Raw genomic sequence first — 72089 nt, 5'->3', positions numbered from 1 at the left:
GTACATCCTGTGCCCAAGTTCAGGAGTTGCCATAAAGCCATTATGGTAATAACCGGGAGGGCACATTGCTATACATTGTATATTGGCTCACTGCTTTTGTAGTTTGAGCACTCTTGGATTGGTTGGAGAGTCTTTATTTAAGACGCTCACTATTTGCATTATGCATTGCTCGCTGCTCGCAGTTTGAGCACTCTTGTGACTACGCAATGCAATCCACAAAATGTGTAACCGTACATCCTGTGCCCAAGTTCAGGAGTTGCCATAAAGCCATTATGGTAATAACCGGGAGGGCACATTGCTATACATTGTAGTTACAATTCAAGAGTTACCCCATATTTTGGTCAAATTGTGGTTCAAATCATCGACTTTTGGACCCTCTCAAAGGTACAAGCTGTTAAAAAGAGCCGCGGCGAAAAAGTTTCTTGAACCACCCGAGGTTTAGTGTTTTAAGACTAAGGTTCTTATCTAAATATGTTCTTATGTAAATATAATTAAGAGGGGTGAAGTGTTTTAATTCTATATAGTATATATTGATATCATCCAATAAGATTGCACCTTTATGATGTTCGTCACTACTCCATGTTTTCTAGCATGAAATGAAAGATGACACAAAAGGCACCACTAAACTAAAATCAATTCATCTGAAAAAGATTGTGCTACGCAATGACGGTTAGATTATGTAAATTTTATACCATTTTATTTGTATAGGATATAAAAAAACACGGACTTCTACTTGTAACTGAAATTGAAATAGTATTTCGTTACTTATTACTGTTTCCGCTTTAAAACAAGATCAAATTGTATCTTATCACCAAACCAGAAATTGTTCTTAACGTTTGAATTTCTTCCTTTTCTCAAATTACTTGAACATTGCTTTAAGACCCACTTCTGAAGCCATAACCGATACCATGATTATGATTGTGGTGAAAATGTCCACGACCTTGAGGCACCACTAACGGGTGGCGAGGTTCGTAGTCACCTTCCCCTATTTCTTGGTCTGTATCAAGCATATCCCCAGTGGAAGGGTTACCCCAACCTGCTAAGCCAGACCCAAAGCGTCCTTTATAACCATGACTGAAGCCGTATTGTCCATTATGTTCGGCTGAAAAATCTCCACTTTCATTGTGAGCTATGGGACCCATACCATGGGCAGTAGGACCACCCCACGCGAAGCCATGACCAGCACCAAATCCATGGTCCCAGCCTCCTTCATCTTTACCAATATGTCCTATACCAAGATTGTTGTATCCTTCTACCATGTATTTCTTTGATGGTGATGTAACAACATTCTCAGTATGGGTGGAACGAACAATTCCTGATCTCCTATAAAAGTATGGTGCTTATCTGTGATTTTGTTTGGTTAGAAACTTTTAGCACCTGTTAGAAGATCAGCAGTATAAAGGTCAAGGTGATTTCGAGTTTGTTAATGATGAAAAAAGCATAATTGTATAAATTGTAATTTATAAGGGACACAACAAAATTAATAATACAAAGTGATTATTTTTTTAAGAATTTATTCTAACAAATTTTCAAATTTACAAAAATACACTAAACTAGGTATAAATCACTTACTTATACCAATAAGGAGCGCCCCATCCTCCGCCAGTATGTCCTGGATGGAAACCACCCCATCCTGCACTTGGTGGACCATAATAATGTGTTGGTACTAATTGTTTTGCAGAGTGAGTCTTTTCAGGATTCTTCGTTTCGCTTTTTCTGAGGTAAGGTAAAGGAGGACTAGTTATAACTTATTACCATGACAAAGATAGTTAGCCTGTACGACGGACTCTAGTGTGTAATATTCCAAAGCAGGTTCAAGTCAACCTTGTACAGAAAACTATTGTACTGAAACTAAAATATGATAACGAGCTTTTATATGGAAGCTGACCTTCTTTTTTTATTTGAGCACAACAATGAGGTTAAATAACGATAGATGAATCACGACGACGGACGGATTTCCATTAGCCTTGTTCTTTCGCGCTGCGGAACTTTTCTACAGGCTAACCTGAGAGCATAACTTAGACTTACCATTCAAAGAAATCAACTTATGTTATTGTTTATACAATGAAGCTCCGCTTGTATGTACTGTATGTACTACACGGGGCAAATCTACCTTGCTTTCAGGTTAGCCTGAAGAAAAAATCCGCAGCGTTAATGAACAAGGATAGAGGAAAAACTTCCGTCGTCGTGATTTATCTATCGATACTTAAGCTTGCTAAGGATCGCTAAAACACAAAAAATAACTTTTAAAATTGACTTACTTATACCAATAAGGAGCGCCCCATCCACCGCCAGTATGTCCTGGGTGGAAACCACCCCATCCTGCACTTGGTGGACCATAATAATGTGTTGGTACTAATTGTTTTGTAGAGTGTGTTTTTCCTGGATTCTTGGTCTCACTTTTTCTGAAAAAATTAAAATGGTAAAAAATATAAACGTTTTTAATTGAAATCAAGGGGAAAGGTGTATTGTGGCAAATCCTCTTTCAAAATAATTATAATTCTTATTCCTTAATACAGATCAGTCTACTTGAGCTTATATACTACATCACTAGATACATGAGTTTCTCATCACTTTCTAAGAAATGGCAAATTTTGACGAGACTGAAAACATTTTCGTCATCATTGTCGTAAATGGCTACCAAAAGGTATCAGTATACTTACTTGTACCAATAAGGAGCGCCCCATCCTCCACCAGTATGTCCTGGATGGAAACCACCCCATCCTGCACTTGGTGGACCATAATAATGCGTTGGTACTAATTGTTTTGTAGAGTGAGTTTTTCCTGGATTCTTTGTCTCGCTTTTTCTGTAAAGACAAATGACGAAGTGAAGACACGAATTACAACGACCACTTGAAAATACAGTAGATAAATGAACTACTACCTGACAAAAGGTAGGCGAACGAGCCACAAGTAAGTCAAAATCTTCGAAAAGGAAGCTTTTAGGTAACTATGTTTGCAGTAACTTTGATTTGGGTTACCATGCAAAGATGATCAAAATGTTCAACTTACTTGTACCAATAAGGAGCACCCCATCCTCCGCCAGTATGTCCTGGGTGGAAACCACCCCATCCCGCACTTGGTGGACCATAATAATGCGTTGGCACTAATTGTTTTGCAGAGTGAGTCTTTTCAGGATTTTTCGTTTCGCTTTTTCTATTTATATGAAAACAACGGTAAATATTAGACTTGAAACTTTGATATTAGACTTTTATGATAAAGGCAACAAAGGTCTATTAGCCATTTGTAGATCCTTTTTAGAAGGGCTTACCAGACGGTAAAAGACTTTTGGTCTGTATATTTTTTTTAGTTTGGCGGTAAACCCCCAATTCTTTTTGCTAAAATGATTTTGTAAGTTTGAAAAACGATGTTTTGAAAACGTTGAAGATGGGTTCACACAGGGTTTCCACGTTGAGAGATCTATTGCTTACAAAAAAGTTTGCTCAGAAATATTAAGAGGAATCTAAAGACCAAATATCTCAAACTATCTGACTACGCCTTTGAAATCTAAACAACTTACTTGTACCAATAAGGAGCACCCCAACCTCCACCAGTATGTCCTGGCTGGAAACCACCCCATCCTGCACTTGGTGGACCATAATAGTGTGTTGGTACTAATTGTCTAACTTGTGGAGTGTGAGTTCGTTTTCTGTTGGTTTAAGTAAAATAATATAGTTCCCATTATAATTCAGAATAGTGTTGCCAACTTTAGTTCAGTGCTACAACTCGAATAGAAAAACATTATAACCTAAAGATATAAAGAGAATATCTCCCAATCGTATTTTATTAAAGCATTGCATTATTTTGGCAATGCTTTTCCTCACATTACCAGTATATGCAAAAGCTCTAACATGTTTAGAGGATTCTTCAAGAAAGCTGTGCGCAAGTTTAAACATCGAAATAGCCGAGGAAATCAAAGTATGTTCGTTCAAACTTACTTATACCAATAAGGAGCACCCCAACCTCCACCAGTGTGTCCTGGGTGGAAACCGCCCCATCCTGCACTTGGTGGACCATAATAATGTGTTGGTACTAGCTGCTTTGGTGATACATCGTCTTTTCTAAAAAAATGGGATATAAGCAATTGGAAAATGCTTAAGAAATCTCAATCGACCATACATAGGACGTAATGGGTAGGCGTCTCTAGTACTTAAATCTATTTTCTAAAATGTCAAAATCTCTGGAAATACTTCTTAGTGTAGTATAGGGGGCGGGGCGTACGAGGGTTCTGATTTTCGAAAAACCGAAAAATTTTGTTTTTGAGCCATCTTGCAAAAATTCCGAAATTCAAGAATGTAATCTTTTCATCACCCAGATTTTGACGTACAAATACGTCTATTTCAGATACCGAACCAATTTTAGGATTCCGTAATATTACCCGAATTCCGAGTAAAAACGATTGATTTCTGCAACACCGAAACCTCGTAGGCCGTATCTAAAATATTAGTATCGTTTCAGCTTCCAAACAAGACTTTGTTAGCTTTTGATAGCAGCGAAAGTTAAACTTTTTTTTGCTTTACATCACAAATATTAACTTACTTGTACCAATAAGGGGAACCCCAACCTCCGCCAGTATGTCCTGGGTGGAAACCACCCCATCCTGCACTTGGTGGGCCATAATAATGTGTTGGAACTAATTGTTTTGCAGAGTGAGTCTTTTCAGGATTCTTCGTATCGCTTTTCCTAAAAGTGTACATAATAATGAAAGTAACTCAAAATAGATGCACTCAAGTACGCTTTATTCTATTGTAGCCGGTGAATCTATTTCATCATTTACTACGAGAAACTATACCAAGTTTATTATTCTACTATTTTGAGGACGTCGGAGTAACTGAAACGATTAGGAACAACCCATAGTTCTGACGCACAAAACAAGACGTTGTTAGCTTTGGAAAGCAATTGAAGTTGAACATTCCTTATTTTATCATAGATATTATCTTACTTATACCAATAAGGAGCACCCCAACCTCCGCCAGTATGTCCTGGGTGGAAACCACCCCATCCTGCACTTGGTGGGCCATAATAATGTGTTGGTACTAATTGTCTGACTTGTGGAGTGTGAGTTCGTTTTCTATAAGGCAGAAAATCAATTTTATAAAAAATATTCTTCAAAAATTTGCCAATCTATCCCAACAATGCTCAATAGATACAACAAGAAGATTCCTTCGAAAAATTCGTTTCACGTCAAGGGGAAGATCTCTAAAGATGGTTGTTTATCAGTTAATGATTATCAATGATTTTTGTTGAAATAAATTTGAGCTCTAAGGGAATTTATTTCCATTACCATTACTAAATAGTAATAGTAAGGGGTAATATTTTTCAACAGTAATGAAACTGAACAGTATTAGAGTGACGGTGTTTATTGATTTTGTAAGAGTAAATGGAGGACTTACTTGTACCAATAAGGAGCACCCCAACCTCCACCAGTATGTCCTGGCTGGAAACCACCCCATCCTGCACTTGGTGGACCATAATAATGTGTTGGTACTAATTGTCTGACTTGTGGAGTGTGAGTTCGTTTTCTATAAGGCAGAAAATCAATTTTATGAAAAATATTCTTCAAAAATTTGCCAATCTATCCCAACAATACTCAATAGATCACAACAAGAAGATTCCTTCGAAAAATTCGTTTCACGCCAAGGGGAAGATCTCTAAAGATGGTTTATCAGTTAATGATTATCAATGATTTTTGTTGAAATAAATTTGAGCTCTAAGGGAATTTATTTCCATTACCATTACTAAATAGTAATAGTAAGGGGTAATATTTTTCAACAGTAATGAAACTGAACAGTATTAGAGTGACGGTGTTTATTGATTTTGTTAGAGTAAATGGAGGACTTACTTGTACCAGTAAGGAGCACCCCAACCTCCACCAGTATGTCCTGGGTGGAAACCGCCCCATCCTGCACTTGGTGGACCATAATAATGTGTTGGTACTAATTGTCTGACTTGTGGAGTGTGAGTTCGTTTTCTACGAATAAAAAAGAAAAATTAGTGTTAAACAATAGTAGCTAAAATCCCAAAATTTTTAGATTTCTTAAACAATGCTTAATCTCTTGGATTGGTCGGTATAGATATTTAAAAATGTCAAACAGGCATCAGTTTAAAACGAGAAAAAAGCATCATTTTTGAGACAGATTCGCCAAAAGCTTAATAGGGGAACTCCCTAATTCCTGGAATACTTGTTTGAACATGGGAAATGTTATGAATTAGTTTCCCTGAAGAGCTCATTATGTTATCAAAGTCGATGAAACAGTCATAGTAGTAGCTTCATATACGGAGAAGAAAACATATTATTAATCAATCAACACGTCATGCATAAACAGCTGTCATAAAATCGGTAAACTTACTTGTACCAATAAGGAGCACCCCAACCACCGCCAGTATGTCCTGGGTGGAAACCACCCCATCCTGCACTTGGTGGACCATAATAATGTGTTGGTACTAATTGTCGTCTATGTCTCGACTTTGGAGTTTCGGCGTCTTCTAAAGCTTCGATGTCAACTTTCCTGTAACGAAAAGAATAATGCTTATTAAAAGGTGTTTTTGAAAACATTTTTTATAGGAAGAATTGAATTTTCTGTCTCAGCTGCTCAAAGATTTAAAAAAAAAAAATATGCTCAAATGTTCTAAAGATGATCGTAATGTGTCTCAGTTTCTTTATTTTTGTTCGTAAGAATGTTGAAAGAATCGTCATTGCTTACTTTGTTGCCGGTTTCTTCGGTGGAGGTTTATCTCCATCGTCTTTAGCTTCTGTGGGAGGTTTATCTTCTTTAGCTTCTGTTGGTGGTGGTGCACATGGCGGCTCTGGTGCTCCTTGGGAAAGGAAGAAGAAAGTGAAGTAAAAGGTTCTCAAATCTCTTTTTTTTTCTAGATTTGAGAAATTGCATTAATTACAAAATGCTTAATTAGCGATTTGTTAGCCAGGAGAATCTAAATCAAATTTTACAACCCTTGGTTTTTAAGCTGGAAATCTCGATTTCTGGGAAGGAACCTCAATATTTCAAAATTAAGTTACCATTTGAAAATAGATTCCCATCGATGAATACTTTTATCTATAGATCAATTTAAAGATAAATTACAGAGTTCTTGGTTAAGGTGGTAGTCTACCGAGAAATGGAAAATCATCGAAAAAATTGTCGAATTTTGGTTTTTGGGTGTTTTGAGATCCTTAGGTCTTTCTGAACATCTCCTGGAAATTTCAGAGAGATATCTTTATTTTTCAGGTCGCAGTGAACATTTTTGTCCTGCTGGGTGCTTGAAAAATCGCCCTAGCAACGGAAAAAATCCCGTTGCTAAGGACTTATTTTTTCAATCTCGGCCGAAACATAGCAATGTGATACGCCAAAAGAAAGCTCTTTTTACGCCCTTTTCGAGCGTCAAAATATTATTTTCCGTGGCATTACGTCATCCTTAAAATTAAAGATGGTAGCTTCAGTAGTGTAACACATCAAAACAAGCTGAAAAGCAAGCTGTTAGCATGATTCTGCAATTTCTTGGCAGGTTTTAGATCAAAACTTAATTTCTTTGATGGAAATGATTTGTTTAAATGAAGAATAGACTCTACAGAAGCCATAAAGTTGCTGTACATTGGTTATGTTGCTGGATTTCTACGAAAAACATTTAAGTTGACGCCATTTTGTTTTGAGGAGCATATAGGCGGTGAGAGGCGGTGTGTGCTTTTTGGTGGCTCACATAATGTTTTGTAGTGGATTTAAATGCAACTGAGATATTTCGAAGCACAACATGATGTAACAGAGATGGAAATGTGCATTATAATGAACTGGACCTAACTTCTGGAGACGCACATTCTCATCTGACACCCGCCACTCATAACAGCCTTCCTTCGGTCAAGAAGCCAGCTCATTGCTCATTGTCATCTAGTCTATGTGAATAAAAATATGCACACAAAAAGTTTTCATGCCTACAGAGAGTTATGCTGGACTTTCAATGAACATTTTGACACACTTATGTGGCTGTTTTCACCCAAATTTGATGTTATCGCAAGATTACCGCAAACTTTGCTATGTATACATGACTTTAGCGCAACATGTTTTTGTTGATTTTTGGATAATTTATCAATTTTTGTGAAATGTTTTACTTTAACTTTTGAAACCTGACTGGTTGGATGAGTATTCAGTGAAGAAATTTTTTGAAAAGAGCTTTCCAACTTAAAATAATACCCATTTTTGCAGACTTTTGCCTTTTTCTTTGATTTTCTCAAAACGCGTTTCCGGGGGTTTGCATTCACCTTGTCAGAAATATCTTAGGATTGAGAGTAGCTACAGACTTGAAATTTTCAGGGAAGTTTCCTTACATGATTGTGTATTGAATGAATGGATTAAAAAGTTTTAAAATTGGTTTCCTGATTTTTAATCTCAAAAAAGCGTTTTTTTCAGTTTCTTACCCCCTGGAAAAAATTTTCAATTTTTTTTTTCACTCATTCCAGACCTTTTCTAATATTAGTCATTTAAAAAAAAAACTAACTTCATAGGTCAAGCCGACTATTCAGAAAACCTGACACAAGCAAAATAAAGTATTTTACCCCCTGGCTGATTTTACCCCCGTCTTTGGTTATTTTTAGAATTTTTTTTTATTTTTAGAAATGTTAATAGTTGATATACATTTCCTGAAAATTTCATTACGAAATGTAAAGAAGTTCTTGAGTTATTGCAAAAAATGTGATTTTTTGACTTTTGAAATCTGGCGGTAGACTACCACCTTAACGGAATTAGCAGCAGCCTTCATACCTCCACAAGGGCAGTCAGGAGACATTCCACACCCATATAATGGGTGATAATACGGGTAAGGATATTGCCACAAACTTCCTGGATAGAAATCACCATGATAGTTGAATTGTTTCTTTTCAGCAACATTGTGTTTTCGTTGAGTTTTCTTATGGTGCTTCTTCTTGTGCTGTTGTTTCTTTTTGGATGGCTTTTTTGTTGGATTCAAAACGGAGACTGGGTCCTGGAAATCAAGAGCACACGTTAATCAAATAATAACATTCCTATAGGATCAAATTCATGATGAATTTTGAAAAAGATCGGTCAATAAGGCCACCAATTGTTGCTAATTGCATAAGTTCTAGACGTTAAAAAAGTCTCTAGCAAATGACAATTAGAGAAGAGCTGAGATGGTTTTTGTTTTGAAAAGGAAACGTAACCTTAGTTTGGACCGAAAGGAAATTTTCAAATTCCAGACTAATTTGACTAAAAAATGGGTAAAAATTTAAAATTGAATAATGACTTTTTTTTATAATGAATCTTTTTTAAGGGAGAGGGGAGGGTTTGAAAAGGGCCCTGGTTCTTTCCTTAAAGAAAAATAAGAATCCGTATTGTATGCACGTCGTGAACAAACTATCTAAGAACACAAGGCTTCGATGACCAATATATCATTAATTAAGAACAAGATAAAAACATTTTAAGGCTTTGCAGATTCTAAGACACCCGATTTCTTAGAAAATGGACAAAAATACTCACAAAATAGTAAAAATAAAATCATGTTAAGAACATTTTAAACTTGAAAATCAGAAGAACAAAAAGATCCGAATGCTTCAAAAATTTTGGATGTTCTTATAGAATACGTACTGTTTCATCGACAGCATCATTGAACTGGTCTTTAGTTTCTTTATCAACTGAAGAAACTTGGGGTTGCTTTGAAGAAGGTTTCTTCTTGATGTTGGTCTTAGTGTGGACCTCAGTGGTTGTTGTTTCGGTCACGTCAACTTCACCACCATCATCATCACTATCGTTGTTATGGTTACCTGTAACAAAAATCAAAAAACTCGATTTAATTTTAATAGCCATCTCGTTAGAAAATACAAAAATTTATGAAAGTTGGGGTTATTAATGGTTATACTGATCTGCTGGTTAGAACTACTTTCAAACATTAGTGGAGTAGTATTTGGTTTAAATTCGATTTATTACAAACATCCTCCAAAACAATGGTTTCAAAGTCTCAAGCAAACATAGATAAGTGAAATTACCAGGTTTTCAGGCCTACTGAACGACATTTATTATGAATTGCAAGACAAAATGAGGAAACAATTTTCACCTTGACTTTTGCTACCAGATGACGGTAATTTACTCCATTTCTCCCAAGGATCTTTATCGGTTGATTTTACAGCATCGGGGTCAATCGTATCATCACAATGAAGTACTTGGAAAATCGCAGCAGCCAAAATCAGAAATACTATTGAAATCTTATACATTTTGCTAATTATGATTATATCATTATGTATTTATCTTAGCAGGACAAAAGAGCCAAACACAAAAAACAGACAATACAATTCAATTATCGAACAAAAATTTGCAAAATTTAGCGTAAAAATTGTAACTTGTCTAGTACTTCAAAAAGCTTAAGATTTTATTATATTTTTCTTGATTATTTATGTTTAACTTTTTGTTTCCACTATTTGCGCCTTTGTTTCGTTCCGAATGAGTGCAGCGACTGATCAATTATGCGCCCTTCAAAACAAAAACATCTTATTGGGCATAAATCTTCTGTTTTCAGATCAATTGTCCATTGTCTGTTCAATTGTCGTTTTAGGATAATTCATTAATTGTGTCTGACAGCTAAAAATTCCTGTTTGGGATTAGTTCCATTTTACATCCAATTTTTTCAAAAGTCTGCCAAAACGGTTCAAATTTCCCGTTAGAAGGAGACAACAGGCAATTTCAAATTAATGTGTACTTCACAGCACCGCGAAATCTGCTATTTCTCTTCGCAGCGAAATCTGCTATCTCTCTTCAAATCTAGATTCAGAAGAAAGACCTTGAAAAGTGTAAACTGGAATGGTTTATAGAGTTTCCAGGCTTACATTTTCAGTTTGTATTTGTCAAGGCCTATCATTTTGAGCCAAGGCTTTGAGAATGTAAAAACTCCTAAGAAAGTTGATGACATCATAAAGTATTACAATGACATAATAAGCCACTTTAGACCAATTGACAAAGTCTTGCTGGTAATGAAAAGTGATGTCATTGAAAATGACCCCAAAAAGTGCTCAAAGCTTTCTCAATCGATTGCGTTTTTTTTGTGGTGGTCTTTTAGGACACAAACACGGGAACTTTGTGCTAATTTTCAGCCATATACTAACCTAATTCTACAGGACTATATAATAGAGTCAAGCATATACAGAGTCAAACTTTTCAACCAAACTTATAAAAAACACCTGGAAAATAACATGTTTTGGAACGAAAATTTTCGTAAATGGATGTGATGCTTAGCAAAAAAATTGCAATCCTCTCTGAGAGAAAGGAAACCAACAGATCTGTAATTATCAGTAGACCTATTGCGAAATGTAAAATGATGTTTGCAATCTTTCGAAATGAGTCATTTGGGATTGTCTAAGCAAAGAAAAAGCAAAGAAAAGGAAATTCTCTACTACGGTATGGTTATTGAAACTCGTGCCAACAGAAAGTTGCTATTTCAGGCAACAATTTTTTTCCGCCAAACTGTTTCCATTGGCAATTCTTCTTCCGGACCTTTTGGTATTATCTCACGGCATATTTATAGAAAGGTGGTATTTTACTTCAATTTGTAAAATATGGACATTTACAATGAGATTAACATAGGGTTTGAAATGATAGGTAAATATGTTGACCTGGTATTGCAATAATTTTTGATGAGAATATAAGTATAAATAAATTCTTACAGAGGCAGTCAAATGATCCTTTCTCTAAAAAGAAGTTCAATTTTGACGAAAAGATAATTAAGAACAATTTGACATTAAATACAAAAATTGTGAGGGGATGGAGTAATGATCAAGATAGAGTGAAATTCCCTCTAACGAACAAACCAGGAATTGTATTTAAAATGACTTACTCATCAAACCAAAAGGATCTGGGTTTGGCAAACAAAAGGAATGAAAGACCGTAATTCTTTGACTTTTGTTTGAAAAATATAGTATATCAGAGACTCGATGACAACCCTATTTAAATTCTCTCTTTTTACCAACAACCAACGGTACTTCATGGTTGTGGCCATATTTAGCATTTAGAAAGATGGATCTAAAGCAAATGAGTGTGAGATTCTTTTTTGGTCTGTGGACTGTGGCGCCAAAAATCATTGATGCTGATGAACCTAACCGTATAATTTTGTATGGCACCTTTACCAGGGACAAAATTACAGTTTTAAATTTCTCCTTAATTAAGACGGAAAATTAAATCCATGACACGAGTCTGTAGTAATGAGTATATTAATTCGAAAATTGGCATGACTCTTAAGACAACCTGCAGGCTATACATTTTGCAATAATAAAAAAGCAATATAGAAGATAAATAAGGATTAACGGAGAGCGCCATGCCGTGTAACCGGAAAGCTAGTCGGACACATCATCACTTTCTCAAATAAGAATCACCTACATAATCCTCGAAAAGCTGGAAATGAAAATCCTTCCCATCAAATAGTAAATGGATGGTATTTGCACTTTCTTTTGATTGCATTTGGTGAAAGAGTTTCCTACTTTCCCACAATCGAAGCTTACTTACATTCCCGTTATCAGCGATCTTTATACAGCTTGATACGATCAACCAGTTGGCCTATTTTTCATGTATTCAATTAGAATGATTTGATTGGCTCATGATCTACATTTTGCACGCGCGACAAAACAGCATTACCAACTGAGAATATGCTGATTCCTTTTGAAAATTTTGAAATCTGACTTGTTGAGCAAGAAGTGTCAGGAAGGGAGATAAGGTAACGAAGATAACGTAGAACTTTCATTAAAAAATTGTAGTCTTAACCCCCTCCCGAAAACCAGATCTAGAACCGTAACGGGGTATCGTCCAAGACGAGTTTCATCTAAGAGAAACAAATGCGAAAGAGGGGTGTTTTCGGGGTATACCATTGTTGTTGCCACTCCCGCTGCGGTTTCTCTCTACAGCCATGAATGGCTCAACACCTAAATTAGTCTACTATAAAAGCAAATAAGAATTCATAATACAGTACTTACAGGTCTTCTGTAGTCTAGAAATCGAGGCTTTTAACAATCAAATGTACATCATAGTCGGAAAGTCGCAGTCCTAAAAGGAAAAAAAAGAAGTTACGGAGTTAGATCTAGAAAGTGCAAATTTTTTGCACGAGTCTGTAATAGGTGTTACAAGAGGATATTAAATGATGCAAAAGAAAATTAAAAGTTGTTTTTCTAAAGGTTTTTAATTAGTTTTTAATTGGATTTTTTTGAAAGTGGTACCAGTACTAAACGGTAACAGTACTCAATTTGGGTGAAAGAATTCTTTCGTTGATTTTCAAATTGACCCACATCGAGCAGTTTTTCGCTCTAAGATGGCGGAAACATGTCAGTAGTCGAAGGACGTCAAAAGTCATTGCCTTGTGGCAATAGGCCGATGTCATTTGATGACGTCAGGGTTTAGTATATAATCTTTAGATTTCTAAGTTGTACGAGCAAGGAAATGAATTTCTGAGCTGGAAAATATCTACATTACAAAATGTTGAAATTCATGACAAAATAGTAGACAAACATCACTTGATTTGAGTTATCAGGCAAATAAATAAGGTGACAAATCAATTCTAATATTTACCACACCTTTGTCACACACAGTGCCATTTTGTTCTAAATTAAATATGTCTATACCAAAATGTCAAAAAGTTGATTTAGCCGATAAAGCAATAACGAAATATGCCAGCACGTGGGAATTAATTCTGGCATTGATTGAAAATAGCATTTCATGTCTCGCTTTTTTTTTCATTAAAGTTTGTCAGGATATTCCTTAATTATGGAATAGTGTCGAGATGCATTGAAGTTCAAGTTAAGCCACTACTTTCAAATCAAAATGTCCGACTAACCTCAGTGGAAAAGCTCAAAAGTATGAATTTTAGACAGAAAAAGAGATAATAATGCTATGCCCAATACCGTAGGTCGCAGACAGGAGGAAATTTATCATATTCACGATATTCATGACGTAATGTTTTATAAGGAGCACCCAAAATAGCCCGGACGTTTGCCACTAGTTTTATTGCTTAAATTCAATATTAATGACTGTCAACCGGTCTTTTTTATGCCTCGGTATGTTGCGGAATAAAGATTCATACCTGAGGTCACATAGAGAACCATGTGTATACACGTTTTTTTTTATAAGAAGGGTGTTTTTTCATTTCATCATGGATATTCTTAACTTTTTGGCGAAAATCATCCAAAAATATTCTTACGGTATTCTTAGGTTAAGATCGAAATTGGCAATCTACAGGTTAAAATGCATTAAAAATGGCATTCTTAGGTTCAGTTGCTAAATTCCATGATGGTGATATGGTGATATTCTTACCATATTCTTACTTTATTGGCCATTTTCATCATGGACATTCTTATAAAGTGTATTTTTATTTAAAAAAGCGTGTATGACAAGGACCTACGGCTAACTTCACGTTCATGCGGTGTTAACAGGACATCGTTTTTACATTATTCCAACGTCCACCTAGAAGGATCTTTTTTGAAGCCTGGAGACATACTTTCAAGGTTGCGGTTTTAGAGGTTTATAACTTGAAACAAACTTTGAAGTGTTTTGCTTACGAGAGTATACTCACCTCAAACATACGACTGCTATTTGCTCGAAAAAGAGTTTAAATGGCAATACTTTCCCAGCAGACACACAATGTTATTTCAACGTTTATCTAACGTTCACAACGTCCATATAGCGTTATATTAACGTTTAAACAACGTTGTGTGCTAGCTGGGTTTATACTTTTTGAGCAAAATTTCAGATTACAGTAAAGTCCATTAGCCATCACTGATTTAACAATATTTAAGTTTTGTGATATCTCAACCTCAGTTCGAACGAATGCAATGGTCAAAAGGAGGGATGCTTAACGAGACCTTTCAATGCACATTAAGCTAAAAAGCTTTGATTTTACACATTGGTAACAGATTCTAAGTATTCGTATCTTACGCAATCTTTTCATATCAATGAACATATCCGGCGGAAAAATGATCAAGCATATGTTTTCCTTGCATAAAATAACAACGTCAAACAGAACTAATACATATCTTTCAAGTCCGGATAATTAATACTAATGACCCAAGCAAGGGCTATTCTAATTTTGAAATTGAGCGTAACCATAACTTAAGAATCTAAAGGCTCTAACCTTTAATACATAACTTAAGAATCTAAAGGCTCTAACCTTTAATACATAACTTAAGAATCTAAAGGCTCTAACCTTTAATACATAACTTAAGAATCTAAAGGCTCTAACCTTTAATACATAACTTAAGAATCTAAAGGCTCTAACCTTTAATACATAACTTAAGAATCTAAAGGCTCTAACCTTTAATACATAACTTAAGAATCTAAAGGCTCTAACCTTTAATACATAACTTAAGAATCTAAAGGCTCTAACCTTTAATACATAACTTAAGAATCAAGGTAACAAAATCCATACTTGACAGAATCAACCGCGACCTTCGACAACAACTTAACGTCAGACAGTGGAAGGATTCATCAGAAGTCATTGAATGGTTTACACTGATCGAAAATAAAAACAGATGCTCCTTCATTCAGATGGACATCAAAGAGTTCTACCCATCAATCTCCAAAAACGTCCTCGAAAACGCTCTCAACTTCGCAAAGCGCCTTACAGAAATCACCGACGAAGAAATACGTACAATAATGCATTGCCGTAAATCCCTCTTGTACTCTAAAAATATACCATGGAAAAAGAGCAATTCACACAGTACCTTTGATGTGACGATGGGAAGCTACGACGGAGCCGAATTATGCGAACTCGTAGGCATCTTCATCCTCGAAAAACTATCAAAACTTAACGACAAAAACAATAACGGTTTGTATCGCGATGATGGCTTGATGCTAATCCGTTCATCCAGCAAACGACTGATCGAAAAGATGAAACGATCAATTATCAACACCTTCAAAGACATAGGTTTCGACATCGACATTTTAACTAACCTAAAAGTGGTAAACTTTCTAGACCTAACACTTGACCTTATCAATGGCACCCACCGACCTTACAAAAAACCAAACGACAGACTCCTTTACGTAAACACATCATCCAACCACCCATCTAATATCCTGGAGCAGCTACCGACTTCAATAAATAATAGACTGTCAACAAACTCTTCAAACGAAACTATTTTTAACGAAGCTAAGACTGAATACGAAAACGCACTCAAGAATAGCGGTTACAAAGACTTCAAACTCGAATTTAGCAAACCGAAAACACACACCAAAAATCGCAGACGTAATATAATATGGTTCAACCCACCGTTCAACAAAAACGTATCAACAAACGTTGCCAAATCATTTCTCCGCCTAATCGATAAACATTTTACCAACGAAAACGGTCTTCGAAAAATTTTCAATCGAAACAACGTAAAGGTGAGCTATAGCTGCACTCAAAACATTGGCTCAATTATCAAATCTCACAACAAAAAACTTTTGTCACGGATTAACAACACAGACAAACCATGTAATTGTACAATAAAAGATGATTGCCCCCTCGAAGGAAATTGCCAGATCTCATCGGTCATTTACAAATGTGAAGTTACCGGGGAAAACGTACCCAAAAAGGTCTACTTAGGATTAACAGAAAGGACATTCAAAGAACGTTACAATGGACACAAATCATCATTTAATAATGAGCGCTACAAAAATAGCACCACACTCTCGACACACATCTGGGATATGAAATCAAAAGGCGTGATTCCCACATTAAAATGATCAATTGTTTCCCAAGCGAAGGCATACAATAACATTTCCAAAACATGCCAATTATGTCTGAATGAAAAACTCGAAATCTTAAGCTATAAAAACAAAAAGGAACTCTTAAACAAAAGATCAGAAATTATTGCGAAGTGCCGCCATATTAACAAATATGTATTGGCAAATTATAAATCAAAAGATTAACTTTTTATTTCCCAATAGAATTTCTTTTTCAAATTTTACGACACGTATTGATTCCCTTGTTAATTACTCTAATTATTGTACGATGTATGAATAGGAAGAGAATTTTGTTCAACATTTAGTTTACAACTGACGATTGGAAACATGAAACTTAAAGTATTGTAAAAAGCAAATTTGGTTAATTTTCTTTTCTTGATAACTTAAGAATCTAAAGGCTCTAACCTTTAATACATAACTTAAGAATCTAAAGGCTCTAACCTTTAATACATAACTTAAGAATCTAAAGGCTCTAACCTTAATACATAACTTAAGAATCTAAAGGCTCTAACCTTTAATACATAACTTAAGAATCTAAAGGCTCTAACCTTTAATACATAACTTAAGAATCTAAAGGCTCTAACCTTTAATACATAACTTAAGAATCTAAAGGCTCTAACCTTTAATACATAACTTAAGAATCTAAAGGCTCTAACCTTTAATACATAACTTATGAATCAGCGGTGGATGGTCAGAGGTATTGAGAAATGTTAAGAATGAAAGCCAAGAAGACGCTCTAACGAAAATGAGAACACATTAGAAGGGAATTTTTGTATTTTGTGCGGTGTGCGGTTTAACTTTACATTTTCGATGGCACCAAGTTCTGACGTCAATTGGCCGTTGCTTTCTTCTTTGGAAAAGAAAATTCCACAGCAAAGGTGGTCAAAAATGTGGCTAGAAATTGACAACTTTGTAAAAGGCTATGACTCCTTCAACTTATAATTCTCAGTGACTTGAAAGAACAAAAGAAGCATATAATACTGCTGATTGCTTCATTAAAATCAGTGTTTAAGAATATGCTGGACAAGACTCTACTTGGGCTCTACTTCCAAGTGAATTTTGCTTTCTAATAGTTTTTTTTCTATAGTGTTGAGTCCCACTTTCTCAGCGCAATACAGTCTATCAAAAAACTATAAATGGCCCCCGCTCTAGTCAATGGCTGGCTTTTCGCAGCTATACGTATTCAGACATTTGAGAAGAACGTGATGTTACTGTATGTATGGCACAGCTTGAATCCCGATTCGATTGTTTGTTTACATTATTCCAGAATCATTTTATCGGCTTCTTTTCATTCTAACATTCAAGCGTCACCAAATCTGGCGTTACTTTCTACAATAGCAACAGTACTTATTGTAATCAACACAATACAATGTGTTAGCAGTTTATCTTGGCAAAGGAAATAAACTTCAGGCTACCTTTTGGTAAAGATTTCACTGGGACACAGTCTGGAGCGATAGTGTGAATCTATCTCAGACAAAAATTAATTCACAAACGGGCCACATTTGTTTTGATCGGCTTCATTTTTCAAGTTTGAATACCTCAACAACCCCTTCTTACGTCATGTTTAAAACAATCAAGAACATATTTTATTGTGATAATAACGGTTTTTCTTGGCACGTGTCCCATGGAGAGAGCCTGTTAGAGTTTGGTTTTATGTCTTTCGAAGTTTTGATGGTTTTTGAAACAGCATCATCTTGTTCAGAAAAAGCAGAATAGCATTGATCTCCATACCTTGCTTGGATCTATTCAAAACGCCCTGCTTGAATATTATTTTTCAGTTATAAACCCGAGAATGTACTGTGTTTAATTAAATATCCAGACAAGTCCGTTGTCTTTCCTGTTGACAAAGTGCAGTTTACATACAACAACCGTTCCTAGAAATTAGCTGAAATCATTTTCGAATTTGGTATCAAGAAGATACGGAGAGGTTCCCTTCTTCTTGGCAAATCTTATGGGAGACTCAATTACGAAAGTGATTTAACAAATAAACAAGTAAACAGAATCGCCATTTTTAGATGTTGGTTCTTTGAATCTTTATTAGCTGTTGCCAAAGGATATAAATGATGTAAATACACCATTTCTTCAAAATAACTGTTTGTAATTACGTGCAAACGTTCAGCCTCCAGCGCCATGTTAATGACCCATAAAAATTCATAATCTTCAAATTTTCTTGTGTTGTTTTCAAGAAAATGTACTATTGACGTCCATGAAAAAAGAAATTCAGGAAAATAGAAAATTCAATTTCATAATGTCGAATTACATGTGTTCTGTCGCCATTTTTCATATAGACAGTGACGATGAAAACTAGCCTCAGAATATCAAATCCAGGCACTCAAAACTAATTTTGTTAAAATCTTCCACGTCAGTAGAATCACGACTAAATAAAATATGGTCATCATTTAAAAAAGAAGATGAAAGTCAGATAAGAAGAAAGAAGAAAGAAAGCCATGAGGTTTTCAGCAAGCCTATGATCATTAGAGTCTTGACTCTACCCAAGATGAACTCTTAAAAGCCATAACAGGGAACAGAGCTATATTAGCACACCGGGGTGAATCTAAAGATAGTAACAAATCTGCACAAATTTATTTGTTTGTACGACTTGTAATCCCATCCTCCTTTGCGTTAATTACTCTTGCACGTTTATTATTACAATTTTAAAAGAAAAGTAACAACTTTCACGGTTTTTTCCAATCATTTCAAAATGAACTGCGGCATTGGAACTCGTACAAATTTCTAGTTGAAATAATTATAGTCCGGCGGCGATCCAGGATTACCCTTACAATTAGTAAATATGGGTTTTTATTTTATTTTCTCATTATATGGTCCCTTGGGACCCCAAAACCAGTTTTTGCCAAGCTGGCAAAGTCGGGGAAAATTTTTTATGGGGGCTTGAAGGGGGTAGGGTCATTTTAGCCTGGGGGTCCTTAGAAAGTCGATTTTTGAAGTTCTCATTTAGCTAAAACTGATTGTCCCAAGCGACCATATAATGAGAAAATAAAATAAAAACCCATATTTACTACTTGTAAGGGTTGATGCAAAAAAGCCCTTTTCACCGCCTGACTGTTATGACGTCAGCCACGCGGATGACTATTCCATGAGTGAAACTGCCCAAAATATAAAACATACCAATTTTTCTGGGGAAGAGATGGCTATAAGTACTTGAGTGAAACAGGAGCTTATGTATAAATTATACTTTCCAAATAAATTCTGATTTCATAACAAGAATCGCAAAATTGCGACTAAATATTTCCTTAAAAATGAAGGTCATTATTGACATATATAAAAAGGGATAATTAGCCTTAGTAAAAGAAAGCAAGGTGAGAGTTACAAGTTACAATTCCAAGTCTTAAGTTGTTCAACAACTCTACAAATGTCGTGTCACCCTATTGAGGGTGAGCTTTTATCGTGAGAAAATAATATTTTAATCCACGCAAGTGGTAAAAAATACTTAGAGAAAATGGTACTATGAAAGCCCATAGACCTTTTTTTAAAAAGGCAACCCTGTTGAATAATTATGTAGTCCAGCATAAAAACAATGATACAGCCATGCATAATTACTGTTTCATGCATATTATAATAATTATGCATGGCTTTATCATTGTTTTTTTTGCTGGACTACATAATTATTCAACAGGGTGGCCTCATTAAAAAAAGGTCTATTCTATACACCTAAATGATAGTTGAAAGATCAGCAGTTGAGAGGGTTGATTAAAATAGAAATCAAAGCACACATAATAAAGTATACATATATATTTGTCCAGAAAGAACTGGCATGTTGTTTGCTTTGTTTTGGTATTTAAAAATATGTACTCATCAGTCCTAAAAAAAATAAAAATTTGAATATAATGAGGGCAATAAGTCTGGTTAAATGTTACTTTATTCACAAGATTTAAGGATTACTGAAAAAATACTACTGCAGATGAACTAAACTCAAAAACTAAAACTTTACAATAAATTTACATTAGGACAAAGTAAAAATCTATCTTTAATAGCAACAAAGAAAAGAATATGCCTCAAAGTTTTAAAGCATTTAAATAGCTTTAAACAGAGCTAGTCAGAGCTTCAATTCAGTTCAGTAGGTATAGAGAATTCAAGATTTGAAAACAGACACTGCATTGGTTTACAAGACTAGAGAAAGATGTCAACCATCCACACGGTTCATGAAAAAAATAAAGTATTTATCAAAAAAAGGTTCTCTTTTTTTTGGTAATCAATTCCAACAAACAACAATCAAGATACCCTAACAGGATCCCACGGTGTAAACAACAACAAAACCCACACCACCAAAATTGTAAAAATAAGTCAATATAATTTCTATCAACAATTTCTCGTCGTCGTAAGATGTTTTTTTTCCAAAATTCTGATACCAATCATGGCTGGAGTCATCATGTGTAGGAAACAAAACTGTGTATAACAACAAAAGTTTATTGAAAATCATCCCACGGTCATGGTAAAGCTAAAGATTTATCAACCAAACAAAACTGACGCCAAGTCAAATCTGTCGATTAAAAATTTCCATGAAAATTACAATCACAATCGAAACTTATCTCATAAAATGCTTTTTTCAACATTCTGGAGGGTTCAAAGTTAGATGTATCATATGTAAAGCCAAGCAATACATGAAAAGTCATTTGCTATCCCATTTGCCATGAGATATATGAGTCAAGAAATCAAACAAAAACCAACAAATCAAAAAACCAACAAGTCTCTTCACTTTCATGTCACATCGTGTTTATATGGGGTAACCAGAAAGTCAATCCACAAGAACAGCCATCTCCCTTTATTATGGAGTGTTCCAAAACTATTGGTAGGTTGTTTGGAAGTAAAGAAACCCACACAGTTTGATTTATTTTAAAGATTTTAACTTGAAAACAAACTGCATCTTTCTAGCAGCAAATACTCATGTTTCAACCTGCTACATAACAATTGCCAGTCGGGTCTGCTACTAACATGTAATAGTTTTATTATAACTGGGCTTGAGAATCCGTAAGGAACTTGTAACATATATTATATATATAGTTTATCAGTCGACTTGAATCATGATGCATTACTTATAATTCACTGGATGCATCTTTCGCTGTGAAAATAAAAACGGGCGTCAGTCAGGGCGTACGGAAGGCGTTTTGACACGGGAAATTATGGAGAAAGCCCGTTTTAATAAATATTTCCCTTTTGGAAAGCGGGAAATATTTAACAAGCAACGGCTACGTTAAGGAATAAGACACCTTCAAGTCAACGGGACATGATTCGAAAACTTAACTTTCCTGTTATATCTTAATATAATTTCGATCAGTATTTTTATTTGTGTTTTCATATCCTGAATCTGACGAAATCCTGTCTTCTGGCGCCCTGCAGGCAAGTTACCAATACCAGTATGATAAACATCCTGCGTACTACAATTTCGACGTACGTATTATGAATCCCATATTCAAAGGATTTGTAAGAAACAAGCCAGAATAAATTCTACAAAGGTCAATTTATTTGGAAGGTTAAGTGTTGAGAAAATCTGGCGAATTTCACCATGCACCTAAATCAATACTGAACCATTATCCATCCAACTTACTGGCTTTACAAAATCGAAAGTTGAGCAATATGAGTCTTCAAGGATTATGCAGGGAGTCAAAGTGTTATAAGAATTTGATTATTTTTGACCACCAACTTATTGTCAAGATACCAAATATATGTTAACTAGGTATAATGTCCTTCCTGGCTGCATGCCTTTGATTAAAACTTTCCCCTTTTCAAATATACATAGGAAGGATAGTTAATGGAAGTTCGAAATACTATTGTAATGTACGGTTTGTGTGGGAATGTCAACAATTTGGATGGCCACGAAACGTAATGTAATTGATGGACCACGGAATGTAGCAAACATACACCTAATACTTATCCCTCAGTTACTCGATGAATTCTCGGCAGTGCAATTTTGAGGTTCTTAAAAAGTAAAGGACATGGCGAATCTGTTCTCATTGGCGAGTGATTTTAAATTAATTCATATTACTTAAAGTTAGAGATCTAGTGCACAGCACTTTTCCAAATTGGGAATTAAGTATGTCGCAGCAAAGAATCTTTCTGTAATTTCTTGTAGTTTTGCAAAAGCTTTAACCCTATTCGTACTAGGGGGGGGCTCTTTCTGTTCGGAGGTCAAACTATTGCTAATAGCTCCTGAAATAATAGAGCTTTTGCCGTGAAATTTTCTGTAAATTCCTAACTTTTATTTAGCTTCAAAATAAAAAAAAATTTGACACCTAAATATTTTCACACCTTGAGCATGATGACATTTCTGACAGTAAGGTGTCACAAAAATTGACACTTTTCCAATACAAATCTATTTTCATTGTCAAATATATCGTTTAAACCGTAATTTATTGAATATTTAGGATAAAATAAGCATTTTAAACTCAGGCAACTTTTTTCTAAAGCCTTTGTTAGAATACAATAGCTATTTATAAGAACAAAGGAAATTTTCGGTTTTTACTCACTTTGGGCATGATGAGTGACGTCATCAAAAAAATTTTTTGTCAAAAGTTACCTTACGTCACAAGGATCTTGTGTGCCAAATTTCATCCAAAAAGACCCACTAGATCAAAAGTTAAGGGGTGGTACAGGAAAAGCCCCCCCCCCTAGTTCTGAACCGCCCCTAAAAGCCTAGTATGAATAGGGTTAACCAAATTTACAAATAACTGTAATGTACACAAGTGTTAGTTTGGTAGAAATCATTCAATTTAAACACCCCAATATGATTTCTCATCGTTTAATTAAGAATTTGGATGGCATATTTGTGGGTTTCCAAATACGCTTCTACACTGATTACACACAGGAAAAGCAAAATTTGCACAAACTGTAAACAAGAAAACCAAAAATTTAGTCATTAAGGTGGATTTGTGGAAGGACCAATTAAATCACAAAAGTTTGTTTAAAGTACGTTAGAAAACCCACAACTATTTTTACGTATATACGGGGAATAAATAACTTTTATCAACAGATTTTTTCAGTTGTCATGTCTAGATTGATTTTTGATTGAGCTTGTTTCCCTTGCAATGATTTGACAAGCGCAATTTGGGTGGCGTAAATTCTTGTTGCACAAGTTGTAAGTATGTACAAAAGGACAAAGAAATTGCAACGATCAATGATCAAATCTGAATGTGCATTCAAATTAAGTAAGTATATTCATCTGGTGGCTGTCGGCGGAGCCGGGAGTGAGGGAGTCTATCCCCTTTTCCATTTGCGCTAGACCTGGGAGATCAAATGCCGAGGTGGAGCGCCACGCCTACTCTCAGCTCCCAGTAACTTACCGCCTAGCAGATTACCCAATCTAAGCTACTCATCCGCTGAGTTGGCGGTGACCGGGGATCGAACCCACAACCCTTAGATTGTAAGGCGAATGCTCTACCGACTGAGCTACCCGGCCTACCCGGCATTCGAATGAGCTGATCAAAAGGTTAACATATGGATGTACATGCCTTTTTATAAGAGATTTCGGATCGTAGCAAGTTAAAAACGATCCCAGTGACTTCGTCTTCCATCTTTTTCAGCATGAAACAACTCATTGGAACAGCTCCAGTTAAACAACAAAGTTACGAAGCTATAATAAACCCCTCCCTTCATTTTTCTGTGATAATGCACCTTGGATTGACAACATTAAATTCATTGAGCTAAAATGCATTCGTGGATAGAAATTAATGATGGAATTAGATATTCGGAGAGTACCTTTCGTGTCTAACAATCGAGCACCCACATAATCTGATGCAATTGTCCTATTGATTTTATATTCTCATAGCGATATAAAACAAGAATAAATTCACAGCGTGAGAAGTGCTTTGTTGTAATCAATGATCAATTTGCCTAGAATCAAGGGTTTTATAAAATAGTAACACACGGGCGAAACCAGCCTCTATAAAATGGCTAAAGTATTGAGCCGACTTGAAAGTAGATTACAAAATGAAAGGTATGGATGAAAAAGATAGGAGAAGAAAGAAAGAAATGATGATTCACTGGCTAATCTGATCAGAACGTTCCCACAGTTATCAAGGACTTAAAAATTCACGTTTCTGCTTTGTTATTTATTACCCGTTGTTAAAGGCTCACTTATATCCTTTATACGGATTACCATTTGCAGTTACTATAGCAACAAAGTAGTAAATTGATATAATGCTTAAACGATACTAGTACGCCTTAAGAAAGCCAAGCTTAATCAAATTACTCAGTAGGGGTGAGTCTTATCACGTACGCTTGGTGTTACGCAATTTACAGTGTTAAGTTGATCTCGATTGGCTGACGAGAACTAGATTTTTATTAATAAACGCTTCTTATCTGGAAAATTAAAGGGTTCAAGTACGAAGACCTAATCTTTTGGATCTAATGGATCACAAAGATGCAGGTATGTTAATATCACGTATCTCTAGGAAGTCCCACGGAAAGAAAGGATAAATACAATGTAGCCAGGTGGAAAATTAAATTTCCGTCCAACTACCGTCGGAAAAATAGAAAATTTCAACTTTTTGCTCCTTGAAAGATCAAAATTTGGTCAAATTAGTCCCAATAAGGATCGTAAAAATCGCAAAATGTTCCTATTTTTTCTCCGTTTTAGTCCCGCTAAGGGTTCGATGTCACATCGATGGATGTCAAAAGTCGGGCGGCACATACCCGTTAACTCGTACCCTTATTATTAAAGCATGGTGTTCGATAAAACTTGGCATATAGTCTTTAAGAACAATTATTATTGAGCAGAAAACACAGCATTTGGTTTGACCGAAAATGGAAGAATAAATGGTAATAGCTGATGGATAGGCAGGTGGTTCTTCCCAGCAGACGTGTGCAATATTTCCAACAATTTCACGACAAATATGGTATTCGGTAAAAGGTTTACCAGAGCAGAGGAAAAAACAACACGCGTATCATTTCAATGGAGAAGGGAAAGACTTTCTTCCAAAAAACCACACTTTCACCTACTAGCACGTGACGACAAATAAACAGTTAGTGACGTCTCTATTAAAACCGAGCTTCATCATTTCTATGTTATAAGCGAGTTATAAATTCAACAAAAAATGAAAAACGGGTGAAGAAGTCAGAGAGGGGAAACCACTTATTAAAAGAGACGTTATGTATGCAATTATAACATTTTGTCGGTATGGCTGAGCATTTACGTTATGATAATTATTTATTCCAACGGAAAACGACTTCATAGGTGAAAGATCAGTGTCTTTGTGAGGTCTTCGTTTTGGGTTACGTCTCAAATCTTCTATAAGAATCAGCAATGCTTTTTTAAGAAACATTTGGACAATACGTGATTTTTATGGTTGAATTTTATGGTTAAGAATTCTTCCGCTTGAAGAAAGGCCACATAACCCTGCCTTAATTACCAAACAGATCTGCCAATGACACTTTAACATAACATATCGGATTGACACTTTAACATAACATATCGGATTGACCTTTAACACATTCCAACCTTGTTTCTTGTTAAGAAAAGTATAACATCAATGAGAAATGCCCTTTCATTCACCATGATCGCCAGCCGTTACTGGTTTTGCTTTGTTTGTTGGACGTGCTTACCTTCAGATTATCGCGCGTGTAATATGGTTTCCGTTAACGTGGCTTTTTGGCGTAAACAAACAGTCTTACGTAAATCGTTACCACGAAGAACGTGCACTTCTCCCACTATCGTGTACAACATCAAAACCTCTTTAAAAGAAAGGACCCAAACATCCGGGGGCGGGGCACTCAAGCTAAGCGATCTAACTTAGGTACGGCCCTTAAAGGTGCATTTTTAGGTTTCCAAAAGTGTACTGTAGGTAAGGGTCAAAATAAGCAAAGATGAGGGGTCCAAACAGTTGTTTAGAAAAGGAGGATAGCATAGCTTTTTACAATATTGTTATTTGTTTGGTTCTAGCCTTACCACTGACAACACGAGGACTTTTGAAGAAAGATTTTCTGGAAACTTCATGCTAGTCCAAATGATCATGATGAATTGACGAATGCAAGTTTGAGCACTCCACACCCAAACTTAAGAAAGTTCCCATTGAAAAAGGCTTCTGAACACCCAGAATTTCAAGCAATGAATCTTACCCAGCCAGAAAGTATTATGGCAGCAGTCTTGTTTTTGCCAGATTCCAGATTCCCTTAGTTACTTCACTGTAATCGGCTTCTTCAAAGATGATCAGAAAGAAAAAATTAGGTTCATAAGTAGACTCAAGTCTATCATCAATCCTGACAAGATTAGGTCAAAGATTGCAGAGTCTGACTATCAGAGTAGCGCCCTTCAAAAGCTAAATTTCTCAATTTCTTCAGAAATAATTGATATTGTTTTCATTTTTTTGTACCAATATTGTGACGATTTACCTCTTTTTTGAAACATGCGAAAAAGAAAAGTATTGAAAATAAGCAATAAAGGTATGTTTAAAAATAGACACAGTAATTAACACAAACAGTCTATTTTCGTGTAATGAGGACGTTTCGTCGATAATTATGTATTTGTCAATGAAAGTTTTGTTGCAGAGTTCTAACTGCGCGCGTGTTATCAACCGAAAAGTACTTTAGAGCAGGATAAACATGTCGGCAATCTCACTATTCCATATATTTTGAAGTTTCCATCCAACTATCGTTGTTGATTTCTTGCAGAGGGACTTCCCTAGATGACGTCAATGCTAAGCTACACCAGACAAATATTAAATTAAAGTTTCTATCCATTTAACACTGGCTTTAAACTACTCCAACGCGGCTGCATGTCATATTTTATCAAATTCAATTTACTATCATTCAAAAAACGCCAACAAAATTAAATTTTACAAATGTTGTTTGCAAGAAGGAATTATTATCATTGAGGAATTTCACACTTTTGTTACGTCAAGGTCTTCTTATACATGCGGTGTGAGATTATTTGTACCGCAAATCCGATTAAGGAGGACTGGAGAGGTCTATATATGTATTTTGTCAAGTCAATACACTCTCAGTTTTAAAGGTTTTTACTGAGACCTTTTGGAGTCTCATATCATTCGAGACTTTACAAGTCTGAATCTATACCTTTAAGGTTCCAGTACAACACGTTAGCGGGTCTGGTTTACCAGCTTGGACAATCAGATCATTAAAGGTCTCAATCAAGACACTTCTATTTCCGAAAGAAACCTTAAGAGGTTTCATTTCAAATATGGTTTTGTTTCATACACCAGAGGGTCTCTTTGTAATGCTAAAACAAGACCTTCGAAGAGTGGAATTCACAAGGTTTATCGAAGGTCTCAATTAAGTCCATTTGAAAATCAGACCTTTTCAGGTCTCTCTGGAGTAGGCTTTTCTAATAGACTCGATAGCAAAAAAGTAATAGACGCGATGGAAAGGGTCTTGATTAAGTCCATCCGAATATCAGACCTTTTCAGGTCTCCCCGGAGTAGGCTTTTCTAATAGACACGATAGCACAACCTCGTCCCCGTGTATTCCAGGCTTTTATTTACGTTACTGATTGACGCCAGAGAATACCCTGGTGTTGGCTGATGCGAGTTCCCCCTCTCTCAAAACAATACGTCATAAAAAAATTTGACGTTATAAAGTTCAAAAAAGAAGAACGATCTTACGCGTTCGAAAACCAGAAAATGCCAGGGAATTATCTAGCGCTATCAGTTAGTATAAAAAAGCTGATAAGACGCAGGAAGGAACGACGTTGACGATAGCAAAGAAATAATAGACGCGATGGAAAGGGTCTCGATTAAGTCCATTCGAAAATCAGACCTTCTTAGGTCTGCCTGATACAAGCCTTTTCAATAGACACGATAGTGAACATCCGATAGACAAGATAAAAGGGCTTTTATTGAGACCTCTAAAGGTCTCAATTTCGCGCGCTGTAAAAGGTCGCCAAAAAGGTCTCCTTCAAGACTTCTAAAGGCTCACTGGTTTGAAACAAGACCTTTTTAGGTCTGTCATTTACAAGCCTTTTCAATAGACACGATAGTGAACATCCAATAGACACGATAAAAAGGGCTTTTATGAAGACCTCTAAAGGTCTCGATTTCGCGCGCTTTAAAAAATCTAGAGCAGTGTAACGACTTCTTTCGAATTTTCGAATGTTTCGAACGTCGTTCGAAATTCGAAAAGTTCAAAATTGGAAAGTGCAAAAATAAAATCAAAACAATTTTGGAGCCAAAAGGGTGAAGACGGTTTGAAGAGCAAAAAGAAAAAAAGGTAAGTCATAAGTAACACAATCTTCACGTAATAAAATTTCTTAAAATCCTTTTTTTGTCCACTGGAGCTATTATTCTTTTGATCGGATGAATCCTTTTTTCTTCCACAAACATGGAGCTTTATTGTTGCAAATACACCCATGGAAAATTTTGTCGAGGCTCGATCGAATTTTGTGCTTGGATTTATTGATCCTACTAGCTAGGCTTTTACGAAATTTTATTTTATTTTTTGTGCAATATTCGTTTTAAATCTTTTATTATATTAATTTTTTCAGCTTCGACATTAACGAGAATCTAACCCAACATCATGTGAGCCCATGTCACTGTCGCTGTAAATCCCACCATCACATTTTCTAAACGTTTGTTTAAAGTATGGCCAGAACAAAATCGACTCTGCTGAGGTAAATTGTTTTTTTTTTCTGGAAAACTTTGAAGAGCTGGATCAAAAGTAAAGAATTTTTCAAATTTTCTAAATGACATTTGATAAAGTAATAGGCCTAAAAACCAGTTTTGTGATCTTTATCTCACTTCTCTTGATTTTTTAGCACGCAACTATCCAGCTTTCATGTTAGCACGCAACTATCCAGTTCATTAAAGTTTTGTGTCACCGTCACCAACAAACGTCTATTCAATTTTCAACTCTTGGACACGGACGTTTGTTTGACAATCTGGTTTACAGTCGTACTTACATAAACTATAATGTAATATACACCATTTTTTATTACTATATGTTCCATTATGTAACTGATTATTTACATTTAATTTATCAAAATTGATCTATTATTTCCAGTTCATAATTCTTAATTTTAAATAGAAAGTATTTGATAAAAATAAAATGTTTTCAAATTGATTCCAACCATCTTCTCTCGTTACGTACATTACCATTTTAAAACAGACCTTTTAAAAGAGACCTTTAGGGGCTGCGATAACGGACTTTTTGAAGGGTCTTATTTCAAATGGAACCATTGGGTCTGGAATAGAAGCATACCTTAACTGGTCTTAAATATCAAAGGAGACCTTTAGGGGCTGCGATAACGGACTTTTTGAAGGGTCTTATTTCAAATGGGACCATTAGGTCTGGAATAGAAGCAGACCTTAATTGGTCTTAAATATCAAATGAGACCTTTAGGGGCTGCGATAACGGACTTTTTGAAGGGTCTTATTTCAAATGAGACCATTGGGTCTGGAATAGAAGCAGACCTTAACTGGTCTTAAATATCAAATGAGACCTTTAGGTGTTGTGATTACGGAGGTCTCGTTTCAAACAAGACCCATGGTTGTCTAAACCCAGACCCTTAAAAGTCTTTTTCAGAACACAAACGTGGTCTTGATGGGCACCACTTTAGGGTCTTATTTGAATCAAGACCCTAGAGTCTGATTTGCAACGAAACCTTTTAGGGGCTGCGATAACGGATCGCTAATTGAGACACCGTATAGGACTCAGGAAAAACCTTTAAAACTGAGAGTGTATAAACCACTTGATACAACTAATATACAAACTACTTGGTAGGTCATTCACTTTAGGGGAGGCCTACATGGATGGAAATAACCATACCTCCTTCAACCACTTTTTTAAGGTCCTGTTAAAACTGATCAGAGCTAGTTCTTATTTTATCCCGGGATATCACCCGAAGAAGTTAGTGACGCTTATTATTTTAAATTATTTTCAATGTCCCTACGCGCAGGCGAAAGGCAAATTTAGATTCTTGCAAAGCTAAACTTGACGAGGCCTACCTAGAAGCCGAAATATCCTTTATAAACGGCAAGAAAAACTCCATGTCTGAATACTTCTCGCATAACTCTCATCGAAATGCATGGAGCCTAGTCAGAGAGCTTAGTGGAAAAAATTCGAAACCCCCCATTCAATTAAAAGGCGGATCCACTGCGAAACGTCTAGATAATTGGCTCAATCATTTTAAAAATCTTCTTGGCAAAAAGCCAATCCTCTCTGAAAATAATTCTCTACCCAGGGAACAAATATCTCCGCCTTTGGACATTCCTCTTTCTCCTTTCACTTTAAAAGAATTAACAAAGGTCCTTTCCCAAACTAAATCTTGTAAAGCTTTCGGTCCAGATAACATTCCACCTATTATCTGGAAAGACGAAAACTTCCACAGTTTCCTTCTTAATCTCTGTAATATCGCGTTCGAAGAAAATGTTTGCACAAATCATTGGCTAAAATCTCATATCATTCCTGTTCCGAAAAAGGGAGACCTCACTCTTGCTACTAACTATCGTGGTATATCTCTTCTTCCAATAGCGGCCAAGATTTACAACAAACTTTTACTCAATAGGATTAGGTCTAAAGTCGAACCCATTCTTCGTAAAAACCAAAATGGTTTTCGTAGTGGGCGCTCCACACTACTATCCCTTCGTCGCATACTTGAAGAAGCCAGGAATTTCAATCTCGACGCTATACTTGTATTTGTTGACTTTAAAAAAGCTTTCGATTCAGTTGATCGAGATAAAATGTTTGATATCCTCTCACTATATGGCATTCCCTTGAAAATCATTAATGCCATCAAGCTTCTTTATACAGACACCAAATCTTCTATCCAGACTACAGACGGCGAGACTGATACTTTTCCCATCTTAGCAGGTATCTTGCAAGGTGATACCCTCGCCCCGTTTCTTTTTATTTTAGTTGTAGATTACATCATGCGTGTTTCTGTTGATAAAATCTCACAATGTGGTTTTCTACTTGAACATAAACTTGGGCCTCGTAGTCCAGCGACTTATCTCACTGATACAGACTTTGCTGATGATATAGCTCTAACCAGTTCTAAGCTTTCAGACGCTCAAAAATTACTAAATGCACTAGAATCGGCTGCAAATTCCATAGGCTTACATCTTAACGAATCAAAAACCGAGTTTTTCAGTCTCAATCCCATTGATCCTTCCGAAAGTATCAGAACTGTTGCAGGAATCAAATTAAAGAAAGTTGACGATTACAAATACTTAGGCTCCTATATTTCGTCATCTGAAAAAGATTTTAAGATTCGCAAAGCACTTACCTGGAGTGCGTGTAACAAACTACACAAAATTTGGACATCTTCTCTTCTTGACTCTAACCTTAAGATTAAAGTTTTTAAATCCACCATAGAACCTATCCTTCTTTATGGTTCGGAAACGTGGTCCTTCACACGTAAATTAGAAAACAACTCGATGGAACATACACACACCTTCTAAGAAGAGTTAAAAATCTTTCCTGGCGCGACCATCCCACTAAAAACACCATCTATGGTTCGATTAAGCCTATCTCAAACATCTTAAAGGCTAGACGTGTTCAGTTTGCTGGTCATTGCCTTCGTGCATCCACAGAAGTCATCTCCTCTCTCTTACTCTGGAAACCCAAGCGGCTGGTTCAAAGATCGAGAAAGTTAACTTTTACTGACGCAGTTAGCAGGGACACTGGACTTCATTATAGTGACCTGGAGACTGTCATGCGCGACCGCGATTCTTGGCGCCAGAGGGTGGAATCCATCATCTCGACCGCGGTCGAAAGATGATGATGATGATGATTATTTTAAAAGCCGAGTTTCAATCAACCACAGCTTTGGCCTATCGATTTGCCAGGATTTTGATGCCCCTATTAATTCATTGTAAATGTAAGAAATTGGCTCGTTGTATATGAAATTCGTTCTCGAACAGTTGAAAATTCAATGAAAACTCGTGCCGTAGCCACTGTAACAGGAACGTGGCAGGAGACAGGAAAATAAGCCAGGAATCCTTTGTTCTTCTTAAGCCAAGAGATAGAGAAACAACGTATAGGAAACTTACTTATATTTGGTTTAGATTGAATCAGCAATTTCGTTTCGCCATTATTGCCAACTGATGGTTACAGCGGTGAAGACTTCGGGAATATTTACTGAGATACGAAACCTTCCATGATGAGCCCTAAAGAGGCAAGAAAGTTCTCGTCTATCATAAAATACAGTAATGCCTAAATCTGAAAATATAGCAAGTTCAGTTCCAGTTTAGTATGTTGTTCCATGTAAAATCATAACTCGATCCTCAAAGCCCAACTTTCCAATTTATTAGGGTATAGGGTCAAAACAGAAGGTGACATGGTTAGAACAGTTAGAGACAGACATCTTTAAACCCAGTTCTACTAGCACAGGAGTACAAAATATGACAACAATAATATAGTTCAAGACTTGCAAACCCCCGTGTTACAAACCTGCCAGGACCCCAGGATTAATTTGAAGTGTGATTCTCATTAGAACTATACTAAAACCTTAACCACCTATTTGTTATCTAATTTTCTAGGTTCATTGGCATCCAGCTAATCATCCCACTGGCCAGAATTCGCCACACATTGACATGCCTTTAGACGGCATGAGCACGAAATTAATTTCATGGCAGAGGTATAAGGTGAGAAAATAGAATTCTCTCATCAGCTTTATTGTCAAAAGGGTTCGAACCCACACCAAAACGAACTGTAATTGCGGTTCAACAATTTCATGAAATTATACAGCAAACATAAATTTAGCTTTAAACCGCAAAAAATGAACACAAGGAAAATCTGCTTTTAAAAATAATGCCATTGACGTCACTGTTGGCTTGTGGAGCGCATAAATGAGCGTTTTATGGACCTCATTAACGGTTTTAATGACTGTCGTTTAAAATTTCGAAAAACAGGGGCAATGAACGGTTAATCAGGAGTACAAAATTTTCAATCTTTTTGTTTGTTTTGTTGCATTGGAGGATAGCAGAAGTATCCACCTTGCGAAATGGAATTAAAATACCATTCTTTCCTGCATTAATATGGACTATTAACTTAATCATTCATATTTACGTCAGCCTCCAGGCTATTGCGGAGACGTTGGGAGAGTAGGAGGTTGTCAACGTCAATAAATACCGTACGGTAGTATGCAAAAACGCACACTTTTTATTTGCAACTGAGCTCGTTTGAGATAACAGTTGATGCAGAGGTTGTAATTCAATTTTGGTTATAGTTTTATGTTTGAAAGACACGGTCTTAAGGCAATTAAAGGATACATTTCATTTGATTCCAACTTCACATTGCAAAAAAATTCGACTAACAATCTTCCCCTCCCACATAATGTTAAACTCCCTATCACTTTTACGTCAGCGAGAACTTTTGCTGTTATCACCAATGTAATTCATTGAAGATTGTGAAATGTTTTAGCTGACATAAGCAAAAAGTTATTGGCCCCATTCCGATCTCGAAACTTCCGTGGAGGAATTGCAAAAAGTTCAACAAGGAACAACCCATTCTTTGACATGGTATGACGTCTGAACACTGCACTATGGTTAAACTCACTTAACATTAATTGTATGTATTAAGTTAACAAAGCCTTTTAGCGAGTTTAACCATGGTACTTGGTTTTAAATCTTATTGGTCGAAAGGTGTACCACATGAATGACATTTGCAGCAAAGAATCGAAAGGAAACAGGTTTAGTAAGGAAAACTAGAATGCATACAACGAGATTAAAAACTTTCAAACCGCCTGTAACAAGATTTATAGCGCCGGAGAAATTCAGGAAAAACAACATGAAGTGAAAGCGAAAGTGAATGTATGTCAAAATACCGCTACTGTACTGTAATTAGCCTGGTAACTTTCTGAGAAGGAGGAGCGAAAAATGTTTCATAAGATCTCCCTGGGCGAATCATAAACATTGTGATGAGCGCCAAAATTTATTGCATATTGAGGAATATAACCAGAAAACAGGTGCAGTCGATCGAATTGCAATAAGCATTGAACTATTTAAGCAACGTAAAAAATTAAGCTTGACAAAAGAACTAATTTTGGGTAGGACTAACTTCTAGCGATTAATTGGTGTCTTCTAGTGTAGAAAAATTTGATATTTGATATAAAATGTGATATTTAGAGCGAAAAACCAACTCTTGTTGTGGATTATTTTGAAAAGTCTATTGGGCAAAAATGGTTTTATTTTCCAAAGACTTTTCCATAATCTTCACCTATTGACCGTACGGTGTATTATCGAGGATTCACTACTAATCTATTTCCAACAAAGCAAGAAAGTCCAAGATTGAAGTTAAGAAATTCCAAGCATATCTTTAAATTCTACTAAACAAGTTATAAAAGGTAGCATCCGCTTAAGTCACCATATTTGGGATGTACTATATAATTTGATTGCTTTCTGTACAGTAATATCGGCGTCGAAAGCGTGTGAATTAAATACAACAGACCATATAGTGGCATGCTAATGAAGACCGGTGAAAGAGGGCTGGACTATACGATAACATACACCTACACAACATTTTTTGACAATCTTTTTTCTTTCAATAGGAAGATATATTATACATTTTTTAGTAATTCTGCATTGAGAACCTTCTAATGGATGATGTCTTCCCCGCTTATGGATTCACATAATTTTTATTTTGGGTTAGTGAAGGTCAGAAAACGTGATTGAAAGGTTATTATATAAGAAATCACAGTTGACTCTTTATTTATTGACTGTGTCTTGACTTGAAAGATGGTCATCTTTTAACCGTCTACCAAGAAAACGAATTATCTTTCTTTTAGAATGTTTATATACATGTAGCACAAATCGGGGAAGCAAGTTAGTGCCCGCTAATCAGAGAAGTTCGCCTTTTTGACTTAGAGTATCCGTTGATTAACGGTTTTACCGTAGAGGGTTTCATTTTTAATCTTTGACTACGATCAGTGGATATTTTTCGAAATTTTTTACATCCGAGTCTACGGAATTTATTTTTAGCTTATAAATATACCCCTTTTGTCATTCTTTCTGTAAATATCTTACTTTAGTTGAGCTTCCCTGAGAAAGAAGGAAACATGAAATCAAAAGAAATGATCGCCGTAATATCTAAACAGATAATAGAGGCGAATTGAATAGTTCATGTCAGTTAGAGGAGCGGCAAATACTTACGTCACAAAAAAGAAATCATGTTACATTTCTGTTCTAATATAATTAAGCAAAATGAAGAAGAATAGAATCTATAGAAATTTACGAAATTCCTGATGCCGTTTTTTCGCCGTCCGTCCGCTTTCTTCAAAAAACAAATATAATTTTGATGAACAATAGGTCAATAGTATTCCTTTGCGCTGGTGTGTCATTTCTTTTGCAACCTAGTAATAGAGAGCATTTGTGAAAAGTGTTTCTCAAAGCAGTGTTTTTGCATTATAATGAACAACACCCACATTAGACCACCCGAATCTTAGAAAATAGGGACCTGCGATGGTTAAAAAAAATCTTCCCTATGAAATGCAGTTATTCCATACAGGTACCGAAATACTTTTCTGAGACATTGCCCGTATTATTGGATAGAGTATAAACTTGTTTGATGAGAATAAACCACTGCAGATTGCAGACAAGGCGAGATGACTTTTTGATATGGATTTTATGCTGAGAATGTGACATATATCAGGATAAACCCTAGATGAAATACCCTTTTTATACTCCGATTAAATTCTGATTGGATAAAGGACAGGCACATTGATATAAATAAAATACGCAACTGATAAAATCATCAAAAATATTTCTGGAAGAGACATTAGTAAGGCGAATAAGATCGAGATCAAAGACAGAAAAATGTCAAAATTTTGATTTAATTTGATTTGAATTATTTTTGTATCTTTGCTAAATTAATTCCTATAAACTAAATCTTTAAAACAGAATTTCATCTTTAATAAATTTGATATTTCAGTTAAATTTCTTTTTCATAATAATTGAAATAATAAATAAATAAATATTTATAATATTTTGTTTTTAGATAATATATACTCTCTCTATCATACATATTCACAAAAAAAATGATATTCGGAAAACCCGATTGATAGGGTCAAGCCAGCTTAACTAGGATTTATGTTTTTAATAATCTTCTATAAAAGTTTGTCATTTTATATACATTGATGTCATTGTAGTTTTCTTTTGTGACTGCAAAACAAAATAACTGGTCTCAAACCAGCGCATCATCAGCAAATTGAAAATTAAAATCTTTGTATTATTTTTCTGGTGGTGATAGCGATCACTCCAAGTAGGTGGCATGTAAAAACCAACCAAGTAAACACATATAGACATTCGAAGTCATTTTTCAAGGAGCATCACTTAAGTATCTCCTCTATTGTTTGATAGAAATTTCAATAAAGTACTTAAAATTCCATCTTATCACTCATCGGTCGAGAGGCGAGCGAGAGAGTCGGTTCCAGTTCTCCGGAAACTAGATGACGGCGCATCATTTCAAAAAATCTTGTTGCTTTTGAAAATTGTTAACACTTTTCCGCCTCCTTTAAGCTCTTGAATTCCTCCGACTCAAGAAATTTACTCAGGGAAATGTCCAACTTGTGTTGGTTTTGGGACGCAACGAGGCTCTGGTGTATCAATATTGTTGAGTTTCAAATCAAACCATTTTCCATTTTCACAGATGTAAACAACTGGTGGTTGGTCTTGCTCGAAACCGATTTGACATTCAACTAAACACATATTGCGTTCCAAAAGTGTCCCTTCGCTGCACACAAAGCGGCCATGTTCTGGTTGCATGACCATTGGGCATTTTGAATGTTCGGGTGCTCCCAAAGAGAAGGCTCCTGTAAAAAAAAAGAAAGATTGATTAAGAAAACAGGTCAATACAATGAAAGGTAAATTACAATAAATTCCGAATAATGAATTGAGAATTTCAGACCAAGGAAGGCTTATTACGAAAACATGTGCTCTTAGATTGTTATTAACAGTTTAGAAGCTTTACAATGATCAAACGAGAGTTTTAATGAAACTTTTTCTTACCTTCCCATTTGAATGCGTACGATTTATGATTTTTCCATTCTTGATTTTTATTTCCAGCGGCTGTGTTAAGCAAATCAAAATTCTGTGGTCGTGATTCGACAATACATCCGTAGATGACAGTGACCATGAGTAAAGTGTAGATTGTTGAACAAGCCATAACTATTGTGTAAAAATGTTGATGATTTTATAACGTAACTGTAGTGTACTAAGTAAGACTCGATCTTAATCAGTCGATTCTTTTTTGTAAGTTGTGATGTCTCAGTGGTAGACTATTGAATAATGCTATGAGATGTATACACTCTTGCCTATTTATACAAGTATGTTGGAGGCGAGAACAAAAGGTTTGTTTAAATGCAAGACAATAACAAGAAAAGAATGACAATTGACCTTTAATGTGCATCCTCTTTAATTAAATAGATAGTGACGTTGACAGACGTTGTCCTCTTCTCTCGGATAACAATGTACTGTTGTAATGAAAAGACGAGCTATTTTTAAAATCGCATACTTTTAATATAGCCTGCTCACTCGCTTGATTCTTTTCTTTAACATAAAACAAATTTGACTATTTTTTGTCGTTGATCAGTAGGTAGGTTGATAAATCAAATAAATTGATAGTGCTCTGCCGTTCCGCTCAAACTCATAATTATATCTTTCTCAGCTGTCTTTAAAATCTATGAAGGAGAGTGTCGCTACATATCATATTCCTTATATAGAATCAGCACTCTCCGTTAGAAATTCAAACTATTATTCAGCAGATCCGGATCTGGCAAAGTCTCCGTGAGAGTTGAGACCGTTAACTTTTTTGTAATTAATACTAAAGGGGATTTAACCCCGTGAAATCTCACGTGGGTCGAATTATCCCCAAATCGGATTATGTATAGGAATCGAAATCAAAAGAAAAAAAAGGTAGCTGTTTATCTAGCAACTGCCGAATAAATAATGACGTATTGTTTAATTGGTATGGTATTTGATAAATAGTCTTAGGGTAGGTCTTGCGCAATTTTGTGATGTCTATTCTGCTTGAGAGTGAGAGGTGACAAAAGTGAGAGATTTTATGAGGAGTTAGAAAATTGAGCAAAAACAACAAATCGAAACTAAAATTTTATGCGATTTTCAAGAGATTCAAGGTCAATGTCATGTGAACTTCTAATAGAAATTATGCTTCGACGACTTTTTTTCTAACATTTCATTAAAAACAAACTAGCAAATCGGTGTAGTTTAAAGAAAGAAATCGACAAATTGTACACCGACAAGAATTCATGGCATTTAATTCATGCTGAACAAGACAAAATATAATGAGTTTTACTACCCCATTCACATCGCATACCACAGAATTTATTTCCCTATAAATACATCATTTAAAATAATCGCTCTCTCAGGGGTTTTTAATTCATTTAAAATCACTCGGTTATGGTATAGTTTTATCCGGTATATAGATGCACAGTTCAAAGGAGTTTTTGTTAATAAATCATCAAGGTTATCTGACAGAGAAAAATACTAACATATTGGAGCTTCACAGTGGTAACTATTAGAATAATAATGCTATCTTTTTTTTTGCAGAGTTTAAAGTAAGTTAGGTTATTATGTTACGTAGATATCCAATCTACGAATACATGCAAATTCGTTTAGTATTTCCGAATAGGTTTAACCTAGACCGAATTTGAATTTGAAAGACGGGGTAAAATATTGGAGGAATTTTATGGCAGATACCCGATAGATATTTCAAATTTGCCATTAACAATGTAAATGAAGAAAAGATGTTATTTGTTTGACATTATTTGCAATTACCATCATTTGTATTATGCGCTGATTAGAAATTACTTCAAAAACAACAGAGTAATTACAATCATAATTTTTTTCACATCAGACACAGAAAATTTGGTATAAATTTAGCTCTTTTATTAACACCATAAAGATGGCTGCTGCATAGGGAGTAACTATGATGGTCATTATGTAGGAGGAGCGGTAGTCACGTGTATCCTTATACATGTTACGATTGGCGTGCCAAGAAAATATGTTGATATTGTATTATTGGGAATACTGTAGAGAATATGTAAGTCAATTCAGAAAAAGGTCTTGGTCGAGATAAAAATGAGAGAGACATACATTGCAGAGGAATAATGTAATTCAATTGGCTAAGAGGAACTTCATACTGATTGGGTATGTGTCATGTGTACTGGGTTGCAGTACGGCGTAATTTGATTTTCACCGGAAACTGTGGAATTTTTAGAGCGGCCATCATGAATTCGTTAAAATAACACTAAACTTCAACAATGTAAATATTTTGTCATATTCTTTCTCACGAAGACTCTGTAAGGAGTACCAACTAGTCAGCAGTGAAGTTGTTCTAAACGGCCGTTGGCCGTTTGAATTTAGGACTTATTTGAGTTTCTCTGACGGTACAACTAGAACAATAAATAACATTTTAAATTTAGATTTTTATTTTATTTGACTTTTGAAATCATAAAGCTGATGGAAAACCTCTAGTAAACAAAGTTTTACTCAGCTGTGCCAAATTATTTTTGATTTTTGAATCAATCGTCAATCAATCAAAAGTACGAGCAACTGATGAAGTCTACCACTAAGCTAACATCATAGTAGCAATATCATACCGCCTTAACTTCCTTTGAATGGAGGCTGATAACCACTGTAACATGTCACGCCATCCATTATTAGTTTTCAAACAAAAAAAAAACTGTAGCGCCAACCTTTTTCCTGTACGTTTGGCTTACAGAAGATAAGAAAGAAAACACTTGAAAAGAAAACTTGTAGTTAGTATTAATAACAGGATGTATTCCATCATATCACACACAAGATATGATTTCCAAAGAGGTATGTGTATGAACCCGAATAAACAATCAAAACATTCAACTTTTTCATCCGGACAAAATCAAAGACCTCAAACGTCAAAACCAAAACAAACCAAAAAGAAATATTAGGAAGAGTTTCTCTTACGCCTCCAAATATCCAGTAGTCAAATTTATTCACATTTAACGTTAATGGCCAGCAAAAATATATTTTTTTGTTTTAATGAATTACTCCGCCTACCTTTTTTGACATTAATTATTATTTCAGATCATTTCAGGTGCCAATATCTTAGGAGTTATATCATATTTACATCAAAATTCACAAAAAACATTTTTGCGAGATAATACATTTTATCAATCAATTAATTTCCATCTAGAAATGCTCCAAGTTGGTACCGACCATCAATTAGATCGTTGATTTCACAATTTCGCTAAAATTACATCAATTTGGCAAAATTTCACAAATAAATCTGATCGATTGCAATTGGTATAAAAGTCACGGAGAACCTCCCTTTTATCCTGGTCAAGCACGTCAGAAGATTCCACAATTCATTGCTCAATCAAAATAGAAAAATTATTAATCATACAATTATCAGAAAGAATTGATAAAAAATTATGCGATTGATTCTTATGCAAATTTAAAATTCATTCAAAATTTTCAAGGTTCTAGGACTAAATTTAGGACTTTTTAACCATTCCATCTGAAAAGACCTCAAATTTCAGGAAGCCAAAAATTAAAATGCAGTAGACTTTAGACAATGCTCGCATAGTGTTAAAAAACTAATCGAGGGGGTAATATATCTTGATTAGTTTCAAAATGTGGCACTTCCAACCCAATAGTATTTTAATTTTGTATCGATACAGTAACGTTTGATCTTGATCTAATAACTTGGTGTTAAAGAAATGGCATAGGACAATGAAACTGGTTACTTAAAAACACATAGATTCAAGGTTTCTTTCCAAAAGTTCTGATCTAGACAGAATTAAAAAGATACATTTCACCTGTACAGATTGAAACGAGACATTAAAAGCCTGCAAATCCAACTTAATCACTTGTATGACATTCTTCGAAAGTTTGGTTAATTACTCCAACTGATTGTCCACTTTTAAATATTAGTCATATTAATTATTTTGGTGTGGTATTAAAATATGCTCCAGGAAACGCACCCTACTGTAATTGGGGAATAATTTTCTTGGTTTTAAGCTTCTGATTGTATACAAATTTGAAAGAATGTCGAAATATTGCGATGAAATACTGACAACGACGTACAAAGGAATGCATGACACGGCGTGACCAATTCAAACCCTTTTCCAACCATACTTACGCCTTTGACGTGTATTCTCATGACATTTTTTAGCTGCTTTGTTTCAAATGTTTTGAGGTTTTGAAACAGGAAGGCCTGTAAATTGTTTATTTTTCAAACGATTTCAAAATTTATGCTAAACATTCATTATTGATTTGCAATTTGATTTCTCCCTGATTGCTGCAGCTTCATATTTTGTCTCGTACTCAATTTCGATGAAAAAGAGCTCGTGTTGCAATATCACAAATAAACACATGAGAGCTTCCAACGCCTTGAGTCAAGCTTCCTTGATGCCTATCCGAATTGGCGCTTGTATGAGGTATTATAAAGTATGAACAACACCTTTACAACAAAAGGACAACCACTAGAAGAAAGAATCAAGGGAAGAACAATGGAACGCCATGAGAAGAACGGGCGGAAAAGTGAATGAAGAATGTCCGAAAGGGTTGCCAACACAACAAAACTCCCACGTTTCTGGTGCAATTTGTTATGTATGAGCGACGCCAATGATGAAAAATTGGCTGGTAGGAAATGTGAAGAGCAATGTTTTAATGCAATAGTTATGCAAGAGAAAGAAGATTCAGGTGGATGAGTTTTATCATGATGGCCGTGACTGTGATTGTGAAAATTACACATAGTTGATCATTATATCTTTGATCTTCATATCGTTATTAAGTGAAGTTAGGGACTTAGTAAAATTACAGTACATACAGTTGACACTCTATAATTCGATTTTCAGGGGACATTGAATTTTCATCGAAAAGTGGAGCGTATCGAATAGAACGTAATATCAATAGATAGTGTCAACTGTTATTCTAAAAATTCTTACCTTGTAATTTTTACTGTGTCTTTTCTAGTAAGGGTTGGTTGGATCACCAGCGATGAGTGATTCAATAAATATTGCAAGGTACCAGAAAACGTTCCAAGTTTTGTTTCGTAAATCTTTTCGTCGTTTTGTTTTGAAAGTATATAATAAAACGAGGTGCGATGGGAGAGTTTAAAGTGGGTACTTCACCAAATGTTGCCAGCACTCAAAATTCCCTTCAAATTACTACTTGTCAGTCACCATCAGATTGGCACAATGAATCCTTTGTCAAAAATTGAGGGACGGTTTTAATAGTGCATCCAGAAGTCTTGGCGAAAGTGGGCGTGTCTTGTTTTTCAGCTGATGCTTACCAACAATGCTGGTATAAGTGTTTCCCCTCTCCTGTAAATGAAGTAGATTTTTAGTATACTAAAAATACGAATCTACAGGCTTTTTATACTAGATTTTTATCAATTTCTTGAGTAAAATAGATTTCGAAATTCAAATTTACCATCCTTAAAAGCAAATAAGGAAATTAGACAAATTTTGGTTTAGGATTGAAGCAGCTGGTGTGGTTTGTTTTTCTACCAGCAGCTACAAAATACGTTGCGAAATGCAAATAAATCCAAAAGACTGGAAAAAGGGCTTTCTATCTAGACCACTTACAATAGAAAAATCAAGAGATAGGAATCGTTTAGTAAAATAACTTGAATATAACCATAAAACTTGTTTGGCAACTAATTTTAGAAAGCAGTGGTAAAAATATTTGCCTTATCTAACTGTCTCATCTCTCCCACCCTTATTATTTTAGTCTGAGACCCAACAAAAAATAGACTGTCTGGTAAGGTAGCTCTCTCTTCAACGAATTATATGCAATTACTAATAAAATTTGTAGAGGAGAATTTTGGCTAAATCTTTAAAAATGTTTTAAAGATTTTAACATTATGATTGTTAAACTGAAGTCCAAAAAATACAGACTAAATTGAATCTAAGATGCTTGATAGAAAAAAGCAAAAAAGTGTACGTGGTATAAATACGAGGGCCTCGATCTCAAAATACACTACGAGCTCTTAAGAAATTACTTGAGAACTTGAAAAATTGAAATAAGTGCATTCAAATGTTCAATTAAACAATCCGTATTCTAGTGAATTTTATTTTGTGACCTTGAACGACCTGACGAAAGGGAAAAAATATCTTAAGAATTGTTTGTTGGATTAAAGTTAAAAATAAAATCAGGATTTTCCCTCCAAACATCCCCAGACCTTACATAGTATCCGATTGCGACTCGGAAAGCAGCTCTCACTTTACCCTCTCCTCCTCTCACAAACAAGAAGGAGTTGACAGTTTTATCTGCTTTATAGACAACTTCACACGAGCATGTCTGATGTCGAAAGTATCCTCTTCGAAGTCTTCAAACTGTTTATCGAGTGGGCGTTGATATACAGAAGTGATTTCAATCGCAAGTTAAGTTTCTCTTTAATTATAGAATGATGGTTAAACTAATTAATGACCAATGGTGGTAAAATGGAAAATGATGGCGGGAAAGACACAAAATCTTGAAAGTCTGCACTTGTTTTCTGAGATATCATCCCTACTGGAAAGAGAAATCTCAACAGACTGAGGACTCTGTCTTTGAGAAATCGGAGAGATATTTTGCTTTTTTTCTCGTGAATGTTAAACTTGATGTGTTCCATTCTGAAATTTTGTTGTTCGACCAAATACAATAACTACTTAAATGGGTTTTGATTGAAATAATCCACGGGGCGAGCCAAGATATGAAGCCGTCAATAAAATAAACATGCTAAGTGACTCTCCTTCTTAATTCTATTTCACTTGATAGCTACAACAACCTTAGCCTAAAATATTATAATCCCCTTCTATGAAGTGCCCAGACAAACAATGATTTTCTTCACAAAAATGAATGCATGTATCAGACCACCTAAATTGGCGACGACAAAATTTCAATGAAGCTCTGGAATTCCAGTGGAACAAAAAAAAACGCTACACCCTTTTGGAGCAAAGTGCAGTGTCATCAGAAAAGGTATTCTGTTTCGGATTTGACTCTTGTGGACTTCGCTCAAATAGATTGTATCTTATCAGTATCTCTTATTAATTAAGCAAATCTATGCTTACACAAATGCGTGCTCCTTACCAGTGGCACGCGAGTCAAAAATGGAACCCTTTTAAATGTTTACTTTAAGGAGAAAATGCTTCCCACCTACATAAGTAAAGATCATTTCCTTTTAGTATAAACACTCCTCCTACTAAATGGATTAGGGAGTATCAGCCTTATGGTCACGAAGGTTTGAAAAAGGGACCTCAGTTATTATCCCGTGCTGTCTCGAAATAGAGGAGCGTTTAACTGTTATTAAACTTTGACGATTAGACTTTGAACAGCATTTCGTCGATAAGTCTAAAATTTAGTCAATTGTGAATGACATCATTGAAGTTACAAATTAACAAGCAAAATACAAAATGTTTCTACCGAATGTAGAATTCTAGCGAATGATCACGCCCGTCTCTTCGACAGTCGACGACAAGCCTACTTTCATAGGATTTCCACTACCTCGAGTTTTATCAAAGTTTATTCAATAATTCTGATGGTGGATTGCCACGCTAAAGTTTTAAAGAAGCGGGCTATCCAATCCATTGAGTTTAAGGCTCCGAAGGGGCTACAGAGAAAACTCATGTATGGGGAATGAAGCCACTTATGCCTATCTTGCTTGAGAAAAGTCAGAGGTTTCGCTCTAGCCCTTAGTGCTTTAAAATCAATGATTTTAAATCAGTCAATTTTCAATTAAGCAATTTGTTTCAAACAACACCAGTTTGCAAACTGCTCGCAATTATTGCTGCCTAAAATAGAATGTTTTTCTTGTATTTAGAGTCAACAAAGCATCCGTGATGTCTCTAAAACTTTTCACTCTAAACCATAGTGAGACGAGACTTGCGTGACGCGACGTTTGCATGCCCTAGTCTACTGACCTATACCTATCCATGAAAGATCACACGAATCAGCGTTTCAGCTCACGGAAATTATTACGTAATAAGTCTAGTCTAAACATGGAATTTTAATGAAAGAAGAGAAGTAAAGATAAACAGAAATTTGTACGGTAGCGTCTAGCAAGTTAGAAAACTGAATTTAAAAGAGAGTAGGGAATGACCATTGAGTTTGAAACCCGAAGGGCTAGAGTAGAATCTCTAACCTTTCACAGGCAAGAAAAAGTGAAGCCACTTATTACGCGCCGCAATGATGACGACGGATTGTATCTATAGTGGTTCCTTTGTTTTTGAGGACTGCATTTCCTGAAATCTAGCGATAGATTTTACTTTCAATCCGGCGTTTGTGTAAAAACCACGCGCAGGCGTTCTGGATGGGAAGCAAAGTGGCTTCATTTCCCATCTAGGAGTCTCGAGTCTAGCCCTTCGGGAAGTCAATGGGTATGACAGTATCACATACTGAATGGCATTAACTTATAGTTTTAATGATAATTTATAGTTAGTTTATACAAACTAATATTACCCCATAACAATCATCATATTATCATATCACAATGCGGTAGGGTAGGGTCGGAGTGAGAGAACGAACAAAAATAGGCTTTTTGAAAAGTATATTTTTTGAATTCGTTTATCATTTACTGTGTAAGGAGGCAGAATTGACTGTTGATCAGACTTTTCGCTTTGCGATTTATTGTTTGACAACATTCTTTCGAAATTCTATGATTTCAACTCAAAAATGGGTTCGGTTTAGTAAGAGGTTTATAGTGAAAGAAACCTCAGTGGTCTTTATATTACTCACAAAATAAACTAACTTCTCTGTCAAAAAAGTCAACCAAAATCTTCGAACACTTGTAAAAGAAGACAGACGAAAGAGCATACCATGATGAGAGGTCTGTACTGTTCCTTTTCAAGAGTTTCTAGGTGTTCTAATGTAGCAAAAAAGTTATTTTCTTTAAAAACAAAACTATTTTTGAGAATCAGACGCATTCAATGTAAATTAACAAAAAGTTTAAAAAAAACTTCCCTTGAACTCAGTTTTCTCGGCATAGATTTTCGCGGTTGATTCCAAAACGTAAGCATGTGGTTACAGGTGCAAGGGTGATAGGAGCACTAGTTATTGTAAAAAAGGTCTTAAAGTGAGAAACTTTGATTTTGGTTGTATTAAGTAGGTTGATTCGGTAATTTCTCATTGAGGGTAGAAAACGGACTACATATCAGATGATACCAATATAAATAAGCGTTCTAACATTCCTGCATTCCAATTACACTTTGGCATCTATAATATCATTAATCCGTAGATTTCATGGTATAATAATTTGGAATTAAGCAATTTGAAATGCTCGATGACGTGTGTTCATGATGATGTCATCGAATAGCCGATCGATCGATTTCACTTTTAAACATAACAATCGAATGATGAAGAGTTGTTAAAAATTTTACAAAAATTAGTCATTAGTTTTAGTTAGACTTTTCCTGCAAAAGACTATGTTAGAATCCCAAACATCTCCAGGCAAGGTTTTAGGGAAGTTTGATTATGGACTTTCTACCCTCAATGATATTTACAAGGTTATTAGATTATTTCTTTTTGACAAATTAGCGAACTATTTTAGCTGAAATACATAGTCATTTGATTTCAAGCCAAATCCATTAAATTCAAAAAGGTATTTTTTCCTCATTAAATCAGCAATGATTGAAACGTTAGCAGACATCATTAAACAGCTAAGTTATCGATTACACAGCCCATAAGTATTTGCAAACGATTCAAAATTTGTGCACGCAGATAGCTTGTTAACCATACTAATGTACACCCACGTCTCTTTATACGTGGCCCAAAGAATTAAGTCATGCCATACATAGATTCTTTTCAATTTTAAAGGTTAAAGGTATAATTAAATGGGTTAAGATATCTGGCTTAAAGATTCCTATCCCTGAGCAAAGCCTCTTACTCTCCTGTGATTATAATTGTAGGGGGGGGGTGGTTAACTTTGCAATTCTTCGGAAAAAAACACCCCAATAGCATTTTATAATGAGGGGGGTCATTTTATTTATGAGATTTTCCTGAAATATGCCAAAACCTTCATTTTACTAGGTTTTTTTTCGAATATCACCCCAAAATCACTAATATTGACCCCCTCTCCCCAATTTTATGGTTTTTCTCCCAGAGTACCAACCACCTACAATTAAGCACAGAAGAGTAGCAATATTATGCCTAATATTTTATTCCAAACTCGACAACTTTAAATATTGTTTCTTGCTAAGTCTAAAAGTTATAGCTTTGAATATCTAAACAAAATCGGAATTTTTGGCTCATCTCAAATCATCCAGTTATTCCTTTTAGAAGGTTCCTTCTTAAACCTTTAACACAGCTTAAAGTAACAAAATAATCTTTAACAATACACTAAACTTTCATGAGAAAGGAAGCATGTTCCTGGGCCCACTATTAAGACTGGCAAATGAAGAGAAGTGAAGTGCCTTTGAATCTTTGATGGAATGGGTAGAAGATGTCATATCATTATTTGGAATAAAAGTTGATTAGAAAAGATAAGTTACGCTGTTTTCCAGAAACTAACAATTTTGGCACAAATAGAATGATATTTTTGCTAAGGGGCTGCTAACACGACCGGGAATTAATAGTAATTCAACATTTTAATGGCTCGGAAAATTAGAATAATGCAACATTTTTTAAAAACAGTTCCTGAAAGGGAGGTTCCACATTCCGTTCAAGAAGCCATTTATTTCCCATTGTCAAAACACGTGAGCCGTGTGTTTTTCAAACAAAATTTCTAAATGCAGGGCAACAACTTAACGCTTCACTTTTTCTTGCTTGAGAAAGGTTGAAGATGCCACCTTCGGGGCTCCAAACTTAATTGGGAAAATTCACTTGAGTTCTAAAAAATGAGCCTTGTCAAAAATCAATTTTAAGAAAAAGTTTTCTCGACCTTGTCAGACAACATTTCGACGAAAATTGGATCCTGAAATACAATTTTTGACCACAAAGGACGAAATTTGGACCTGTTGGACGCAAAACAGAGACATCCTAATATGGCTAATATGGCGGTAAATATTACCTAAACGATAAGGTATCATCTCATAACGAATCTAAGTATAGAACGATTTTCCTAATATTGTGCAATAATGCAAGAGCATTTCAAATTCTTCATTCGTGACAAGAACTTGGAATTCCATTTAGAGAGATGATGATTAAGAAATGGACTGTGTTCAATTAAGGGCATTTTTCGACTTTGAGCGCTTCCAAAAGTTATCAAATGCAAGTATAATCATCCACCGAATAAATAAAATCAGTATACGTGATCGTTTTTTACTATGCTAAAATCAACGATTAAGTACGTGAGATTGGAGCCTGGATTTTACCCATCTATTCTTTTATGAAAGCAAAAAAGATCTCTTTCTAATCGTGCAGGTACAACGAAACGGAGTAGAATGAATAACTTCACAATAAATAGTTGTCTATTTTCTAACAAAACCACTATAGCCTACCCTGCTTCGAACAGGGCGACAGGTGGACTTCTTTGACAGCAGGGCCCACGCTTTGAATTTGAAAGTGCGGGGTAATGAATATAGAGTCTAAGGAGGCGCAACCATAGTTTGCTTACTTTGCAAAAAAGTGGGGGAGGGCAGGGCAGGGCCTCCCGCCTGCGTGGGCCCTGAACAGGGTCATTTTTATTATGGTTAAACCGTTTTTTTATTCTGCAGGTGTGAAACATGCTGTCAAAGTATAAGACTTTAAAGCTAAAAATAGCTATTCAGCATCAATTCTGAAGACGACGAATGAAAAACGATGACCGAGTCGATAAAAAAATCACTCATACCGATAAGCATTCGCTGATTTGTTTTAGATTGTAAGGAAGCGCGTAAAAAAATGAAAATCGTAGTCATTAGCATAAATTTTTGACACGTGCAAGGAAGATTTTGCAATATGTGTACTGAGCACAAAATTATCATCTCCCTAATGTAGTTAAATAGCTTCCCCATAGAAATAAAGGCTGCTATTTAGAGTTATTCATCGTTATTCAGCGTTCAATTTTAATAGCCATTTTTATATGTTATCTCTATACTCGATCATGTTAAAATCATTTTCTAGACCATCGACTTTTGAAGACTCAAGGACTCTTGTATGCAAATACAGTTGACTCTCTATAATCCGATCTTCAAGGAACCGAAGAACTTTCTTCGAATTATAGAACGATTCGGGTAACGGAGAGTATTTTCAACAACTTTACAGGATCAATCTTTTGAGTTCGATTTACAGAAAGATTCGAATAATAGAGGTAAGAATTAGAGAGAGTTGACATATTCTATAGGAAATATTGTCACTGGAACAATGTAGTAGTATGAAGTTCAAAACAAAGTTTTACGTTTTCATTTCCAAAGAATCTTTTCCGTACGTCAAACTTGGGAGAGCAAACCGGAAAAACAAAACGTCACTAAGCAAAAAGGGTGCTTCCGGTAAGATCAAAAGGACCTAAAGTACAAGCCCAACATCAAAAGAAGTTGATAAGAATGACCGCTTAAAGATAAAATCCATGGATTTCAATGATATTGAGCCTGGTGAGTGGGCTTTTTTCTGACGTGAAATCAATACAACGGATCTAAGTGACGTAATCTCAAGATGAGTTCAACAGCAAAAAAATCCTTGCTTTGATTGAAGGGTGTGTTTCGGCGGTAAAAAGCCTCAGGTTGATACGACTGTAGACTTACTGTCTAGCGGAACAAGCTTTTGGGAAAGTTCTTCAAAAAATGACGTCTAAACAGCCAGAGTAATTGGCTTTCTGGCGTACGTTTAGAAGAACAATGACGTGCTCTCTCAATTGGAGTGCAATTATCGGCCTTCTGTTCTTTAAAATTAGACATTGCTAGAAATTTCTGGAAAGTTTTCTCCAAAAATCATTAAAAACTCTAAAACGACCTTTTCACCTTTGAAACTGCTATATTTTTTCCTTTCTTTTGCGTTGTTTAGCTTTGAATTGTTAAGAGAGAACACTTCTTTCACTAAGGGGCTAATACGATAAAAACGATCTAGGATATCCTTACTCCAGCTTGTGCATTAACCATTCGGCAAAAATTACGGTGTCATCAAAGTACATTTTGCATGAATCGACTTGTTCCATCCAGACGGGAAAACATAGACTAAAAATAACAGAAAATGTTGAAATGAATACAAAAAATGCTTCCCTTTTAGTGCCTTTAATCTAGTCCTGTCACCGGGCAAAATTGAATTTCGCAATGTAACCAACTTTTTGCCGGACACGTCAAAATTCCTATATCACCTGTTCAAGGTTTGTTGCTATGACGACAGTATAGAAATAATAAAGCTGTCTTTTTATCACATTACTTACCGCATGGATTATTACATGAACCCACCTTTTGAACCGAATCCTAAATAAAGAAAACACAAAAGATAATTAATTACTGTTCAGTACTTTCTTCCTGTAATGGGAAAGTTCGGGGTTAATAAAGACAAGAAATCCATAAATAGTAATCTTTAGCTTAGGCATTTTTAGGGGCGAGTAGGTGTTCTTACACTCATCGGATGTAACAGGGCGTAACAGGGCGGATCCATTTCACCAGAGAAGCTCTTCACCTTTTATTAATTCAATCTAACTTTAAAGACTTTATAACTCAAGAATTAAGGAAAATTAATAATCATTCGAATTATGGAAAGTTCAACAGAGGTAAATAGTTTAGAAGTTTCTCTCAAGGCAGTCTGTGCCACTAACTCGATCGGGAAGATTCTTCCGAACTGGGGAAAACCTTCCCGAACGGGAAATTAACTTGACACCCAAACGCGTAATGAATGAGTAAGAGTTAAAAACAGACTTCCAGGTCGGGAAGGAGCGGGAAAAAGTTGAAAATAAGGAAAACTCGATCGGGTTGGAACTTCCCGTTTGGGAAGTTTACGCAGTTTTTTCACAATTTAACAAGATTTCTACGGTAAAGTTTATTTTTCTTTCGGTGAAAAACCTTAAAATTTGATACTTTTTCACCTCCAAAAAGTTTAAACTTTCGCCGGTCATCGTACAGCTTCGCAAAAGATTCCGGCAATTTTTAATTTTCCAAAGAGGAAGAATCTTCCCAAACGGGCAAAAAAGTTCTTCCCGTTCGGGGAAGGTTCTTCTCATTTCGGAAGAATCTTCCCGATCGAGTTAGTAGCACAGACTGTCAAGGGACCAGAAAACTTTTTTCTGTTATGAATTTTTCCAGTTAAAAATCAACAGTCAACATTGATCAAGTCAAGATTCTCTTCAATTAGAACTTTTCTTTACTTAGCCGTGGAATTCCGAAATTCAACTCTTATACCCCAGACTAAAAAGGGGATATTTTACCTTCCTCTGAATGAAAGTCTTTTCTGCTGTCTTTGTATACCATGGACGAATGAATCAGAGTCATTGAATCCCCTGTCTTATTGGTCTTCATTTCTACCAGGTGCGTGATGAGTTTCCGAAGTTTTTTTTGAGCTTCCTCTATATACGACTGTCGAATTTTCATCGCAGCGTCAAAGGAACTAAAATTTTGCTGTATTTATCGGCTAGCTTATTAAGCAGTTGGTTTATTCGTCATTTTTTGGATATTTAACACAAATTCTAGCCGCATTCACAAGTTTGACATATATTTTCCTTTTCATAGTTGTTATTTTACCGTGCTGTTGACCCTAACGCCGCACCCTACGGTCGTGTATAAATTACATTTAAGAAACATTTCAGTTCTTTGATGGGTCATCCAATAGTTTCAAAATTCAAACTGACGTTCGCTGGAATAATACTGTAAAAAAGTTCAGACGCCGGGAATGTATTTGGAAAAACCGTCTTCTGGTAAAGAAAACGTAGCATTTTATGATGGATTTTGACCAGAATTGACGGAGAAAAAGTAGGTGTTGTTATCGCTTACCAGACAGCACTTAGGTAGTAGAATCAAAGCAATGGAGTTCATTGATATGATAAGAGACGGTAGGTAGAACCAGCAAAAAGCTACCACAAGGCATTTATAATTTCGCAATTTACCCGCATACAAAAATCACTTACATCACTTAACACAATTATCTTTTTATCTTCATTTTTTCTTGCAAATTCTTTGTCGGAATACGGTTCAGTGAGAATTTGCCAGCAGACATTTTGGTATGAAGCCACACGCAGTCACACAACGACAACCAGATCCTGAAAAATTGAGATAAAAACCACATCCATGTTCAATTTTGAATGAATTAAATACACTTATCCTTGCCAATACCTTTTCTGCTGGTTCCTTTCCTTCTTTTCCGTTAATTCATTTTTCAGATTTCTAGCTCTAAAATTTAGTGTACGTTGAAAGTGAGGGGAATCTATTTTGATGATTTTCCTTTACCTGCGAACAGTGGAAATGAACCAAAAGAGAGCAAAAAGAGGAATTATAATCTTCATATGAAGATGGGCCAGTAATAAGAAAACTTTTTAACAATTATCCAAATGAAAACGAACAGACTTATATGCTAGAAGATGCTAAAACAGTTTGGAGAGCCCCACAAACTTTCACCCGCACAATCAAGGACAGTAAAAGTGTTGTTTTACCATCAGTCTCAGTCGGTTGGGATCCAGACAAATTGAAAACTAAACATCTTCGCAGCAGAAAACACACCATACCTAGAGGGAGGTAACGAAGACTTTTGTAAAACAAAGCCCTTTCAATTTTGTATATCAGACATTTCCTTAAGAAAGTATTCATAATTTTCACCGCTAATCAAATGATATTGAATTATTTGATAAAACCCAGCTAAAGGAGAAAAACCTCAACTATTACTTACAATACTAAGGAAATTGGCGTTTTCAAATCCCACTCATTCAAATTGGGTTTCGGATAAATCACCCACATTACATTTAGAAATTACATAGACATATAGACTATCCTCAATTAAAGAAGCTGAGCTTTAGTAGAGTTTCGATTCTGCAAATTACTACTAAGGTGCCTTATGATATTGGGCGTGCGACAATAGAAGAAGTGCGATTATCTATTTGTAAAGAAACGAGGATAGGACGTGGGTATAGAGGCCACCACTTTTTTCATTAGTCTTAGTAACAAAACAAACACAATTCGTTGCCATGCTAACCCTGGCCAAAAGAGGATGGAAGTGCTACATACTACTAAAGAAGGAATGGAAAAATTCTTACTATCAACGACCATCAAGAAAAGTGATCTCTTAAAAACGGAAAATCATAATGCTAATAAGCTTCCTGGTAGCTTTAGATAGCTTATCTGATTTCAGGGAGGGGGGTATTTCATCGAAGTTTCAGAATCGGATCGGAACGTAATTCTCTATTTCAGATTGTACCACCTTAAAACCGTATATTCCCTTAAAAGCTACAAAGGTGCACTTTGGGCTCTCTTAGCCACTAAACTTAATTTAATTTGTATTAATTCACTTTTTTACAACCTCTTATAAATGTACTTTCATGAAATACCTAATTTCGAGAATTTCCATTATTTTTTTTTAAAGAAACTAGTTTACCAAGCAGCCATGTTTCTTAAGAAATCGGCATTTTGAGTTCATTCTCAGCCTCAGCATGTTTCTTAAATGTTTCTTAGTTTTTAGGCATTCTGAGCCTCATGTTTCTTAAAAGTGTGTTTCTTAAAAAAAAAAAAACGTGTATCGCAAAGTGACGTAGAATTCAAAGTTATTCAAAATTTTATCAAAATTCCCCTAAGTTTTTCAGACCCAGAGATTACGACTTTCTCAAAACATGTTCAGATTACATACCAAAATGTCACAAATTTGATGGATATATAGAAAAACATTAGTACCATACGTCAAAAATGAAGTCAATAAAAACTTTGACCCTTCAAATCCGTTTTTGACAAAAGTCAATGTCTGTAGGTTTAAAGGTGTAATAGTGTAAGTTTTCTAAGGGGTATTTTGATTTTAACGTACAGTTTGGAAAATATTTAGGTATAAATGATCTAATTGTAACATTAGTAACTTTGTAGTGAATCACTGTTCAAAATTTAAGACCAAAAGGGCTATTTTATAAAAAGTTATTTGAGTAAATTTTCATATAGAGGGTACCTCTATTTTTTGTAGGTTTTAAGGGGTATCCACTGGTAGCCAGGATTTAGTTTTGATAATACTGTTGTAAGAAAACCATGTTTTACCTATACAGCCTTTCTTAGCTGGTAAATGCCTTAACTATGAAGGCTTATTGTAATTCCTAGGCTTCATCGTTTCAACGAGCACAAAACTACTATCTAATTCGAAATCTATTGAAAATGACAGCTTTTGTCTCCACTGCAGATTATATTGAGACAGGCTTTATCAACGCAATCCAAGAACGCCAAAAGGTTAAGATATTACGCCCTCTCTAATTATACCCGCGTATGCCGTTGAGAAAAAAATTAATGCATCGCGTTAGATAGAGAAATATACGGTATGTTCGTCACTGCGGCTTGCTAAGCCCCTATAATTAGTCAATTATAGCACCCTGGAATGACTGTTTAATGTCATGTTTAAGGAAAAACCGTAATGAGGATTCTATTAAGATGCATTTCTTAATAAATGTTCCAAAAAAGCATCAGATGCTTGATTGAAATACAAGTTTGCCAAAATGACTGACGAAATTGGGTATCTTGATCGTTTTTAATACTTCACATTATTGCTACTAATAGACCTTAATGAGATGCTATTAATCACGTTTTGAATTAGTTATTGGCTCTTTATAACTTTTTTATTTTAAGTTTTGCAAGAGACATCTTATTACATGAAATATTTTGAATAACCTTCCGTCTCGATTCCCAGGGTTGTTGTAGGTCAGCCATTCTTAAGGGTTTAACGAAAAACACAACTGACAGAGACAAAAGGACATCAAAGTTCGAAAGTCAAACAATAGATAGAAATCATTCGACGTTTTCGAGACCATAAACCTATACACTTTCAATATAGTTTTATTTTGCGGAGAAAAAAGTGAAGCGTCTCACTTGTTTTACTACTCAGGGATCGTCGAAATCAGGTTAGGGAAGAAGTTTAGAAAATTTCTAAAATTCATCCGAGAATGCCATGAGAGATAGGAGGTTGATTGTTGTTCATATTTATCTAGCCGGGAAAAGCTACTAAGGTGGGTGACTTTTTCAGGCTAGTTTGAGTGATGTTTTGAACGTGCTATAACCAAATCAGTCCATTTTTGAGGTCTCTGCCCCAAAGTTCTAAGGGGACACAAAGACAATACAAAATCACATACTGAAAGATCGGGAAAATATTTGTAAAGAATACCTGTCTCGGACGGCGCTTCTTCGATCGTTTCCTCCAGAATTCATTCCATATCACATTTAATCTTTCGATTCAACAAAATATGAGGGATGTACATTTGATATAATGTTTTCATGATTATCTTTATTTTTCATTATTTTCATTTTCCTGGAAAACAAAAAATAATATTTCAAAGTTTCAAAACTTAGTGGGATTGATCGGTCACCCAGTCAATTTGGTATTTGTTGTTAAGGCGAGAACGTCGAGATAGGGGTGAGAAATACAATTGATTAGCACATTATCTTTTTGGAGAAATTCAATCCAGGGGGTTCTCGATTTCTAAACGACGGCATGTGCCGCGTAAAACTGGCTTTCAAAATCGGACCCTTACAGTGCAGCCCTTGAGCAGTGAAAAGGTATCCTTACCATAGCCCGAAGGGCTAGATTCGCGGCCTTTATCGAAAAGTGAAGCAAGTTTTGCTTTTGGTAGGATTTCCTACCAAAGAAATCACGTGACAACAAGCCATTTCACTGGTTTGAGAGATGCAAAAATGGCGTTTGCCACCTACTTCTTTTGATCTTGTGCTCCGAAAACAATTAAAAAATTTAAAAAGTCGAATTTTTGCTTCACTTTTTGTTGCTGGAGAGAGCTTAAAGTTGCCTATCTAGCCCTTAGGGGTTTATAGATTTGTGACCCTTATAGTGAAGTTCGATTTCATATCTCATTTCGCTGAAGCCAGGCGGTACATGCCGTTGGTCGGACCATATGAGTGCCCCCCGCCGGGAATTCAATCCAATTACCAAAAATGACAAGTGTAATTCACAAAGTTCTGACAGGTTTTAGACACGTGGTTTATATATGGTACTTTACAGACGATCTGTAAAGTACCAATACTGAGAGAATTTGGCAATTTCAGACAGTATAAAATTTCCATGAGAAGAAACAAGTTAAGGTGGGATTAATTTCTTTAGGTGGGATTTTTGTTGTTTTGGTAAAAGTTAACGTTTGTTTTTTCTTATTTTCAATATAATTATAATTTTTTCTAAATTCTATGTTCTATAAATAATTCTTTTACTAAACTAAGCTAAAGTTTTCTCCTTTTTATTATTATACTGTAAGAATTTTCGTTTATTTCCTCGAACTAGTATAATTTTTCGTGGGGATAACATTTTTAGCTGGGATCTGGGAGTCTGGATTGAGGGTGGGAATTTTAGGGTTAGGCGGGACCTGGAGCCCCCTTGCACACTATGCTAGTAATTTAGGTCATCCGCGGTGGAAGAAATACCCTACAATTTCAGCTCCAACTGGGAAATTCCTATTTGAAAATCAATCAGAAGAAACACTCCAAAACCATCCGAGCTGTTAATTTTCCGGCTATTGAGCGGAATATCTGCTATCCCGAAGGGCAAATAATTTTTTGTTCTATTTGGGTGTTCGATTTAAACCCTAAAAACATAATAGAAAATAATAAAAAAAAAGTCTAAAAAGACAATAAATTAATTGAATTACAAATTAATTACAAGTGACGTACATATTCCCAAAAAACTGCCCCTTCCCTTCATATTGAGTACAATGCCGTAGTAACCGCCGGGGGTGCAGGGGGGGGGCTTTTCCCAATAATTTTTTCAGAGATGGTTTCTTAAAGACGACTATCTAAAACATTAGAGAAAATATAGAGGCCTATTTTGCAAATTTCCCAATTCCCCCCTCAGATCAAAGCATGGTCGGCACCCACGGTGTCACCCCCCTCCCAATATTAAAAATGCTTCATACACTACTGAGTGTGATTCTAGCCAGTAAACTTTATTCAGTCTTCTCTTAGCGATGTCAATAGCTTAGGCCAACAAGGATGAAACCTCAGAGCTAACAATAATTTTGATACCGCAAGCTTGTTGCTCACACCTGGCAGTTTCAATGCCTTCATGAGCAACACCACGACACGCATCCAGAACAACTGTAGTGTTGAAGCCATGTTTCTGACCATCAATTGAAGTGAACTTGACACAGATATCGGTTGCTAATCCACAGACAACGATATCTGTAATATCACGATCGACCAGTTCTGAGAAAAGCTTCGTTTGGTGTGTATGATTGTTATCCCAGAACGCACTATAGCTATCCACTTTTGGATCGGTTCCTTTGAGTAGACGCATTGAATTATCAGCTTTGATTTCCTGAGAATTGGAATAAAAATGTTGCCAGGATAGAAAATCTGGACACTCTTTTAATATGTCACAATACAACAAAAAGGTTACAGTAGTGTGAAAAATTTCATTTGAGTCGTAAATATTCAGAGCAAAAGGTGAAATAAGATGTTTCATAAAAAGCTTATAATAAGCACATACATCACAGTATACATCATCAGACAATTTTGTCATAGTTCAATGAAATTGATTGGGAGGAAAATTTCGTCACTTTCCCCAATTTGGTGCCTAAATAATACTGATGAAAATATTACTCGGTAGGACTAGGTCGTGAGAGTATGGCCGGAAATCTTGGGTTAAAGGGCTGTTTAACAAAAACCCTCTTACACCTACTAGCAAAACAAAAATCATTTATTAGTATCTAACTGTACGGACAGACAGACAGAGATTTCATACTACGAAAGAAACTCATTCAAAACTTGAAAAAACTTAAGAACAGTGAAAAAAGTCCTGAATTGTCAGACAATTATAATACTCGAAGATTTCAGATCCGCTATCATAGCTCAACAACAGCAAAATCGAAAGTCCAAACCTGTTACCTCGAGAGCTTGATTGAATGTACACCACACCAGAAAAGAAAAAAAATCTTTTAAAACTCAAAAAAATACCCCCACTCTTGTCTACACATATCCAAACAAAACGATCGCTTTTCCGGAACTCGTGACGCAAATGTCATGATTCGAATTATTTGCTCAGATTTTACGCTTCAGTGATTTCTAGTGTTTTTTGACCAATCAGAAACCTAATTGAAATCGAAAAGAACCAATAGAACAATCCGATGGATGAAAACATTACGTCACCTCTGATTGACAAAAATGGCATACAAAGACAAAATCAAAACATTCGAAATTGAAGAAAACCAAATGATTCATTTCAATATTAAGTAAAGAGCCAGCAAGTAATCAATTTCATCTCGATTCTGATCATATTATTGGAGAAAATAGAGGATACAAAATACAAGGGCAAAATAGGAGTCAGTCTAAGTTATCGTCCTACTCAGAGCAAAAATAAGGGACCTTTCTTTTAACAACGCAAAGTATTTTCAAAAAGTGGGCGGGGGTCCCAATAACATCCATGGGAGGGTAACTTAAAATAAATATTTGGATTGCTTAATTTTAGGCACCAAAAAGTACAAAAAAATATATGCTTCATGAAGAGGTCCCCGGGGGGGGGGGGGGGGTGTACTAGGGTTGCGAGCTGACGGGGGGGGGTGCCGCCCGACTTTCGACCTTTGGACCCTTACCGGGACTGAAAAGGAGAAAACAAAGGGACCAATTTTGACCAAATTTCGATCTTTCAGGAAGTAAAAAGTTGAAATTTTCCTATTTTTCCGGCCCTTAGTGGGACTGAAATTAGATTTTCTGATTTTTCCAACCCTTAGTTGGAAATCCAAAAAAGTACCCTTAAGGGCAACAAATACCGTACCCTCCATTTGCCTGAGTACCACCTCCCCCCCCCCGGGAGAGGTCCTTTACGAAAAAAAATTCTTCGACTTTTCTGGGGACCTCTTAGGTTTTATCTTCACTTTTTGGAATCCCTCAGATTTTTTTTATTTCAGTACACCTTAATTTCATCTCCTCCAAAAACTGTTACACGGACCCCTTCCCTGTTCTGTACCAGAATGCATCACACGTTTATCACTTCATAGTAATGAATTTTGAAATTAGCCGTAAATACACGGTCTGTGTACAGACAACTTTCCTGTAGGAACTTCCAGATAAAATTAGATAGATGAATTTAATATTCTTAAAACTCAGAACGTAAACAAGCAACATGCTGAATAGACCTACCTGATGATGAAAGTTAGATAGCAATGCGAAAAGAAAAATGAAAAAAATCAGTCAGAAAATATAGCGTTTAGCGAAAATACACAACACAAAGAATTCCTCATTGATTGGTGATGGGGGAGAGGGAAGGGTTGTAGGGAAAAATAAATAGGAAGTTCTGGTCGCAATAATCAGTTTTATTGACAATTGAATCATGCTTGATGGTGAGCATTGTTATTAATAATGTTTTTGTGTGAAAAACATAGAAATATAAGGAAAAAATCCAATGAAAATCTGCAAAAAACGGCGATTTCCGGCATTTTCAACCGGAAAATTTTTTTTCTCAAAAATCGAACTCGGCCATTTTTTGAGCATTGCGAATACGCATCTTCCTGCAAAAAATCAGAAAAAACAAAAGATGAAAATTCGACAAAATGTCAAAAAACCGGTTTTTCCAGCATATTTCCGGCATTTTCGGCCGGAAAAAATGTTTTTCGAAAATCGGTCTCCGTCACATTTTAGGTATTGTCATGTTGCATCAGTGTGCAAAATTTCATAAAAATATATAATGTACAGCTCGAGAAATTCAAGAAATACCGTTTTTCCGGCGAAAATAGGTTGTTCCGGCGACTTTTAAAATAGTTCCGGCTTCAAAAATCAATTTTATGGAAAATTGAAACATGCTTGATGGTGGGCATTGCTATTAATAATGTTTTTGTGTGAAAAACATAGAAATATAAGGAAAAAATCCAATGAAAATCTGCAAAAACGGCGATTTCCGGCATTTTCAACCGGAAAATTTTTTTCTCGAAAATCGAACTCGGCCATTTTTTGAGCATTGCGAATACGCATCTCTCTGCAAAAAATCTGAAAAAACAAAAGATGAAAATTCGACAAAATGTCAAAAAACCGGTTTTTCCGGCATATTTCCGGCATTTTCGGCCGGAAAAAATGTTTTTCGAAAATCGGTCTCCCTCACAATTTAGGTATTGACATTTTGCATCAGTGTGCAAAATTTCATGAAAATATATAAAGTACAGCTCAAGAAATTCAAGAAATACCATTTTTTAAATCACTAGAAGATGAAAGGAGCTCTGAATATTGGAAGGTCTCTCTTACATTTCTTACTCGAATGAGTCAAATAAAAACCCCTCTACAATCGGCGCCGAAATATTTGGCACAAAAGGGGAATTCCCCCAAAACTTCAAAGCCACAAGTGATTATTATGTGCTTTGAAGTAAGTTAGAAAGTAAAATTTTAACTCTGAGTTTTCACATTAGACTTAGCGATCTTAGGATCTCAGGATCTAATAGCTCAAAATATTCCAATATTCCAATGTGGCTGAGAACATAGCCTGAAACCACTTACTCTCGGGTAAATTCTGCTGTATTAGCCTCCTTCTCAAATATTTTCCACCCGGAACATTTTTATTCCAACCCCCCCGCTAATTAAGTTTTGAGATTTTTCCAACCCCCCCCCCCCCCCTATTCCAATCCCCCTATTATGTACCCGAGAGTAACAACTCCCAAAATTACCAATATATTTCGGCACTGATTGTAGAAGATATGAACATGCTTAACCCTTTCCGTGCCTATGCCGACATGAGCATTTTTGATTTCCATGCCATTGTCGGCATATGCCGACATGTGAAATTTCCATTTCTTTGCCGCAAAATTTAACACTTCTACAAAGATTTTGTATTAGATGGTTTGAAATGAAACAAGCAATACTTTAATGGACCTACCTATTTATAAAACGAATAATTAGAATTTAATGGAAGTAATGTATAATTTTAAATTTCGAATTATATATCTATTGGAACGGAGAAAGCAATTAAGAAACACCTTTTCGGCAGTACTAATGTGCATCTATGTGCAAAAAATCGCAAACAACTAATGAGAAAATCTCGAGAAAATCTCAAAAAACCGCTTTTTTCGGGACATTTCCGGTTCTAGCGGCCGGAAAAATTTCTTTTTCGAAAATTGGGCTCTGTCACATTTTGAGCATTGCCATTTTACATCATTGTGCAAAAAATCATGAAAATCTGTCGAGTATAAGTTGAAAAAATGAAGGAAACCGTTTTACGCCGGTTTTCGGCTGTTCCGGCGATTTTTAAGGAGTTCCGGATTCAAAGGATGATTTTTTTGGAAATCAAACGATGCTAAGTTTTGGGCATCATCATAAAGAACATTTTTCTGTAAAGAAACAATTAAATAAGTTGAAAAAATGTGACGGAAATGTGAAAAAACGACGATTTCCGGCACATTTCCGGTTCTACAGACCGGAAAATTTTTTTTTTCTGCAAACGGTTTTCGACACCTTTTCGGCAGTACTAATGTGCATCTATGTGCAAAAAATCGCAAAAAACTAATGATAAAATCTCGAGAAAATCTCAAAAAACCACTTTTTTCGGGACATTTCCGGTTCTACCGGCCGGAAAAATTTCTTTTTCGAAAATTGGGCTCTGTCACATTTTGGGCATTGCCATTTTACATCATTGTGCAAAAAATCATGAAAATCTGTCGAGTATAAGTTGAAAAAATGAAGGAAAACCGTTTTACGCCGGTTTTCGGCTGTTCCGGCGATTTTTAAGGAGTTCCGGATTCAAAGGATGATTTTTTGGAAATCAAACGATGCTAAGTTTTGGGCATCATCATAAAAAACATTTTTCTGTAAAGAAACAATTAAATAAGTTGAAAAAAATGTGACGGAAATGTGAAAAAACGTCGATTTCCGGCACATTTCCGGTTCTACAGACCGGAAAAAATTTTTTTTCGGCAAACGGTTTTCGACACCTTTTCGGCAGTACTAATGTGCATCTATGTGCAAAAAATCGCAAAAAACTAATGATAAAATCTCGAGAAAATCTCAAAAAACCGCTTTTTTCGGGACATTTCCGGTTCTACCGGCCGGAAAAATTTTTTTTTCGAAAATCGGGCTCCGTCACATTCGAGGGTTTATAGTAATGCACCTTTGTGCAAAAAATCAGAAAAATTGAATGAGCCAATCTCGAGAAAAGTTGGTAACTAACGAACGAACTAACGAACACGGGTTAATTTATAGGACCTTCACCCCACCGGGGTAGGTCCAAAAAATGAATAGTTAAAAACTTTTCTATGTTGCAAAATAACTATATTCTACAATGTTCAACTCACAATTTTAGTCCTTGACTGATACTTCATACATTATTCAGAAAATGAAGTGAAAATCGCTACCTTTTGCCCATGTCGGCATATGCCGACATTGGCAAATAGGTCGAGGGTGTAAAAAAATGCCACGGCTGTTAAAGGGTTAAAACAGCCTATTGTGTATTAAACTATAAACAAAAAAAAACGAAGTACCTTGAAACATTGGTGATAAACGAGATATGATCTTGTGGATGCCAATCCATTGTATATACAAAGAAATGAAATTTCATTTGAACCATTTGATTGATGACGGGTACAACATCAACACCATCCTCACAGGCTGGTGAATGTTTCAAGGCTAGTGAACCACTGATAAAATCGTTCTGTACATCCACTATCAAAAGTGCAACCTTTTTGGTACTATCCTAAAAAAAAGATATGTTAACGGTACAGTTCTGAAATTATCTGGCACTCATTAGATGTAGAAATTTCAACTGACACGCTAAAGTTCTGAAGGTCGGGAAAATTAAGGTTTAGATGATGGAATTTTGCAAGACCGCGTCAAGGATGCTGCAGCGGTAACTCAGCCCTCGTTTTCGGGGGTTAGCGGGTCCAGCCGAAATATTTTCAGGTTTAGGCCAAGGGTAGCTAAACCCGACTGGGGATGCGGCACATCGAAGGTCGACTTATCTTTCCGATGGGAAATCGGCCCGCTCCTTTAGAGCTTTAGCGTGGGCAGCCGACAAACCGCCATTGGAATAACAGTAATAAGTTCTGAAACAAAGTTTGCTAGTTAGTGTGGTTTTAGTGGAGAATGATTTGATTCAAACTGACAAATACACGTCTCGTCAAAGGAAATAACGGTTTTGGGCTAAATGTAGTGGCGGATGATTCGATATTCGACACGGTAGCCTCATGCTGAAAATATATTTACATATAGAGTAACAAGAATGTTCTAAGGAATTGACAATTCACCTCTAAAATTGGTCTTTTTAAGGCAAAATAGGCCATATTATTATAAACAAAAAAGTCTCTCAACCGCGAAACTTCCGAATTTTGTGCTGTGAACGGCGAAATTAAATTCCGAGAAAATTTCTTCCCGCGTAAATATCTTCCTTTATAAGATAGCAGAGAACTTTTGAAAAATTTGGACCGTTGTGCACCAGGCTCTTTCGTCATCACAATATTCAGTTAGAAACACAAAACGTCATCAAAATGGATGCTATGGACACTAAGGCGGATGTTGTTTATGTCTTGTATTAGCCTGGATCTATGCTATGATTTCTTCTTCATATAATGATGGTGAAATGAGTATACATCAGATTTAAAACGCCGACGTGTTCCTGTCTAGTTTTATATATAACAAAATGGGTTGAAGCAAGGAGTTTCAATAAAGAGTCATTTTTCAAGTTACTTTAATAATATAATGCATCTAGCCTTGCATCAGAATAGGGAAGAAGTGTGAAGCGATTTGAATCTTTAGAAACTTCACGAAGAAAGTGCGCACAACGATTTTCTAAAATATTCTAAAAAGACAATTACCTTTCGAAGAAGATATCTCAGCACCTTAGCTAATAGTCGCTCGTCGACCATTTTCTTCAACTAAAAAACAAAGACAAGTCTTTCAATGCAAACCATACAAGAGTTTATTAGTTGAGTACATAGTTTATTTTTTTCGTAGGTTTGGGATCTACCATTTGTATGGTAGAAGCAGTCAATCAAATGCTACTTTTATAACAAAGAAAGATCAAAGATTGTACCTTAAAACCGTGTAATTTCTAGAGATTTGATATCAAAATAGTTAAAAAATGCAAAAAACGAGGGTATATTATACCGAAAGTGGGAGACTTTTTTCTGAGACACTCGGTAAATCATTTTTTTAGACGCACTGTAGGTAGGTAGTTCAAACTGCTATAAAAGGGACAACTAAGATAACAAATGATAAATCTTACTGTGCAATTGGAAAGAAAATCTTGAACTTCTTTAAATTTCGTATCATCCAAATGAAAACCATCTCCAAGAAGCTGCACAAACAATTCTTTCACCTTGTTGAGTGGGATACTGGGAATATCCTTGTAGTTTGATCTGAGAAAAACAAAAGGATAACCAATTTCTAACTTGTAACAAAGACCTCTGGAACGAAAGAATATAGAGGTTTATATCAAACGTAAAGATGAGAAACAGCAGTAAGAATATGCACAGTGTGATTTAGTTAAACCTTGCTTTAAGGTAAAATATTTCCCATAAGGACCTGCACATGTTTTCTTGTTTGTTTTTGTTTTTTGGGTGAAATTTATGTCAGTCAGGCAAAGTCTGTTAGGTCTTCTACTGAACTGTAAAATGTAAGTCTCAATGGTTATAAAGATATAGATAGAGATTAGAAACTCACAGCTTCAGTTTCTGGATAGCATTCAGACAATCTGTTTCATTGATATCTTTGGTATACTTTCTTGCATTTTGAAAAGCTTTTGTGATATCGACCAGTTTCATTGTCGTTAATATTGTGTTGAAATAGTTGTTAGTACTTTTAATTTAATGCTGAAATAAACGTAGTGAAGTGAAAAGGTATTCAAAAAAAATTATTGTGATCAGAATTTCCATGATGGATAAACATTTATAGAAGCTTCATTGCAGATCAGATAATGTTGTTCAGAAAAAAATAAACGGCTTTAAAAATTGAGTGTTTTCGAGTCAGTGAAGCCTTAAAATGCTCTTAATATTTTGGCCATTTTGGCCATCGAAGCCTTAAAATGCTCTTAATATTTTGGCGATCGAAGCCTTACTGAGTGTCAAATTATTTAAAACATTTAACATCTAACACTTAAAAAGAGATCACGTTACTTATTTGGCATAAATCATGAGAAGAGTTTTTCTATCTATGGGTTGACTTCCTGCTGTATAGCTCCTTATCATTCAAAGAGTTCCAATGACAAATGAAAAGGAAATAAGAAAACAGAAAATCATCAAACGTGAAGAAACAGAAAAAAAATAAATGAAAAACAGAAGAATTTTAAGTAAAATTAAAAAAATCAACCGTCTAGTTTGATAAAAAAACTAAAATTTAAGCCTTGAAAAAATAAAGATGCTCACAATAATCATAAAACACAATAATTGTAAAACAAAGATAATCAACATAGTTATACAAAGAGCCTTCATTCAAGACAGTGTCGTGCATTTTCAGTCAATTTCTTTTTAATTTCTGTATCGTAGAGCGCTTTCCAAGAGTTAAAATTAACCCCCAAAAATTCAGGAAATCTGATTTCCAGAGGGGACTTTTTTTTCAAAAGTGGATATCTAGGGCAGGTTAGATATCTAGGGCAGGTTAAATATCTCTGCAGTATCTACGTATCCCTCGTAGTTTTAAAAACAAACTATTCTAACTTTCAAAACCTATATTATTCTTAAACAGTGGGCATAACTCTTGATTCTGGAAAAGCCTGAATCTTGCCAAACGTAAAGATAGAAAGTTCAACCCAATCTTTATAACAACATAAAAATATAAATAAATCTCATTGCGATATATACACTATTTTACAAAAAAATCATACCAGAGTCATCCAGAAATCGATGAAAAAAGGTAGTTAATAAGCGTAAAATCTTAATTAAATTTTCATAAGCCTCTCATATCATGGCATTGACGGAATTAGTTTAAAACAAAAAGAAGGTCAAAGAGCTGTCTTGGGGTTAAAAGTTACCGTTAAAAGTTACCGTTAAAATTTCAATACTTGATGATAGGATATTTCAAATTTGCTTGGTTAATAAAAAGCAAATAAATTCATCTTTTTATAAAAAACGTGAAATATAAAAACTTCATCTCGACAAGCAACAAATTCACCAGAAAACAATTTGGAAAACTTCCATAGGGATATCCAATCCAAAAAAAGAAATCAACATCTCCACAGCATAAACCGTTACAGCTGAACTCTTAAACCCAAAGATGTAGACCTCAACAATCTAGACTATCGGTGGTAAATGAAGCAAGCAACATTCTAGCACTAATATATACAGGGAATGTCCAGTCTTCGTCCAAAGTCAGTAAAGGTATCTCCTCGTCTGTTCGGAAATTCCATTGCATAATATCAGTGTCTTTAACTAAAGCCTCTTGCCCGCTACTTGTTAACGTGAATGCTTTGAATCTAAAAAAGAAAGTGCATTAATTTAATAATTAATTGAATAAAATACAAAATGAATACATAAAAATGGTACAAAATAAATTTGGGCGTTTTAATCAAAACAAAAGTTTTTTTCGTAAAATATGTAGGGTAGGCTAATACGTAATTATCTATTTTAATCCGGATGTAATTTGGGGTAGAGCCAAACAAGGTACCAAAAAGATAACATCATGTGTAAATATTATTGTGATGATTATTACAGTAAGTAGATCAAATTCATCAAAAATGTGTTTGATGATCGGGGCCGTAATGACAAGAAGACAAGAAATTAGTTCAAAGGTGAACGCTGTTTCACCTCCAAATTCTTATTGACTTACTTCATTGCAACTTGACGTTGACTTTGAAGGCAGATGGCAAAATTACAAGGTTGACTAAACGTGTTTCTCTTTGCACACAGTGTACGTGTTCTATTGTTGTATGTCAATATCATATCTATACCATAAGAAAAGCCTGTCCATCTCCAACAATACTGTCAAAGAAAGAAAGAAATACAGTTATCAGGACTGATCAGGATAAAAATTATTATTTTTTAAAACTTAATTTGGCAAAAAGCAAAATGCATTTTATAAATGGCTTTTTTAACGGACAAGTCGATTGATTTCAACTCTGCACTTATGGAATATACAGAGAAGAAAAGCTTCTATTTACTTTCTTCTAGTTAAAGTTTCTGATCAAAATGTGTAATAATTGCGTGTTATATCTTGATTTTTTTGAATCATTTATTCTTCTAAAAGTGAAATAATCCTCAGAAAATGCTTACTCTGTTATCAGCTTCCAACATTCTTCCACAACGAAATGAATATTTATGAAAGTCATCCTCGTCCACCTCAGAAGGACCTTGGTCACTACCAGAATATACTGCCAGCATTGTCCTCCATTGTTTCTCATACAGTGGTAAAAGCCATGCTGAAACAACAAAACACGAACTGTAACGATCGACAAGCTTATTAGTCAGTGTAAATTTCAATTAATCATATTTATAGCCTTTTACACTGTTAATGACCCTTATTAGTGTATACTCTGAATTGGTGATTTAGGGCTGGTGTAAAAAGGGGCCGACGTAATTTTTATTTCAACTCAAGCAATATGCCTTCTTTCTTTGCTTTCTAAATTCTAAAATGTTATAAATCAAAAGAAAAGTAAGAGCCCGAAAACCTGGGCTCAAAACATTCGAAAAAATCTCAATCTTTATAAGAAGTATTCACCAACACAATGCTTCACCTTTTGGAATAAGACCATCTTTCTCAATCAATCGTATACATTTAGCATCTGTGATCATATTTTGTAAACGTAATGACTGAAATATATTTGCATAATTCAAACCAAGTTCACTCTCCAAGAATGATTTACTATTCGAATCTTTTTGTGCGTAGAAATATTTCTGTGTTTTGATGACCAATTCTTTCAGTTCACTATTACAGTCACGATGAATTTGAAGGTAAAGCCAGAGTTTTAAGAAATTGTAAATGTCCATTTCTACTTGCATAACCACAAAATTGTTCGACGATAGCAGTGATTCTAATAATGTTTCTGAAAGGTCTTTTACTAGTACTGAAGTTCGACATAATAGCATATTTCTTTCAAGCCATGAAAAACATCTAAATATGAAAAAAATTTATTGTAGGAGTTCCATCTTCGAAATCATAGTAACCTTATCAAAAAGAATTTCATATATTGTTCACCAATTTAGATAAAAGTTATATACATACATTGGTACAGGCAACAAGTGATAGTATTCATGAACTTGAAAGATTTTGATGCCTATTAATTTAGTAATTAAAGAGAAAATCATAGGTAAAAAGAGGCATTCCATAGAAAAAATGTTTTGCCTAGCCCCTATTCTTTGGGAATTTTTACATACGGATATAAAAATGAAACTAGACCTTTCTTTAACCACAACCAGATCATAACGTGTTGCAGCATCGTGGTATTTACAAACATTATCAGAACAAATTGTCTCCACCATTGAATCTTCACAATGCTGGAGTAAACCATCCAATTGAAACATACGAGAAGCTGCTAAAACTGGAATTAGGTTCTCCATCAGCAGATCAGAGTCTACTTCATAACTGTACAAACTACCAAAGGCAATATCCAAAGCTGAAAAAATTGAACGATTCATCATCTGTTGTTCATATTTTATTTTAGTTGTCTAATGAAAAGTGAGAATTTGTAAAGGTTGAAATTATTAGACTAACTCAAATTATTAGACTAACTCAAATTATTTTTCAGTTTCTCAACAGTTTCTGAACCTTTAATGCTGCAATAAATGACATGGCCTTGTTGCTAAATCCGTCACCCATGAGTTGCTAGCTCTATTAAACATTTGCTGCAAAAACAAGTTTTAGTGAATCTGGAGGTAATTTGTATTATAAAATGTTTGAGAAAGGCATTTCATTGACATGGCCCTAGGCTGTGTACTCGAAAGGACAAAGTCAGAATCATCTCTTATCTTTATTCTCACAAAAACTTTTGAACTCAAGATTGTAAACCTTTTAAGTGTTATTTAATCCTCTAATGGGGAAAACAAACCTTTGATGTTAATCCATGGATCAGGTATGGTAATTGAAATCAAGGATTCTCCCTTTTCTTGCCAATCCTGGAGGAACATACTTCGGAAGTAAGGTGACTGTAAACAAAATCATGATGAGATTTTCCCATTAGGTCGTTCTTTACTGCTGATATCATAGTTGAGGCTTCAAAATTATCTGAATGCTTGATTTTAGCAACAGAAACTAATTTCTTAATCATCATTGAAGTCATGTTAAAAGATGTTAAAACTCGTCCCTAAAGCCCAAAATATCAAAATATCATAACTTTGGAGAGTTTTGGTCAAAAGTTTGAGCAAATCCCCCCTCTTAAATCTATTGCATGGGGAGAGTAGAATCTACCATAATGATATTTATTTGTGTTTATCTCAGAGAAAACTTTTGAAACTTTGAAACTTTCTGAATTTTAATAAAATCAAGAGAACTTGCACAAGTTTTTATAGGATCTAGATCAGGATTTTTGACTTTAATGGGTCAATAAGGGGTACAGACCCCTCTGAACACTATTTCTGATATTATAACATAAAATCATGAGAATGAATTTTACAGAAAGACACTCACCTGGCACAAATAAAGAACATGCAGCTTCCAATCATGATCTTAAAGAAGAAGGATTTTGCAACACTTTAAAATTATACTACATATAAATAAATAAAGTATAATAAAACATGTAGCTCACACAGGCTCACAGTGGTGGAAAGTATTTTGCTTTTGACTGCATTCTTAGAACACAGGCTCTTTTAATTTCGCATAAAATATCAAACTACTAGAGCCAGTGCTGCAAATAAGGGGAACATTTCAGTTGGCCGGTAATTTTTTGAGCGCAACAAAAATAATTTGAGCATGGGATCTGGCAGAACCCCCTTAGAAAATTCCGAAATGACCTATAGATTCCAAGGCTAAACACCTGTATTAATAATTCAAAATCTATTCCTCTTTTAATTAGAAGCGTTATTAAGTATTTATCTCAGCCTCTAGTCTTCAAATTTTAACTGGACAAAATGAAAGATTGAGCTTCAGAATGGCCAGCAGAAACTACCAAATACCGGTAATTACTGGTCACCAGCCAGCACCAGCTGTTATTTGCAGCACTAAGAGCTCCCAGTTTGAAAAAATAAATTATATATTCTAAAACAAGTTACTAACAATACTCACCAAGTGCTTGGATGGTGACGTCACTATTTTCACCACTTACAAACAGAGTATTGTAAATATATTCAGATGTGGTTTTCATCTTTTTCCTGCATTGGAAAAAAGGAAAAGAAAAGACTAAGTATAAACAAGTTTTCAAAGCGTAGGATCAGCCTGGGTTTAGGTCCTAGGCAAAAATTAGTCCCCCCCCCTGAGTTTTAATCCCCCCTAAGATTCATAAAAATTTTAGTCGCCCCCAGGGCTTTTAACCCTTCACACAAAAAAGGGTTATTTATTTAATGTAAATTTTGTTGCAGTTGAAAGGTTAACACAAAATATTTTGCTCATTATATATTAAAAGTATTGCACTACAGGTGAAAAATTTTCAGCTTCATGAGCTTTTTGAGTAATTGAAGCCAACCATTAAGATGAAGTATTCAGCCCCTACGTTTAAAATGATGAGATTTCAGCTACCCCCAAGTAGCTTAGGCCCCCTAAATATTTTAAACAAATTTAGCCCCACCTTTTTTGGGCTTTTTTGAGTGCAACCCCCCCCCCCCAACTAGCAGGGGAAGCTGATGACGCATGCAAAATAAATCATGTTAATGATAGTGTTTATTTTCTTTATACATAGTTTTTACATGAAAAAGTGTGTACTAGCTTTAAAGCAAATACTGTTTGACTACCTATTTACAAGATGAATCATTCATCTTCATCTGTAGTAATATACTGGGATGTACTGTTCCTTGTTTTAAATGAATAAGCCTGAAAGATTATATGAGAATGAGAAATAGTTTTTTCAAATTATACCTACCTAGGTGTTGCTGGAATATTTGAGTCTTCATCTGATGATAAATCATCAACATCCCTTTTCCTTTTCTTGGGACTGGATGGTAACTTCTCTTCAGCCGTAGTATTTGATGAAGTTGCTGGTTCCACTTGATTGTCTTGCTGGTAGCCAATATAGTTTCCCATCGTTAAACGTCAAAATAGTTCTATTCAGCTCTATTTTTGCATTTTGTTTTTTCTTTTTAAAATATAAAAAAATTATAATAGTTAAGTCTAAATTTAAACTGGTTTATGAAAAACAAACAACAAGCTGGAGGGACCTACCTGAAATAGATAGTCGGAAACTTGCTGAATGAAAATGTTGGAACAAAAAAGAAAAGAAAATAGCATAGCATAGAGATACATTAGCTTGAAAAACATGAGGCAGCTTGTTTCACACAGGCTTTCCGGTGTTTTATAGGTAAGGAGCCATGCTAAGTTTTGGGCACAAACAAAAACAATCCTTTCTTTCATGTAAAGATAGAGAAACTTTTTCTTTTGTAAAGATAACTCTTCTAGCTCTTTAAAACATAAAATCTAATGAAGCAATTTCCACAAATCCAAAATTTGGTTCAAAT

At 35.3% G+C, this 72089-nt stretch overlaps 4 protein-coding genes and 1 long non-coding RNA gene across 15 annotated transcripts; 1 reads left to right on the top strand and 4 right to left on the bottom strand.

Annotated features, from left to right (window-relative positions):
• Positions 1-485: 485 nt before the first annotated feature.
• Positions 486-10377, bottom strand: LOC136822797 (uncharacterized). Of its 10 annotated transcripts, XM_067079091.1 has the most exons (16): positions 10057-10376; positions 9591-9766; positions 8751-8970; positions 6705-6816; positions 6351-6509; positions 5843-5971; positions 5394-5522; positions 4943-5071; positions 4540-4683; positions 3939-4061; positions 3521-3649; positions 3013-3156; positions 2664-2807; positions 2262-2405; positions 1573-1716; positions 486-1323 (listed from the first exon to the last, which is right to left on the bottom strand). In XM_067079091.1, exons 1-16 carry the CDS (start codon positions 10211-10213, stop codon positions 876-878), a joined length of 2631 nt encoding a protein of 876 aa, XP_066935192.1. In that variant the 5' UTR covers positions 10214-10376; the 3' UTR covers positions 486-875. The 10 variants fall into 10 exon arrangements, with proteins under 10 accessions (XP_066935192.1, XP_066935195.1, XP_066935198.1 ...); XM_067079094.1 differs by lacking the exon at positions 4540-4683 and having other exon boundaries at positions 748-1323; XM_067079093.1 differs by lacking the exon at positions 3013-3156 and having other exon boundaries at positions 749-1323.
• An 18442-nt stretch (positions 10378-28819) lies between these two features.
• On the top strand, positions 28820-29684 carry LOC136822787 (uncharacterized). Its single transcript, XR_010848943.1, has 3 exons — positions 28820-28862; positions 29137-29262; positions 29407-29684. It is a non-coding gene; the product is annotated as an uncharacterized lncRNA (long non-coding RNA).
• A 6745-nt stretch (positions 29685-36429) lies between these two features.
• LOC136822731 (uncharacterized) lies at positions 36430-50883 on the bottom strand. Of its 2 annotated transcripts, XM_067079012.1 has the most exons (6): positions 50865-50883; positions 50560-50655; positions 42535-42912; positions 37982-38058; positions 37595-37753; positions 36430-37398 (listed from the first exon to the last, which is right to left on the bottom strand). In XM_067079012.1, exons 4-6 carry the CDS (start codon positions 37992-37994, stop codon positions 37133-37135), a joined length of 438 nt encoding a protein of 145 aa, XP_066935113.1. In that variant the 5' UTR covers positions 37995-38058; positions 42535-42912; positions 50560-50655; positions 50865-50883; the 3' UTR covers positions 36430-37132. The 2 variants fall into 2 exon arrangements, with proteins under 2 accessions (XP_066935113.1, XP_066935114.1); XM_067079013.1 differs by lacking the exon at positions 37982-38058 and having other exon boundaries at positions 50865-50882.
• A 6212-nt stretch (positions 50884-57095) lies between these two features.
• LOC136822770 (nicotinamidase-like) lies at positions 57096-65368 on the bottom strand. The gene is made up of 5 exons (XM_067079052.1): positions 65221-65368; positions 64784-64916; positions 64374-64433; positions 63038-63256; positions 57096-57907 (listed from the first exon to the last, which is right to left on the bottom strand). The coding sequence occupies exons 1-5, from the start codon at positions 65319-65321 to the stop codon at positions 57569-57571; spliced, it is 852 nt and encodes a 283-aa protein (XP_066935153.1). The 5' UTR covers positions 65322-65368; the 3' UTR covers positions 57096-57568.
• Positions 65369-65820: 452 nt separating this feature from the next.
• Positions 65821-71710, bottom strand: LOC136822737 (germ cell-less protein-like 1). The gene is made up of 9 exons (XM_067079018.1): positions 71498-71710; positions 70708-70793; positions 70114-70151; positions 69536-69632; positions 68887-69103; positions 68225-68601; positions 67764-67909; positions 67321-67472; positions 65821-66967 (listed from the first exon to the last, which is right to left on the bottom strand). Exons 1-9 carry the CDS (start codon positions 71656-71658, stop codon positions 66778-66780), a joined length of 1464 nt encoding a protein of 487 aa, XP_066935119.1. The 5' UTR covers positions 71659-71710; the 3' UTR covers positions 65821-66777.
• Positions 71711-72089: the final 379 nt, after the last annotated feature.

Source organism: Clytia hemisphaerica, unplaced genomic scaffold (genome assembly GCF_902728285.1).
Source record: "Clytia hemisphaerica strain Z4C2 unplaced genomic scaffold, Clytia hemisphaerica genome assembly, whole genome shotgun sequence".
NCBI lineage: Eukaryota > Metazoa > Cnidaria > Hydrozoa > Leptothecata > Clytiidae > Clytia > Clytia hemisphaerica.
This window is presented reverse-complemented; position numbering and strand designations above follow the sequence as displayed.

Coding starts and splice junctions, on each gene's coding strand:
- LOC136822797 (XM_067079091.1), bottom strand. CDS start 10,213: ATGTATAAGATTTCAATAGTATTTCTGATTTTGGCTGCTGCGATTTTC. Junction 9,767..10,056: donor ATCTGGTAGCAAAAGTCAAG/GTGAAAATTGTT, acceptor TTTTTGTTACAG/GTAACCATAACAACGATAGT. Junction 2,808..3,012: donor GGTGCTCCTTATTGGTACAA/GTAAGTTGAACA, acceptor TTGTCTTTACAG/AAAAAGCGAGACAAAGAATC.
- LOC136822731 (XM_067079012.1), bottom strand. Junction 37,399..37,594: donor GTACGCATTCAAATGGGAAG/GTAAGAAAAAGT, acceptor TTTTTTTTACAG/GAGCCTTCTCTTTGGGAGCA.
- LOC136822770 (XM_067079052.1), bottom strand. CDS start 65,321: ATGAAACTGGTCGATATCACAAAAGCTTTTCAAAATGCAAGAAAGTAT. Junction 64,434..64,783: donor ATTTTCTTTCCAATTGCACA/GTAAGATTTATC, acceptor TTTGTTTTTTAG/TTGAAGAAAATGGTCGACGA. Junction 57,908..63,037: donor CCAATGTTTCAAGGTACTTC/GTTTTTTTTTGT, acceptor TCCAATTCTCAG/GAAATCAAAGCTGATAATTC.
- LOC136822737 (XM_067079018.1), bottom strand. CDS start 71,658: ATGGGAAACTATATTGGCTACCAGCAAGACAATCAAGTGGAACCAGCA. Junction 67,910..68,224: donor AGATGGTCTTATTCCAAAAG/GTGAAGCATTGT, acceptor TTGTTGTTTCAG/CATGGCTTTTACCACTGTAT. Junction 67,473..67,763: donor TGTTGGAAGCTGATAACAGA/GTAAGCATTTTC, acceptor TTTCTTTGACAG/TATTGTTGGAGATGGACAGG.